The sequence below is a fragment of the Notolepis coatsorum genome, assembly GCF_963971535.1.
Source record: "Notolepis coatsorum genome assembly, chromosome: 10".
NCBI lineage: Eukaryota > Metazoa > Chordata > Actinopteri > Aulopiformes > Paralepididae > Notolepis > Notolepis coatsorum.
The window spans coordinates 2,238,245-2,310,333 of record NC_140174.1 but is presented as its reverse complement, the minus strand read 5'-3'; the positions used below and the strand labels follow the sequence as shown (position 1 = coordinate 2,310,333).

The window sequence follows — 72,089 nt, the reverse complement described above, 5'->3', positions numbered from 1 at the left end:
ATAATAATAATAATAATAATAATAATAATAATAAATAATAATAATAATAATAATAATAATAATAGATTCAATTTGTACCGCACTTTATATTCGCGAGAATCTCAGAGTGCTACAGGAGATATAGACAAAAAGTTAAATGAATAAAACGATTAAAATGAATAAAAACAATTCAAATGAATAAGACAACCAATGAAATGGAAGAACATAAAAGTAAAATAAAATAAAATAATAATAAAATGAAAAGTAAAAGAAAAATTCAGGCAAAAGCCTTGTTAAAAAGAAATGTTTTTAGGCCCCTTTTAAAAGCCTCGACGGACTGTGGTGCCCTCAGGTGGATGGGGAGAGCATTCCACAGTGTGGGTGCGGCAGAGCAGAAGGCGCGATCGCCCATGGTGTGCAGCTTAGTCCTGGGGGCTTTGAGGAGGTAGGCTGTGCCGGAGCGGAGGGAGCGTGAGGAGGACTGGTAGACGGTGGGCCGAAGGTCTCTAGAGGCTTCCGTTAATAAAATGATTGATCTGGTTAAACAGACTATATGTTATTGTAATATGAACTACATAATATACTATAATAACACATTTCCGTTTGTTGGCAACGGTTGTTGGGTCATATCTTTATGAAATTAATGTGTTGATAAGATAAAAACTACCTACGTTTGTGAAAAGGGGCGTTGCTGCGGAACCAATCAAAACGCGTTACAACGTCAGGTGACTTGATTTCTCCCAATGACATTCCTCAAGCTCCGGAAACTAGGAAGTAAATTTGCGACTAGTCTGTTGACAACACTGGATAGCTCTGCATCGGTAAGCTCTCAATACTCATATACATTACTATTGAAATGCATTTTTACTTAACTCTACAGCATTATTCAAACGTGATAGGAAGTTATGAGTCATCAGCTGTTTATATGCATCCGTTTTGACTTCCGATTACACATTGGAAAATATTGTAGCCAGCTCACAGACTAACGTTACGTTAGCATTTTAACTTTCTCAGATAGCAATCTAACATTACGTTAGTGTAAATCAAACAACTCTAACCCAATACTAATAATAGTAACTTGTTTCACATTCTTGCTGTGTGTTACACTATGGTATAGCGGTATGTGTTGTTGCCTGTGACGTTGTACTGCTACTATACATCTATTTATGACATACCAGATTTGTAAATACAGTACTGTTTGTCACAAGACGTTGTCACAACAGTTACATATGTACAAAATATACTGTCTCATAAATATACTCTTCCAATATATAAATATACATATAAATATATTGTTTTAGATGCTGTTGTCACTATGAATTACAAATGGGGGGCCCTGATGTAAACAAGACAAACGTCTTTCTCTGGTCTGCATCCCCTTAACAATAGTTTGATATTGGATGGTCCCTGTGCTGTTGTTTACTGTCTATCTGTATGTCATGTATGTAATATGTTATGATGAATTGAAAATGGGGGACCCTGATGTAAACAAGATGAAAGTCTTTCTCTGGTCTGCATCCCATTAACAATTGTGTGTATTGAGCTGTACTGTACTGTACCCATTCTGCAATCTGTTAATATGATGAATAACGTTATCTATTGTAGTAACAATGTTCCAAAATGTATTGATTGTTTTTCTGTTTCCCCAGATGCTCAACCCTGGACCACACGACAGATATATTCTAGGCCTAATTAACCCTAGCCTGAGGGTTCTATAGTAATCAATCATGCAAGCTCAAAGATTGAGCTCTTGAGGTGACTGCTCTATATCAAGAACCATTATCAGAGTGGCAACTGCAGGACCTGTATTTCCCAAAACAATGAATATCATGATTGAATGAGAGGCCATGGTAAACAGCACAGTGAATAAACAATGTGCAGTCCCTTTATATATTGTTCTGGATAGAAGTGGGGCCAGGATAATCTGCAAGAGCTCAACTTTTGAACAAGGATGGTCATCCTCTCACATAAGCTGTCCGGGGACGACTCACACAGCTCTCTACTCTCTGGGCCCTGGACTGGACACCCCTCCACTGTACTAGTTACACATTACACACATACAAATGACAATAACACTATGTAACAACCATCAAATGCACTCACAGCACACACATCCACACGCACACACTCACTATTAAACAAACAACTGACTGCAGCACCCACTTTAGAACACCTAAACACACTTTATATTTATTGGCAAAGAATTTTCACTACAACCCATACCTCATTACACCTTACTGTAAATTGTACCTCATCCCATTTCTGCATTGTACTGTATAGTATATTGTATTGTAACTCAGTTACTTTTCTACTCTGCATTGTACATTGTATGTATATATTGAACAATTGTCTACGTACTTGACTTCTATTTTATACTTATCTATTTTTATCTAGCACAATCTCTGGAGCAAAACAGAAAGAAGCATTTTATATAAAAGTATTCTGTACTTCTGTATGACAACTAATAAAGAAACTTGAACATCAAAAAATCAACATTCTGTTCTCTATGCCAGGCTAGATCTGACCTTGACTCATGTTACAGGATTAATACACACTTTATACACAAATTGCATATAGCATTCTCTTTGGTAGCATTCATTCTGTGTTTATTGTGTCATACTGGGGAATAATATTAATATTATTATGTCCTATTGGGGACATAATTAAAAATTCTGAGCAATTCAATCGTTTTTTTTATGGAGAGGACGTCTGACATTAATTGAAAACTGTATTAACAGATTGCAGAATGGGTACAATACAGTACAGCTCAATACACACAATTGTTAAGGGGATGCAGACCAGAGAAAGACTTTCATCTTGTTTACATCAGGGTCCCCCATTTTCAATTCATCATAACATATATGACATACATGACATACAGTAGGCCTACTGCTACATCTATACATTTAATTATGACATACCAGATTTGCAAATACAGTACTGTTTATGATACAAAGAGTCCAGAAAACAATTGCAGATGGGATGCAGACCAGAGAAAGACGTTTGTCTTGTTTACATCAGGGTCCCTCATTTGTAATTCATAGTGACAACAGCATCTAAAACAATATATTTATATGTATATTTATATATTGGAAGAGTATATTTATGAGACAGTATATTTGCAGTCCAGAGAAAGACTTTCGTGAGAGACCAACAAAGTGAGGTATGTAAAAACTTGGAATCAAATTGTGGTCGTAGATCTAACGTTAATATCACGTTAACAATCTAATGGCTAGAAAGCTCACCTGACGTCGATATGGCTTAATACAGTGCGAAATACAATCTTATAGTAAGAAACAAAACACAAGTTGAACATAGTTTTGAACGTTTTATTACAATAGTATTTAGGTCGGACCGTCGGATCTAACGTTACCATCTAAAGCTCATCTGTGACGTCGTTATGGTTAATACAGTGCGAAATACAATCTTATATAGTAACAAAACAATACACAAATTGAACATAGTTTTAAACGTTTTATTACAATAGTAGTTACTGTCTCATGTTGCGATGTATAGCTAGCGTTCCAGTCAGATTCTCCGTTCTTGTTGACAATTTTGGGGTCCGTACTTCCCGTTTCTGTATCCTGATTGGTTTATCAGCTAGAGGTGTCCCAAGATATGCATGAGCAAACATTGAATCTAAATGTAAGATTACAAACACCGATGACTAACAGACGGCTGGCCAACAAACGTATTTTGACTCAACATAATAACTAGATATTACACACAAAGAATTGTGTAGTCTGCCAACATGGATCAATCAAGTTCACTTTAGACTGACTCGGCCTCCCCTCTATGGTAGGGATGTGCATCTCCTCACTGAGGCCGATGCGATGCGCATCTCGATACGGTGCCAACGATACGATACATTAACGATACATTTGAAGCACCGGGCGATGCGATACGATTCACCCCCTGTTGAGATACGATACGATACGATTCGATACGATTTGATTCAACATAATGCGATTCGGGGCGATACGATGCGATTCAACACGATGCAAAATAATGATAAAATGTTATGGTATGACAGAGGATTTGGTTGTATTCCTTATATGCAGCTTATATTATTATTAAAAATAAAATAATCTACTGTAAGACAATTTATATAAAAACTCTTGGGTGCCTAAGAAGACTTTTGCATAAACTGTCTTTTCTATCCACTTTAGCTAAAAACACACACACAATGTATATACACACTACTGTGAGACAATAATAATCATACACAAAGGGATAATGGCTTATAGCAGACTTAAATGATTTTATAATATTTCAGATAATGAAATTAAATGTTTATCATCAACTATCCAATTAGTATTTATATTGTAACGTTTGGCCACGTTAAATCATTGAACAGAGAGAGAGAGAGAGAGAGAGAGAGAGAGAGAGGGGGGGGGGGGAGAGAGAGGGAGAGAGAGAGAGAGAGAGAGAGAGAGAGAGAGAGAGAGAGAGAGAGAGAGAGAGAGAGCCCGTCTGAGTCGCGTAGTTGATGATGTCACACACTAGGCTAGGATCGGATGTCAACAGAACACACGGAGCCTGGATAGCCTGCTGCATGAAGCGATATAAAGAAACCAATAGCCAATAAATGTGAAGTTATCTTTGAACCTGTTGTCAAGCGTCTTCAATATACCCCCCCCCCCCCCCCCCCCCCTCCTCACTAATGGAACTGGTGTTGCGTTAGTTAGTTAGACACTGTAGTTTAGTTTAGCGTTAGCTGAACGGCTAACTGGCGTTAGCCAGAGGAAGCCCAATTCTATTCATGTCCTCGACTTCCACTGTTTGTTGTTGAACTTGTTAACTGTGACGCGGCTCTCGCCTTCTGTATTAGTAGTATAGTATCAGCTGTGTGCAGTCACAGTGCACTGCTGACAGAAGTGGATGAGAGGAAATTATATTAATGCATCGGTTTTGACCGACGCAAAGACGCTACAACAAGATGCATCGCGAGTTCAACCTGAGTTCTAGCCGGTGCGCACGTATTCCACCGGTGCACGCGCATCGTGAACGTGTATGCCGGCGCACCGATGCAAATCGATGAATCGTCACATCACTACTCTATGGGGGGTGAGGAGTTCCTTGAGGTAGGCATGGATAGGATAGATACAGTAGATCTGGGCCCTGTTTCTTGTACCTGGTTCAACTAAGTCGATCAAGATGTCATTATCCAGCTTCAGTTAACCCGATGTTCGAAGCCGGGATTTTCCTGTTCCTCGAAGGTGGATTCAGTCTTGTTAACTCAAGCCAGACTTGCGACTCAGGCTAAATGCGCGCGGCCGCTTCAGGCGAAAAGCCAGCACGTATCGATGGCAGAGATCCTGATTCTCTAACGGCATTGATTGATTAATTGATTTAAAACTTTATTGACAGATTGCAATACGGCTCAATCGCCTCGCCGACAAGTTAAATGCGTTATCTATAGGCAAATTTTAAGTCCCTCATTACCTCAATCAATCAGATTATATTTCTTTAAACTTGCCTGCTGGATTGAATAATCAAATGAGATCTTGCTAGCGAAAATAATTAGTTAAACTTATACAGAATTACGATACGGCTCTCTTACCCATTGATTGATGTATAGTCAATCTTTAACTTATCTCCAATGTGGTCTAACGGGTTGTTGTTTTGACTATCACGCAGACGACCGGGGTTCGAGACCCTAGTCTTTTCCTTCTTTTTGCAATATAGGAATAATTCAATTTGGTGCACGTTGAGAGCTATATAAAGAATGACATCCTCAATGCATGTAGATTTATAATATTTTAACTTAAAACCAGGCTACTTTGGCGTATAATCATTAATATTATATTCAAAAAAATCATATTGGAAACACCGAGTTTTGAACCCCGGTCGCTGGGTTGGCAGGCTTGAGCACTACCGCTGCACCACTGTGCCAGATGGGATAAATTCATTGTTTATACATTAATGAACGAGAGACCCGTGTTTAGAATATCCTTTGTTTTGAATGAAGTTTATCTCTTTATCCTCATTCATTAATGTGACGTCAACGGCTCATTCAACTTCTCAAATCCGTCAAACAGCGCATCTCATCAGACATCTTAATCCCAGTTACAATTAAAATAACCACATAATGTGTACATCGCACGAGCGAGCGCCACGGTATATATAACGTGCATTATTTAGGACAAAGTGAATTTAGTATCAGCATTTTGGGTCTATTTTACATTTCAAAAGCCCCCTCTGGAAGAATGGAGCACAAAAACGTAATTCAGAATGGTATAATGCAGATCGTAGACTGTGGGAATAGTTTCAGGAAACGGGCTGTCACTTCTTTGCGGGGGCGTGGCGATGGTTCAGGCTAACTTGAACTTAAACTCTGCTTTCGACCAGGCTCAAACTTTTGGATCTGTTGTCATGGTGATTTGGAAAATCCACGTACGGGGAACCGGAAAGTCCGGCTAACTCAGTTATCCAGTTAAAGTTATCCGGCTAACTCAGTTATCCAGGTACAAGGAACGGGGCCCTGGATGAGATAGGTTGAATGTGCTGGGTTGAAGAGTGGACCGTGTGTGTTGGACGTGCTGGGTTGAAAAGTGGACCGTGTGTGTTGGACGTGCTGGGTTGAAGAGTGGACTGTGTGTGTTGGATGTGCTGGGTTGAAGAGTGGACCGTGTGTGTTGGACGTGCTGGGTTGAAGAGTGGACTGTGTGTGTTGTATGTGCTGGGTTGAAAAGTGGACCGTGTGTGTTGGACGTGCTGGGTTGAAGAGGCTCACCACCGGCATGTCGGGACCAGACGTCCAATGTTTTAATTTCTACATTGCAATCTTTCGCTGTCGACTAAAAACACACTTCTTCAATCAATATCTGAAATGAAGAAGAAGGAAAAAAAACACTAACCTTCTTACTGTCCTATACTACTGTTACAAAGGGTCAGATTAAACCGAATATATATATTTATTGTTTGATATCCCTTGTATAATATTTGTATATCGTTTGATATCCCTTGTATATTATTTGTATATATACACGGAATATCCCTTTACCTGTGTACAAACCAGAGTAATATTCGCTCTCCTATTGGACAGCGACCCCCAGGCGCCAACGACCAAGCCCCCAACGGCAAGTTCAAAGGCAACTCCGGGCATGTCGGTACATGCCCAGAGTCTGCGCAGTAATACGAGACAGAACTGAGGTTGGCACTAGATAATCACCTTACGTATAAATACGGCGCAGGTGTAAAACAGCAGTAGTTCAAGTTCAGTGTCCAAGCCTTCACCACGCATACAACGTGCAGTGAAGTGAGCAACCTTGCATCTAAATAGAGCATTGAGAACCGCATGCGAATAGAATGCTAAAGTGTCAGAGTTTAACGCAGTAACGTTGAGTTCGAATCAAGCGAATGTGAAGTAATAGTCAATCATTTATAGTGTATCGTGCGGCTACAGTTCTTCAGTGACCAGCATTACCATCGGTTCGTCGTGTATTTAGCTAGTGCACTTATCCAGGCTGTGCGGCCTAAATCCGTGCCCACACCCGAGGAGTCCTAGGCGAGAACCGTTGGATATGTACACAGGAGAACCTACACCGGCGACTGCAGAACCATTTCTGGTTGGATTATATTGCTTTGGGACCGTGACCACTGGAGAAGAGTACCGTCGATTCCACTGTCGTTTGGGATTTACCCCCGTGAGGATCATCACTCGGGCCCGCCTCTAGGAAGAGGCTGGCTAGCTGTCGTCAATGCTATTCGAGCATCTTGGATTACAACTGTTGCTTTGTCTGCTGATCAAGGGAGTACATGCACCGGCTCCTGTATCTGGAGCCTCGTTATTCCTCGTTGACCCAGACTTTGTACCCGAACATTCCTCTACCCCTACAGGCCTTACACCCCGGAGGGAACCCCCCAGTGTCTCCAGCTGGTACCGGTGTGGCCCATATAATTGCTATACCACAGGTGGCGTCAGCTTAGACCCATCATAGTATTCATACTATTCTCATTGACTTATGCTCTTGACTGACTTTACGTATGTTCTTCGCCATACAAGCGCGAGCCTAATTCTCAATCTGTAACCTAACGTTGCTTAATAATAATAAATAACCCTCCAATAGAACTTTATGTGTCAATGCCGTATTCTTGTGTGGGTGTTCACCATATATATTCATGTACTGTCTGGCCAGTAATTAAAGTACATAACTAGTAGTGGTTTAATATATCACAATCTTTAATATAGTCAGGGTATTGTAACCCCTCAGTTACAATTGGTCCTTCGAGCCGGAGGGTATCAGTGTAATATTTAATATAATATTAATATTAACCATGGCCAGCGGTGAACACTCCCCAAGCGGCTCTCCCAAGCTAGAACGCCCGCAGCGCAAACGTCAGCCACCTCCCTATCTGGAGGAATACGCTGTCGTTCTACTACCTAGCTTATTTAAACAGTCGTTAAATACGGATAAAGCGGATAGTCAAAGCATGTCAAATCCTATCGACCAGGCGACCCTGCCAGTAGAGAACCCAGTGGGTTCAGACCAAACTGACTCAGCTCACGGGGGGGACCAGGTGGGACATGACATGACTATACCTCCAGACAGCGTCACCGGGATCGACCCCGGAGCGCTCCAGGATAAAGAAAGCGCTCCAGGGATAGAACCCGACACACAACCAAGTGAAGAGAACCGCGCCCAGGAGATAGACCTCGGAGCGCGCCAGGAGAACAGATCTCCAACAAGCCCTGTCAGAACCCGATCACCTCTGTCAGTGTCATCCCCCAGCGAGGCGGACAAGATACTGGCGCAAGCCTTGATCGCCACACTGACAGCCTCCACCGAAAGAGACCGACTTCAGGGTGAACGCGACCGGCGACCCGGAACCCGGCCAACAGAAGGATCCTGTCTACGTCTCCGAACCCCCTCCCCGACCGGTCCATACGAGACCCAGCCACCGGGAAGAACCGGCCTACGTCGCCGAGAGACTGAATAGAAGACTTCAGGACCTAGAAGAGGAAGAGGAAGAGGAGGAAAGTCAAGCCCACCCGCAGCAACGTACTCAGGACCAGGAGGCCCAGTACAGCCCAGACTTCAGCCCAGAGTCACTGCACTACAAACCCCCGACTCGACTCACGGGTGAGTTTGACGTACAGTCAGCACCGAGGAACAGCACCTGGGTACCCGGCCTCTGGTACCCACCAAGTACCAACCCACGACAACACGTACGGGGAGACTCGCCCAGGAGGCCTCTTCCCCTACGATCACCAATGTGCCAGCCATCCATGGCATCGTACCTTGGCACACCGACGTTCCCAGACTTTACGCACGAGGACAGAGCACAGTACACGGAATTACGGATGTGCTTGGAGACTATGATGTCCGACGTCCCTGATGAGTCGTACAAATATGCCATCCTCCTCAAGCATCTCAAGGTGCCCAGAGCGCATAATATAGCGCTGGCATATTCCAACTCAAGCACCCCATACTCCGCGGCTCTAGTGGCCCTCGACCAGCGTTATGGACGTATATGGGACTACGTGATACAAGAAATAAGAGATATCAACCGCCTCCCCCCAGCCAAAGACAATAGAGCATTGGATGACCTCTCTATCAAGGTACAATCCCTGGTAGGGATGCTGGGGTCCCAAAAGGAGAAAGGGAGATATGAACTATATGCTAACTCTAATGTGGAACGAATACTAGAGAAGCTCCCTCCAGCCCGCCAAGAGCGCTTTCGGCGGCAGAGAGACCACCGTGATCCCGACGGTCCCGAGCCATCCCTCCTAGACCTGGCCGCCTTCCTCGCAAGGGAAGTCAGCAGCCTACGACTGGACACGTTCGTGTGGAGTGAACCAAGCCCAAGAGATGGACCTCGGAGATCTAATGATAACCGCCGGTCAGTGACCGTTATGCACCAAGCCGAGTCAGTGCCGCAGCACAAGAACCACAGCACCCCCCGACGAAGGGGAAGTGGAAGATTGTATGCCAGTACTGTGAAAAGGAACATTGGCTGTCTCAATGTGACACTTTCAAGAAGATGACCGCTGACGAGGTGAGTCAGTGGATCAAAGCCAACCGCCGCTGCTTCCGCTGCGCGCGCAGCCATATGGCAGCCGAGTGCCGTTTAAAGAAGAAATGCAGCAAGTGCGACGGCGCCCACTTGGATGTCCTACATGACAGCAACAAGAAGAAACTCGTACCCCCAAGCAGCTCGAGAGTGAACGTCATGTATATCGACCCTGCGAGGAGCGGGAGCTCCAGAGTGCTCTTGAAAGTGGTCCGAGTGATATTAAGCTACGAGGACAAGGTCATGGACACTTACGCCGTCCTAGACGATGGGTCAGAAAATACTCTCCTCCTCGCATCCGCTGCAGCCCGGCTGGGTCTGCGGGGGAGCGAAGAAACAATGACAATCCGTACTATTAGAAGAGACCTGAAGACCATAAAGGGTGAAAATGTCTCCTTCACGATAGCAGCAGTCGGGCAGCCCGAGAAGCAGTATAGGATTACTAACGCCTTCACCAGCCAAGACATAGGCCTGTCACAGTACACCTACCCCATCCCAAAGCTGATGGAAAAATACGTGCACCTACGTCAACTACCTATACCGCTCATCGACGGCGCCACCCCGACCCTGCTCATAGGATCCGACCACGCACACCTCATCGTCCCAACGGACCGGGTCCACATCGGGCCCAGAGGCTGTCCAGCAGCGGTCGAGACCCGCCTAGGTTGGACACTACAAGGCCCCCTCTCCGGGTCTTCCAACCGACCAGCAGCCACTCGCTGCCTCCACTCAAGAATAAAAGAAGAAGACACCACCCTCTTACAGCACGTCGAGAGGCTATGGACATTAGACGCGATGCCCTTTAAGAATGAAAGGAAACTCGTTCGATCAAAGGAAGACACTTATGCCATAACCCTCCTCGAGCAGAGGACAAAGAGAGTCGAGGTCAATGGAGTGATGAGATACACAACTCCACTCTTGAGGCGAGAGGGTATGCCCACCCTCCACGCCTCAAAAGAAGCGACAGAGCGATATCTACTGAACACCGAGCGGCGTCTAGCCAAAGACCCCACTCAAGCCACTGTGTACCGCGCTGAGATTGACAAGCTAATCACAGCGGGACACATAAAGAAAATTGACATTCAAGAGGCCGACCAGACGACCGAATCATGGTACGTGCCCCACCACAAGGTCCACCACAACGGCAAGGATCGTATTGTATTCAACTGCAGTTACCAGATCGGACTACAGAATCTGAATAAAGAACTCTTGCCCGGCCCAACACTCGGCCCCTCTCTACTAGGCGTGTTACTACGTTTCCGCCAAGACAAGGTGGCCATCAGCGGCGATATCAAAGGGATGTTCCTGCAGGTGCGACTAGTGGAAGAGGACAAGCCCTTGCTGCGGTTCCTATGGAGAGAGAGGATCGGGGATGAGCAACCATCCATCTACCAATGGGAGGTCCTCCCCTTCGGAACCACATGCAGCCCATGCTGTGCTACGTTCGCACTGCAAAAACATGTCACAGAAGACCCTGAAGCTGACGAGGAGGTCAGACAAAGTGTAGAGAGGAGTTTCTACGTGGACAACTGTCTGCAAAGCGTCTCGACGCCAGAAGAAGCCGAAGCCCTCCTACTCAAGCTCCGCGCCTCACTGATCAAAGGCGGCTTTGATCTCCGGCAGTGGGCCAGCAGCGACCCTCAAGTACTTCGCAGCCTCTCCCCAGAGACAAAGGCAGCAAGCAGCGAGACCTGGATGGCGACCATCCCAGGTGAAGCACAAGAAATGACATTAGGACTAGTCTGGCGCTTCAAAACAGACTCGCTCCATTACAGATACACACCCCTGACCACGGAGCAGGGAAGGTCGACCCCTCTACCGACCACCAGACGGAGCGTATACAGAACACTCGCAAGGCAATATGACCCGCTGGGGTGTATCCTACCTTACACCACCAGGGCGAAAATGATTGTACGAGAGCTGTGGGACAAGGAACAGGGCTGGGACGACCCCATACCCGACCACCTCGCTTCCACCTGGAGAGAGTGGGAGAGAGAGCTCGACTCGCTCCAAAATGTGAACATACGCCGAAGCTACTTCCCACCCACAGTGCGGCTGGAGACGTGCCAGATGGACCTGCACGTCTTCAGCGACGCCTCAGAAGTGGCCTACGGCTCGGTGGCTTACTTGCGGGCCCGAGAGGAGGGAGGAGAAATACACACAGCCTTCATCCTGGCTCGCTCAAGGATAGCCCCCCGCAAGCAACAATCGATCCCGCGTCTAGAGCTCTGCGCAGCCCTGGTAGGCGCGCAACTCGCCACGTTAATCCAACGTGAACTCACCATCCCGGTGCAAAGATAATCTTGTGGTCAGACTCCATTTGGACCGTACTCACATGGATCCAGTCCGATTCGTGTAGATACAAGGTCTTTGTGGGAGTCAGAATCACAGAGATCCAAGACTTAACAGAATCCGCGTGCTGGAGGTACATGGACACGAAACAGAACCCAGCAGATGTCATCACACGGGGGATGTCCCTAGATGACCTCACACGTCACAATATCTGCTTAGTGGCAGTGGCCGGGAGGCCAGCGAGCAGTGCGTTGCAGTAGTCGAGGCGGGAGATGACTGTTGATTGGACCAGGAGTTGAGTGGCTTAGGTCCCCTTTAGCATGTTGACATCGAAGACAATTGGGTGATGTCTCGTGGCTAAATTGATATAATCTGTGAGGTGTATAATAAATTCTGTGTAGTATATTAAATTGTGTTAACCTATGGTTGGTATTTGTTAAAGTTGTTTGGGAGTTCTGGAGCAATGACTGCCATTCTTTCATGGTATATTTGTGTTTAATATCTTTTTCCCATTTATCTTTTTGTTGTAGCATCCTATCATCTTTCTGTTCAGTGTTCATCAGTGTGTAGATTTTAGATATCAGGCCCTTTGATGTTTTTGTAGTGTTAAACAGTTTCTCTATTGGTGTTTCAGACATATGGGGATAGCTATAACTGTTATTTTTGACCCAGTTCCGTATCTGTAGGTATTTAAAAAAGATGGATGAAGGTAAATTATATTTCGCTCTCAGGGAATTAAAATCAGAAAAGATGCTTTGGTTATACAAGTCTCTTATTTCGCTGATTCCCTTGGTTCTCCAATTTTCAGATATTCCATCACTAATAATTTTGGGGACACAAGGGTTGTTCCACAGGGGCATGCTCATTAACAAGGTATTTTGATTTCCCATTAGTTTAATAGTTTCTTTCCAACATGCAAAGGTATGATGTATAATCTGGTTTTTAGTGATAGAGTTAAGGGTTTTTTGCGTGTCTATATAGGGGATTACCTGTAGTGGAGTAGGATGGATTATGTTCTCTTCCAGTTTAACCCATGCTGGTGTGGGCAGCCTCTCACTGTTGAGCCAACACCAAATAACACGTGATTGACAGGCTAGGTAGTACAGTCTGAAGTTGGGGAGGTTTAAGCCCCCTTTATTCAGGGGAGCCTGTAGTGCTTTTAATCTGATCCTAGCCCGTTTCTGGGACCACAAAAACATTGAAATGATTTTATTCAGTGATGTAAACAAGCTTGGTGGACAGCTGAGTGGAATTGACTGGAACAAATAAATTAATTTAGGCAGAACATTCATCTTGACCACATTAACACGTCCAATTAAAGAAATTGGTAGATCTTTCCATTTGTATAGGTCTGTTTTGATTTTTTCCATAATAGGTAGATAGTTATTGTGGTATGTTTGGTTCAGGTCATTAGATATTTGGATTCCCAGGTATTTGAAGCTTTTTGGTGCCCATTTAAAATGGGAAATCATTGGGTGGGTATTCTGGGTGGTAACACTATTTAGTGGCATTATTTCACTCTTGTCATAATTTATCGTGTAACCAGATATGGCACTGTATGCTTCTAGTATGTTGAGTAATTGCGGCAAGGATATATCTGGTTGGGTAATATAAATTAGTAAATCATCACAATATAGTGAGAGTTTGGATTCGTTTGCTCCAGTCTTTATGCCACATATATTGTTGTTGTTCCGTATTGCCACCGCCAACGGTTCAATGGCTGCGGCAAACAGATATACGGAGAGTGGGCAGCCCTGTCGTACTCCACGTCCCAATTGGAAGGGTTTGGAAAGTATACCATTTGTCAACACTTGTGCCTTCGGAGAGCAATAAAGCATCTTAATATAATTAATGAAAACATCACCAAAATTCATCTGTTTCAGAGTATAAAAAAGATATTCAAATTCTATTGTATCAAAAGCTTTTCGAGCATCCATCGAGATTACAAGTCTTGAGTCATTCGTTTGTTTAGAGAGCTCAATGATATGAAAAAGTTTTCTGATATTGTCAGATCCCTGTCGCTGCTGAATAAAACCTGTCTGATCCTCGTGGATTAAGAGAGACATCACAGGGTCCATTCTTAGTGCGAGTGCTTTAGAAAATATTTTATAATCCACATTTAACATTGACAGGGGCCTATAGGAGTCACAAAGTTGTTTATCCTTAGAGGGCTTAGGAAGTACATTGATTGTTGCTAATTCTAGACTTGGTGGTAATTTACCATTATTGAGACTGTCTTTGAGCATGTCCATATAAGGGCGGATTAATTTATTTATGAACAGTTTGTAAAATTCAGCAGGTAGGCCGTCGGGACCGGGTGCTTTGCCCGTTTGCAATGAGTTAATAGCCTTGGTGATTTCTTCCTTTGATATTTCTGTTTCAAGAGTAGTTCTCACTTCTACAGGAAGCTTAGTAATCGGTAAATTTCCCAAGAATTCCTCGCTTTTTGTAGCAGTTGAGTCTTGGTTTTCAGACGTATATAGATTGTGGTAGAACATTTCAAAACGCTGGTTTATCTCTTCAGGTTTATGTAATACATCACCATCCTTAGTTTTGATTGAGTCTATTGTTTTTGCCATCTCTTCTTTTCTTATTTGCCAGCTGAGTAGCTTGCCGGTTTTGTCCCCCTTTTCATAGTAGTGGTATTTAGTTCTGGCCATGTCTGCTTCTACTTGGCTAGTAGTTAAGTTGCTATATTCAAGCCGCTTTTTTACTAGTATGTGCAGAGTATCTGCTCTATTGGATTCTGCGTGTTTTTTCTCTAGTTCATGAATTTCTTTGTCTAGTGTGTTTAGATACTGTCTACTTTTTCTTTGTTTAAAAGCTCCAAAAGACGTTATCTGACCTCTTAGGTAAGCTTTCAGTGTCTCCCAGATTATGCTTGGGGAGGCAGAGTTTACATTAATTATTAAAAAGTCATCAATTTGATTTTCTAGGAAGTTAACAAAATCTGGGTCGTTAAGGAGATATGGCTTGAATCTCCAACGCTTAGTTTTAGGTTTGTCCAAATATTGTTTCACCTTCAATTTCAAAGGACAGTGATCCGATATTGTAGAGGCTAGATATTTACATTCAATTACATTGTGAAGTAGTGATTTAGTTGTTAAAAACAAGTCTAATCTGGAATAAGTGTCATGTACCGCAGAATGAAATGAGTATTCCCTCTCCAGTGGGTTAAGTATTCTCCAAACATCGACCAAACCCATTTCAGACATACCGTCCCTTACTACTTTGGCTGCGGCACTTAATGGCTGGGGGATGCTATTAGATCTATCTGATGTGCTCAGTGTTAAATTATAGTCACCTCCAAGGATACATGTGCCATAGTTTTGAGCAGAGGATAATAGAATTTTCCTAAAAAAGGGTGCATCGTCTTTGTTGGGGCCATATATATTAATAAGTGTAAAAGGTTCGTGATTTATGTCACATTTGAGGATTATCCATCTACCTGCAGTGTCTTTTTCTTGAGAACGTATTTTTAGGTTTAACTGTTTGTGACATAGTATGGCCACTCCTCTTGATCTGGAATTAAATGAGGAATAAAATACTGACCCAACCCAATCTCTTTGCAACTTCACATGCTCTGCATCAGTTAAGTGGCTTTCCTGAATAAATGCAATGCCGCAATCTTGATTCTTTAAATAGTTGAGAATCTTTTTCCTTTTAATGGGATTATTGATGCCCTTAACATTGAAGGACATAAATGTCAGAGTGCTAGTCATCTAGGATCATTTTCAATATCGACTTTAATAGGGGTTTAAATGTGGTTGTTATAGAGATTGCAGCGTTCCATTTGAACATGAGCGCGTGCGTGTGTCTTTGCACACACACACACACACACACACATGTTCGCAGTGCATATGCCTACCATTAGTCACTCCAGTTATATCATACACTCTATCATGGTTCACAAGATCACATGCATTGAGTTCGTGAAGATAATATGCATTTGTACTAGGTCCCCCCCCCACCCTTTTTTCCCCCCATACCCTCCCCAAACAGAAAGTAAACCATAACATAGGCTCACTAGTCCTATATTACCCTACTTGGCTCCCTGTTAACTCCCCCTTTAAATTGCCAGGTGGCACACCACTATTTGAACCAGGCTGTGAAGCGTTACTCCTTATAATAAAAAGAAAAAAGGAACAAAATTAAACTAAAAAAACAAACAATACAGGCAAGCAATTGATTCAGTAATGAGGCAGAGAAATAAATAAATTAATGAATAAGAGAAATGAATAATGAATAAGAGGGGAAAGATAATAGGCTACCAATTTACTTGTCTTTTTTATTTTATTTTTTTTATAAGCCTACATGATCTAACTATCCTTTCCCCTTGCAAAGGCTACGAAAAGAAATAAAAATGCAAAGTTCTACAACTATAGTTGCCTACCAACACCCTAAAAAGTAAAACAAACAACCCAATCTATGTCAAATGTATATGCTCTTCTTCTGGATTTTTTTTTAGTATCACAAACAGTACTGTACTTGAAAATCTAGCATGTCATAAATGTATAGATGTAGCAGTACTGTCCATCCGCATGTCACGCGTGTCACATGATGAATTGAAAATGGGGGACCCTGATGGAAACAAGACGAAAGTCCTTCTCTGGTCTGTATCCTCCCAACAACTATGTACTGAGCTGTACTGTACTGTACCCATTCTGCAATCCGCCAACAAACTTTTCCATCAATACAATCAATCAAACCAAAGAAAGAAAAAATATATGAATAATTGGATGTAATAAAAAATAAAAAAAATGGAAATATATATATATAAACACCACAAAATAAAAAAAATTAAAAAAACTAGAAATTATACACTGATGATTCAGTTTTGATACTTGTCCTTTAATTAACCACGTTCAGGGTTGTTTCTGGTTTTTCTAATAGCTCATAAGAGTCATTTGGTAGTGTGTGTGTCTTAGTTTTGGCTACTTATCTCGTCTCAGCCTCGATCAAGTCCACGGATGAATTCTTGTGCGGCTTCTGGGGAATGAAAGTCACGGGAGGTCCCGCCGTGTTCGACTCTTAATATTGCTGGGTGTCTCATTGAGTAAGACAGGCTTTTAGATCTGAGTATGCGTTTCACGTCGTCAAACAGCTTGCGTTTCTTCATCACCTCCTGGCTGAAGTGACTGTAAAAGTAGATCCTGCTTCTGGAGGTTTCCTCGGTCCCGCCGTAGTACAGTTCCACCTTCTCCCTCGCCAGGCGCATGATAGTGTCCTTTTGTTGTGCTTGCAGTAGTTTCAGGAGTATTGGTCTAGGCTTGCTGGGGTTTGGTTGTTTTAATTTCAAGCGATACGCGCTGTCGATCAGCACGGGTCCGCCGAGTTTATCTTCGCCAAATAGCCATAATAAAAAAGCGGCTAGGAAGCCGGCGAGGTCCTGTTTCTCCACTGACTCTGGAAGCCCCTCCAAACGAATGACTGCGCGCAATGAGCTGTCTTCATACTGTTGGACTTTTAGTTTTACAGTGGTCATCTCTTTTTCTAGTTTAGTGATTGTTTCGTGAGCCGTCTGGATGTTATCCTCGTTGCGGCTGACTCGTTGCTGCACTGCTTCCACTTGTTCGTTAAGCGTCGTCATCGAGCTTCTGATTGTTTCCAAACTAGTTTGAATATCAGTTGTCTTTTGGAGCAGCTCAGTTCTGCTTTGCTGGATGGCATTCCACAATGTTTGTAGGGTGATTTCACCGGCCATGCTGTAGGACGTTGTGCTGTAGGCTGTAGAAGACCACTAATCCACACGTTCTGGAATTGCCGGAAGTTAAATTATTACTGGAAATTTATATTTGAACAACTTTCAAAAATTATTGGAAAGACGATGACTCCTGACGCACGAATAGCTATTTTGGGTGATATCTCTATGCTGATTAACTTTGACAACTTTGAAAAGAAATTTATCCTGTTAGGAATGTCTGCTGCAAAAAAATGTATTCTTTGTCATTGGAAATCTGAACCCCCTCCCCCGACTAAACAATGGTGGGCAGAACTCCTATCCTATTGCACACCTGAAAAAATCATGTATAATGTGAAAGGAAAAATAATACACTTTCAGAAGATCTGGGGTCGGGCAATGGATTACATACCAAATATGGGTATAGAACTGGAGAGAGCCAATTGAAGCATAGAGATTGTGGATATTGTCTTTTTATATTCTATATCTTTCTGCCTGTTTTTTTCTTTTTGTTGTCATATTTATTATTTTATTCAGGTAGTAGCACAGACAATCATGGTCTTAAAGTAAATCATGCATTCGATAGTTTTTTCTTTTTTTTTGTACTAGGAAGGGTCGGGGAAGGGTTAGTAATTGTTTAGTTAGGAAATGTAATTTATATATTTATAACTTGCATTTTACAACTGTATGTAAATGAAATGTTAAAAGCAAATAAAAGATAATAATTGAAAAAAAAAAAAAAAGGAGTTGAGTGGCTTCTTTTGTCAGGAAGGGGCGGATCCTTCTGACGTTGCTCAGGAGGAATCGGCAGGTTCTGGTTGTCGCTGCGATGTGAGCAGAGAAGTTCAACTGGTCGTCGAGGACAACACCAAGGTTCTTGGCGGTTGGGGACGCGGTCACAGCTGCATTCTCGACTGTGATGGAAAGGTCGGTCAGGGGGGAGGATTTGGCCGGCAGGTGGAGCAATTCTGTTTTGCTTAGGTTCAGTTTGAGGTGGTTGGTCGTCATCCAGGCGGAGATGTCGGACAGACAGGCCGAGATCCGCTCAGAGACGTGGATATCTGAGGGAGGGAAGGAGAGGAAGAGTTGAGTATCGTCGGCATAACAGTGGTAGGAGAAGCCATGAGACGTCATAATGTTACCCAGTGATTTAGTGTAGAGGGAGAAGAGAAGGGGTCCTAAAACCGAGCCCTGGGGGACACCCGTCCGCACGGGGCGGGTGTCTTTGGATATCTGGCAGCGCTCCCTGCCCACTGTTGGTTAAAACTGTTGTTTTATTGGTGTATAAGAGTCTTTGCCAACTGTCTTCAGCAGAGCCAAAGTGGACCAAACCCCCGGGTCGACACCATCCCGTCCGTTACAGAAATTCATCTAAAAGTCAATGAACGAATGAACTGCACTCAAGCCGGCGGCCAACGGCACGGTCTGCCCCACGGTCTGCCCCTCGGTCTGCCCCCCGGTCTGCCCCCCGGAAGCGGCTCCATCCTCAATTACACCTATTGACCAACGCTGCTAATCGGGTCAAACAGGGTTCCCCAAGATGCCACTCAAGAACTTTAACCCTTTCACTGCCACATGACAGAAGGTTAACCCTTTCACTGTGACAATACAGAAGGTTACTATCACACAACCGACGGCGATGCTCCATCATTAGCATCATTAGCTCCGCGGATGGAGCATCGCCGCCGGTTGTGTGATAGTAAAGGGTTAACCTTCTGTCGTGTGGCAGTGAAAGGGTTAATGAGAATCAAGGACTGTATTTATATAATAATAATAATAATAATAATAATAATAATAATACGCATTTCCAGGTGCTCAAAGACGCTTTACATGGGTCGAAGGGACAAAACTATGGCAAAACAAAAACAGAACAAAATAATACATGACAAAATAAAATAAAACTGACAGAATTAAAGGTCAAAAGCAAGATTTAAAAGATGTCAGGGTGTTTGCATCACGGTTATGGCTGGGGAGGGCATTCCAGAGGGAGGGGGCAGCAGCAAAGGCCCTGTGGCCCCCCAGGTCTGGAGCCTGGTCGTGGGAGGTGTCAGGAGGCCCTGTGGCCCCCCAGGTCTGGAGCCTGGTCGTGGGAGGTGTCAGGAGGCTGCCCTGTGGCCCCCCAGGTCTGGAGCCTGGTCGTGGGAGGTGTCAGGAGGCTGCCCTGTGGCCCCCCCAGGTCTGGAGCCTGGTCGTGGGAGGTGTCAGGAGGCCCTGTGGCCCCCCAGGTCCGGAGCCTGGTCGTGGGAGGTGTCAGGAGGCCCTGTGGCCCCCCAGGTCCGGAGCCTGGTCGTGGGAGGTGTTAGGAGGCTGCCCTGTGGCCCCCCAGGTCTGGAGCCTGGTCGTGGGAGGTGTCAGGAGGCCCTGTGGCCCCCCAGGTCCGGAGCCTGGTCGTGGGAGGTGTCAGGAGGCCCTGTGGCCCCCCAGGTCTGGAGCCTGGTCGTGGGAGGTGTCAGGAGGCCCTGTGGCCCCCCAGGTCCGGAGCCTGGTCGTGGTCGTGTGACGGTGGAGGAGGTCGGACAGGTAGGGAGGGGCGAGGTCGTTGAGGGCTTTAAATGTGATGAGAAGTATTATCCAAAGCGCAATCAACTATCTCTATGATACATTTAAAAGACACTGGTCCCTATATATGTCACATCCGCCAGCCCTCTAGGGGTCATCCTCCTCTAGGGGTCATTCATAACAAATATGAGAAGATTAAAAAAAGAAATGTATAATAACTATTCAAGAAATCACAAAAGATATGTGTCGTGGTGGATGAGGAGGGTGTGGCGGCCGCGGTCAGGGTGAATATACTGGACATAACATCCCTGATCCTCTGAGGGGGAGCGGCCTCTGACCGCCTCCTGTCTCTCTGCAAACAGAGCCGTCGTCACGACCGGTCTGATCAGATTAACATCGACGAGCTCGCCGCGTGCCGCGCCTTTGGAATGACACATTATCTACGGGAGACCTTTTTGACCGTTGGGTCGGCGTTTCAATCAACAGAGGTGAGACGTGCCAGTGTCCTCTCTAACAGGTGAGACGTGCCAGTGTCCTCTCTAACAGGTGAGACGTGCCAGTGTCCTCTCTAACAGGTGAGACGTGCCAGTGTCCTCTCTAACAGGTGAGACGTGCCAGTGTCCTCTCTAACAGGTGAGACGTGCCAGTGTCCTCTCTAACAGGTGAGACGTGCCAGTGTCCTCTCTAACAGGTGAGACGTGCCAGTGTCCTCTCTAACAGGTGAGACGTGCCAGTGTCCTCTCTAACCGGAAGCCCTCCCTCTAGAGGCCAGACAGACACACGGCGTGCCGCGGACACATGAGAGGAATCTGTAATGTTATGACGTTCAATATAAAACGTCGACCGATGGATCGGGAGGAGAAGGCAACACAGACATGTGCACATTCACACGTGTCGTGTGTGGGCATATGAGAGAGAGAGAGAGAGAGAGAGAGAGAGAGAGAGAGAGAGAGAGAGAGAGAGAGAAAAGAGACGGACAAAAGGAGAGAGAGGGGAGAGACAGAGAAAAGGAGAGAGACAGAGGAGAGACAGAGAAAAGAAGAGAGAGGGGGGAGAGACAGACAAAAGGAGAGAGAGAGAGAAGAGACAGAGACAAAAAGAGAGGGGAGAAAGAGAGAGAAGGAGAGATGGAGAAGAGGAGAGAAAATAAGAGAGGAGAGGGAGAAAAGGAGAGAGAAAGACAGAGAAAAGGAGAGACTGAGAAAATGAGAGAGAGGAGAGAAAAGGAGAGAGACAGAGGAGAGACAGAGAAAAGAAGAGAGAGAGGGGAGAGACAGACAAAAGGAGAGAGAGAGAGAGAAGAGACAGAGACCAGAAGAGAGGGGAGAAAGAGAGAGAAGGAGAGATGGAGGAGATACATAGAAAGGGAGAGAGGAGAGGGAGAAAATGAGAGAGAAAGACAGAGAGCCTGAGAAAATGAGAGAGGAGAGAAAAGGAGCGAGAGACGGAGAAAATGTGAGAGAGAGAAAATGAGAGATGGAGAATAGGGCACACGCACATACCCACAAGCATGTACAGACTGACAGTGAGATGGTCTTTGAATCTTAGGTCTCACGGATTCAGGGGCCTTGCAGGACCTCCTGGGCGCTGGGCACACGGCGTGTCTCATCACGTTGGAGGGGAATACTGTACGACACGAGCTCCCTCCACGAGCAAAACAAACCAACCGACGTCACAGAGTGTGGTCCTGAGGGTTAATCATGTACGTCCACATCTCCCAATAACGCCAGATGGCATTAGGAAAATCCAAGGCTTCATCTCCGGCCTGCCTCTGTAGTCACTGTGGTTTTTCAAGTGTTTTGTTATGGCCACTAGTTCAAAAGAGCACTCAAATCCCCATCAATGGAAAATGAACCCGCCCATACCCAATGCTGATTGGTCCTTGTGCAAGACTAGAAAGCGGGGATCTTTGATTAAACACCTGCTATCAGAAGAATAGACGGTCATAAAAAAGAGTTTTTACTTTTACTTTTTAGTGCCAACCTGTTCCGCCCGACGGGGTCGGTACCGACCCCAAAATGGCATCTGGTCATAAATCAATATTTTTCAGAGTGATGCAAAAAATTTGCGATTTTAAAATCAAACGTATTCAAGTATTAACATCACTAACATGTCACAAAATCATGTAGAATGTATATTATCATCAAGACGTTAGTTTAGCAATAGGTTAAAAGTTTAATCATGTTAAACCCAGATTCGGCTCAAACAAGGGACTAAACACGTTTCGCAATTATGCCACAACAATGTGGAACGCCCTACCCAAAGCTGTAAAGGAATGTGAATCCCTGCCCACATTCCAAACCGCTCTTAAAGAGCACCTACGGGAGGCTGCAATTCGAAAATGGCCACCGTAAATGCCCAAAACCCCCACCACCTCCTAATAGACAGTCTCCTCCCCACCGCATGTATATATTCCCTCCCCGCCGTATGTATATTTCCCTGCCACCCACCCACCCCCTCCTAATGTACAGTCCCCTCCCCATCATATGTATATACTCTGTCAGGATCTAGGGGTAACAGTACTGTATATTTGAATACCGCTTATGTCACAAATGTATCAGTACTAAATACCTATATGTCCCTATGCCATAAATGTCATGTATGTTGTGTATGTCATAAATGTCTATATGAATTGAAAATGGGGGACCCTGATGGAAACAAGACAAACGTCTTTCTCAGGTCTGCATCCCCTTAACAATTGTATGTATTGAGCCGTACTGTATTGTACCCATTCTGCAATCTGTTAAATAAAGTTTTCATTCATTCATTCATTCATTCATTCATTCATTCATTCATTCATTCATTCATTCATTCATTCATTCATTCATTCATTCATCCATTAGATAGTTTTAAGTTTTTGATTTACTGAAGTCTCTTGCAAGACGGCAACCATTTTGGAAATTTTGAACCATGGGAATGGTAGCCTTTTTGCTGCCATCTTGTGGAGGGCCTCTATAGCTGCCGATCAGCGTTGGAATTTTTGCTAACTACACTTCCTGGCAGATTCTGTGGGGGTTCAAAGTTCAGCGTTCTGAATTAATAATCAATAACTGTTATTATTCGCGATAATAAGCCACAAAAGGTAACGTTTTTGATAAATATTGAAACGCAGTTAGTTTCTCCTCCCTATTGTTAGCATGTAGCAACAATTAGATCTGTAATTAGTTTCAAAATGGTTGCACTGTGGTGAAAATAAAAGGGTACAGTAAATTACAGTAGATATCATTCTCTGTTCTTATGCATGCCTGGTTATACTAAATCCAAATTGAACTTGAGAATTTGAAAGATAATATATATATAAATGTGCGAATTGGCTATAATAAGGTAATTTATAAGCCTCCTATTCTATATTCTATAATAATATTTCAAATTGCATTGGTCCGGATGGGAGAATTATATTCTGTTTAATCATCTTCCCTTTATTCATTTCCTTAGATTCTTCGTACACATGATCTCAAGAAGGTACTGAACGAGATCAGTGGCAGTTTTTTTTATGTTTGGTCATTATTAGCATGGTGTTATTCACTGTCAAAGATGCAAAGAAAAATCATCATTCATATTCTCCTTTGTTTCATCACAATTTAAGCAAGCCTAGTAATAGACACAATATTTCTGACACTGTGAATACATTCCCTGAGGTCCATAGATGTACCTAGATACCAAGAATATGCAAATAGCCCTTGTAGAAGTGGAGCAATATTCCATTTACCTAGGTATATATTTTAGGCGGATTTTCACCATGTGTGGAACAGGTTAAGTACATTTAAAAGTATAAACTTTTTTACTTCTACTCAAGTGTGTTTTTAGCCAGATACTCGGACTTTTACTTGAGTATGATTTTGAGACGGTACCCATACTTTCACTTAAGTATAATTTCTGGGTACTTTTTACACACCTGGGCGTCTGGAGGAGCCCAGTTCACCATCCTCTTAGGAAAATCCAAGGCTTCACCCCGGCCTGCCTCTGTAGTCACTGTGGTTTTGTTATGGCCACCCGTTCAGAGGAGCACCGGAGATGGACCGATTACTGATCATCACATACTTTACTGCGTTTGTGTTGAGATGATCCGCTCAGCAGCAGCGCCGGCTTGGCTCGCTATGTTCCTATACCTCTCTCTCGCTCTCTCTCTACATAGCCCTATGGTATGGTGCTCTTTCTCTAAATTAAATTAAATTAAATTAAATTAAATTAAATTAAATTAAATTAAATTAAATTAAATTAAATTAAATTAAATTAAATTGCTTTATTGGCATGACGCAACTTGTACATGTTGCCAAAGCAAATGATTAATAACATAAGCATGGATTACAAAACACATATTAATGTCATAGTACATACAGAAATTATCATCATAAAATAGAACATAAAATATTATGGCATAAACATGTCAGGTGACTGTCACTCACTGTCCCTCAGTTTGTGGCAGGCAGCAACATAGGCTGCTGCTAGCTCACAGCTTGTTGAGTCCTCCCCTAGTAGGACTGGTCGTTTTCCTGTATCTGGTAGTGCAAGAAAACCTTTTGTTATTAGTTCAATTTTTTTTAAATGCGTTTCTCTAATATCTTTGTATTTTTCACAATTGGTGAGGAAGTGCAACTCAGTTTCAGGCTCACTGAGGATGCAATGACAGCACAGCCTTTGCTCTGCAGGAAGCCAGGTTTTCCTGTGCCTTCCCTTTTCAACAGCGAGGCTGTGCTCACTCAGTCTGTATTTTGTCAAGGTTCTGTTTAGTTGTCAGTCACCATGCTCAAATAATCTGCTATGGTGTACTGTCGATTTAGAGCCAGATAGCACTGCATTTTGCTCTGTGCTTTTGTTTGTGTTTTCCAATAGGTGATGTAGTTTTGTTTTAGCTGTGTAGTCATTTGATTTATTCTGATTGGTGATGTGTTCTGTTCCTGGGGTGTGTTAAGAGAGCAGGTTTGTGGACTCAGCCTCAGGACCAGCTGGGTAAGGGGGTTCCTGATGCTCCTCAGCTCTTGGCACTGCAGGGCTTGATAGTGGTACAAATAGCCACTACATTACCCATCTCAAGACCTTGGATTATTTTTCTAACTTGTGTGTTCTTGTCTTTTAAATAGTTCCCTATCCCCTATTAGTGCCTGTATGTTGTATCCCTCCCCTTTCTTTTCAATGTCTTTCCATCTGGCTTTATAATTTACATTGCACCAGCATGTCACTGCTCTGAGCTGTGCTGCGTAGTAGTAATAATAACTTTATTTGTATAGCACTTTTCATACAGAGGTTGCAGTTCAAAGTGCTTCACAACAGTAAAAAATACAGGCATAAGCAAGCATAAAAAAGATAGACAGGTAGCAAGGTATGGTAAATCAAAGTGTTTCACATTAGGATCTAGCATCCCAATAGGCTCTCTGTTTACAGTTTCATTCAGTAATACAAATAATAAAAATAGTTTAAAATGATTCAGTTTAAAAATAGTCAAAAAATTATAAAATAGAACGGACATACAACAGGGTATTTAACATACAACAGAGCAGTGCATCAGTAAGAAGTAAAAAGTGTGATAAAATAGTTATCTTAAAATTACAGTGCATACAGTAGGAGGTAGTGAGATAAAATTAGCATAGAACCGACACATGAATTTGATAGGCAGTGTATAAAAGTAGGAGTGGAGGTAAGTACAATTTGTGTCAGGATATCCCTGATGTTTCATTGAAATGCCTGAGCAAAGAGATGTCTTTTGAAGATGTCTAGCAAGTTGGCTTCCCTGATGTTTTGGGGTAGTTTGGTCCACAGTTTTGGGGCATAGTTGATAAAGGCTGCATTACCGATCCTCTTTTGACTGTTTCTGGGAGCCTCTAGTAGTCCAGCAGCTGATGATCGCAGTGTTCTTGCTGGCGTGTAATTTATTAGAGTGTTGGCGATGTAGCTAGGTCCCTGTCCATTTAGAGCTTTGTATGTAAGGAGAAGGACCTTAAAGTCAATTCTAAATGTTACAGGAAGCCAGTGTAAAGCAGCTAAGACTGGACTAATGTGCTCTCTCCTTTTGGTTCTAGTTAGCAGTCGGGCTGCAGAGTTTTGGATAAGCTGAAGCCTCTCTGTGGTTTTCTTAGTGTAACCGATGGTTTAGCTTGCGTTGTGTTCTGGTGTACTGTCAATAATCAGGCAGGACTGGATCTCAGGTTGTTTATTCACCCTGTCAAAACCCAAATACACACAGGGATTAATGTCTTGTCTTATCCTTTTTGGCCACAAGATGGCGCCTCGGTTCTTAGATTCTCTCAACACTTCCAGAGAAACTCCCTTTTTAATTCACATTGAAATAGAACATGAAGTGAATAATACAACAACTCAATACCAAAAATAATACAATATGGGTCACTCATCCACCTGTTAAAACAGATACAAAATAATACAATATGCCAATAATAAGATTGACTCATTACCTATTAAACAGATATATTAAAATAATAACAAAACCATTAGTAAGATGGACCCATTACCTGTTAAACAGATACATTAAAATAATAACAAAACCATTAGTAAGATGGACCCATTACCTGTTAAACAGATACATTAAAATAATAACAAAACCACTGATAAGATTCAATCTTTACCTGTCAAAACCCAAATACACACAGGAGTTAATGTCTTGTCTTATCCTTTTGGCCACAAGATGGCGCCTCGGTTCTTAGATTCTAATGGGAAGACATAACAGCGTCAGGGTTGAGGCCTACTCAAATGTGTTACAAAAGAAAAGATCGCCAGTTCTATATAACTCCACAGAAAGTGCACAAATGTTACTCTTCAACATAGATAGTTAATGTATATAATCCGGTTCATTGCCCGGCAACTTATCCATACATTTACACCATTATAAAGCTCTTTTAGCCCAAGGATATGTCTAGAACCACAGAGCAGTCCTTACCTCTCAACACTTCCAGAGAAACTGGCGCGAGAGGGAAGCACGCTCAGAAATGAGAGACGCGAGGGGAAATACGTCACTTCGGCAGGAAGTGACGATGTTTCAAAACAAAAGACTTTTGATAATAAAATTATAATAATAAACAAAACAATGAAAAAAGGGTGTTTTGGCGAAATTCACAAGAGGGACATATTAACCTGTTACATTAGGGAGACCTGTGAAAAGTGCATTACAGTAGTCTAGCCGGCTAGATATGAATGCATGAATTAGCTTCTCAGCATCGTTCTGATTAATAAATGGTCGTACTTTTGCTATATTTCTGAGATGGAAGAACGATGTTTTCGTCACTTTGCTAATATGAGAATTGAAGTTCAGTTCTGAATCTATGATAACCCCGAGACTAGTGACCTCAGATTTGATCCAAGGGGTTAGTCCTCCCCGGTTCTTTATTAACGTTTCTTTTTTAGTTTTGGGGCCGATAATTAGAATTTCTAGGAGGTGGCATTCAACGGGGTAAATAGGACACGGAGGCTGGTACTCAAACTGTTAATGTATATAAACTATACAGTACCTCCTTCTTTTAAAGTGTTTCTAAAGATAGAAACGGACTTCCTGGCAAGAATTTCAAGGCCTGCTAGGAGGGGTTTCGCGTCCCTCCGCGGCGGCGGCGTGGATCAGGCCCCGGGCGGGACCCTTAGTGGGGGGCAGGACCATCTCCTCCTCGGACCAGTCTATCGCCGCCATCATCAAGTCGAGGGACGTCCGTCCCCCGTCCTCCCTCACGTACTTCCTCATCTCCCGTCGCAGCATCTCGTCCCGCAGGCCGAGCACGAACTGCTCCTGCAGCCGGGCGGCAGGATCTGGGGCGGTTCCTTCCATGACGAAGCGCACCGTCCGCTTAGCCTCACCTTTTAGGTGCTGCTGCACAAACTCCGCCTGTTTGTCGCCGGGCACTCTGCTGATCCGGAAATGCGCTTTGATTTCCCGGATCCAGTCCTCCACCGGCGACTCCCCTCTCTCTTTTCCCCCTCCGAACTCACTGCATTTTCGGTCCCGTTGGACATACACGGTCTGCGAGGGGGCCCGGCGGGAGGCCTGCTTGTCGGTGGGCTTGGTCCGCCAGGGCCTTCACCTGTGCGGTCAATTCCTCCATGGTTTCAGCTTCCTCTTTCTTTACTTCGGTGGCGGCGTCTTGGCCGTCTCGTTGCTCCCGTAGGGTGAGTGTAGCGCTTCTCGAACTTCGCCGCCATTTCCTGCGCGGCGCGGGTCTGTTCGTCTGTCATCATGGTCTCTCTACTGGTCGACGTCAAGGAAGTAGAGTAGGATGTTGATCCTGTTCGTGACGCCAAATGTAGCAGGGTGGATTATCCCTGCTTTATGGGAGTGGTTGTACACGGCCACCTGGTAGCGGGATGCAGTAGATTCTAATCTATCTGAACCCCCGTCTTTGGGCCCGGAACATCGAACTGGAGGTCGGGCAGCAGGAGCGGATGGGGCCCAGGATTTACTAACCTGGGGGGTGGTACTCTGGTCCTCCTCGCCCTCCAGGGCGGTCAGCAGTAGCTCCCCACACACTCTCACTTCCCCCAGTACCTCCGTTAGCCCTCCCACACCTGGTGACTGTTAGTTGACTAATGATCTTGCGCTCCCCCAAAGCAGTACCCTTCCTTAACAACCTGTAGAGACCTTTAACCATGTAATACGAATAGGGTGGAGAAGGGTTAAATAGTAATGCGAATAGTCATATATTCACCTGGTCAACAAAGGTTAGAACAAGAGCTCAGTAACAGACACACACACACCGTGCTCCCATCTACGTCTCCTTTATATAAGGCCTGGTCAAGTAGCAATTACAGAGTTATATCTTCATGTGGTTCATATGCAATAGATTCACATTCGGCACCGGGTGCTCTCACTCACAATACAGGGGAACGTTATTCCCAAAATAGGCACCTTGTGCTCAGTACATTAATTCTACTGCCCCGCTTTGAGTAGGGGAAGACCCAGGCACATATTAAGGAGTTCAATGGGAAATTCAAGAACGTCACACAATTATTACAATCAAAAATAAATTACATGTGGGCCCACGTTACCAAATAAAAGACCCTAGCTAAAGCCGGCTTAAAATGGTTGGGGTACCCCTAGACGCTGCTGCTAGCGTTCGTTTCGAATGGATATTGTTTTGGCACACGAAGTACCGCTGTACTTAACCGAGATGGCGGGTCCACTCTCACCACCCCTCGTCCGGGTGACAAGATGGCCGTCGGGAGATCCAGCGATATCAGCCAGCGGGCTGGGGTAGACAGCAGGGGCAGTGGTAGAGCTGGAGGAGCATGCTGTGTTGTGGCGACCTCTGCTGGAAGAAGAGGTGTCCTCGGCTGCGTCGACGAGACGTCCACTGCGGGGCTGCTGACTGAGCTGGCGCGCGCTAATCTGTTTGCTACCTTAAACACAGCTAAACTGTGGGTCTTGGTGGACCCTCCTGCTGTCGCCTATACAGCTAACGCAACGTGGCTATGTACACCACCTGTCTTCAGCGACGCTCGCCTTGTGGTATACTCAGAATCACTATAGCCGTTAGCAGCAAGCTAATATACCGCTTCAACTTCTAGGATAACCTGTTTTATTTACTGAAGTTGGTTCTTCTTTCCATTTCACTATTCACACACTTCTCTATCGCTTGTACTTCTAGGATAACCCGTGTTATAGCAAAGTTACTTGTTATCTCCCGTTGCTCTTCAACGGGGCTCTCCGAGAGCACACGTCCGTTCACGTTCGAGTTCACTGTCGAAGAGGACCTCCTCCTGGTCCGCCCTCCAGGTAACCAGCTTCTCACTCGCTGCTCCTTTCTCCTCCGCTCCGCCTGCCACCACCGCCCCCTGCTGGCGACCGCAAACTGGTCCCACTTCCGGAATAGCCCGTCCATGGAGTAGTCGCATGTGACAGAGCTGCTCACCCGTTTTTTTTGTTTTTGTTTTAAAAACATATTTATATACCACCAATGCGTTTAAAACTTGACGCATATATCAACTGAGATTATCAACTAACTATATTGACTGAAAGATTAGTGATGTCACCGAAGAAAGGAAACCCAAAACCAAAACCAAGTTCAGAGGACCTGCCTATGGTCGCGGGATACGTGCGTAAAGTAGCAGAGGATATTGACGAGATGGCCTCCTCCTCAACCGCTATAAACACCTCCGCAGATACAGAACATATCATCCGGGAAATGAAAAGAATGGAGAAAACAATAACCGAAAAAATAATAACCGAAATAGCCGAAAAAGTAGATGCTATCAAAGATTCTATCGAATCCAATATCGAAACGCTAAGGGTGGCTTCAGACGCACATATTAAGCGCACCGTAGCATTGGAAACTGGTTTGGAAGAACATCAACATAATTTCGGTCTGATCTACAAAGACATAGCTGAGATCAACGATAAGTTAACGGCTGAGATGAAGGGAAACTACAAAGAACACAAGACGGATCTCAACGATATAACGGCTGAGCTTAAGCGAAACAATGAAGAACAAAAAGCTAAAATATTCGAGCTGGAATATCAATCTCGTAAGCTGAATATTCGTATAGTCGGACTGGACGAGTCGGTGAGCTGCACACATCCTGAAGTGTTTGCGACAGAATTACATAAAATCCTGGGACCAACTATCCTTCCTATGGTACCTGAGCTGGATCAGTGTTACAGATTGGGGACCCGATCCAACGACAATAACGGCAGACCTAGAGTGATTATGGTTGTCCTACGTCAAGTCAGAATAAAAGAAATGATCATTCGTTAGCGATCTCAGATTCAGATTCAGATTCAGATTCCTTTATTGAGCCATTTGTGTAAAACACATTGGTAATTGTTGCAGCAATACAGTGTATGCATTTTTCTTTTTTCACAGTAAACAAACACCAACACAGACAAGAAACGAAAACAGTGCAGTGGGGGATTAATCAATAAATAAAATACATATATATATATATATATAAAGTGAAGTGTGCAGAGATCCAGTACGGACTAGTGCAGTGCAGTCAATGTCATTTAGCCAGTGTCACTTGGGGGCAGGGGGGGGGGGGGTACCGAGGGGGGGGGGGGGGGGGGGGGGCCTGAGGCATTGATCAGCCTGGCGGCTGAGGGGAAGAAGCTCAGTCTGTGTCGAGCTTTCACAGCCTTTGGGATCCTCAGCCTTCTCCCAGAGGGGAGCAGGGTGAAGAGGCTGTGACCGGGGTGGGATGGGTCGGCCATGATCTTTCTCGCCCTCTTCAGCGCCCTGGAGTCGTGCAGGGACCTGAGGGAGGGCAGGGGACAGCCGATCACCCTCTCCGCGGAGCGAATCACCCGCTGCAGCTTGGCAAGATCTTTTGCCGCTGCAGCAGGGAACCAGGAGATGATGGAGTGGGTGAGGATGGACTCAATGATGGCCGTGTAGAATTGGGCCATCATGGTCCTCGGCAGTTTATACTTCTTCAACTGCCGGAGGAAGAACATCCTCCCCTGGGCCTTCTTGAGCAGGCCCGTGATGTTAAGCTCCCACTTCAAATCCCGGGAGATGGTCATGCCGAGGAATCGGCATGACTCCACGGAGGTCACCTGAGTGCCTCCCAGTATGATGGGAGGGGGCAGGGCTGCTTTCTTCCTGAAATCCACTACCATCTCCACTGTCTTTTGAGCGTTGAGCTCCAGGTTGTTGCAGCTGCACCAGCTCTGCAGCCTCTCGATCTCCCTCCTGTAGGCCGACTCATTATCTTATCGGGGGGGAAACCCTTGCGAGCACGGGGAGAACATGCAAACTCCACACAGAAAGGCCTGGGAGATACCCCACCTGGGTACCTGGCATCATGGAAACCTGGTCCCCAAGCGGGAAACGAACCCTGGACCTTCTTGCTGTGAGGCGACAGTGTTAACCACTACACCACCGTGCCGCATGGAACATTCTGGAATCACAGCAATATGTGGCCAGACATACAGCCAGAAGACCTCCGGGGGAATAACATTCTTCACATACGTATTTAAAAACGTATACGTATTTATACGTATTTACGTATTTAAAAACTTCTTTTTATTAATTGAAAATAATTCCACTACTTCTCCACTTTATACTCTAGGACGGTGTTTAAGCATAGCAAAGCTCTTTCAAGATCTAAGTAAATGTTCTCTTTTTTTTTTAGGTTCTCTATTCAGTTCAATACCTATCTATTATTCTTGGGTTGTTTTAACTTACACAAGTTCGTATAAAATGTAAGTGATTATGGTATGATATTTGAAGCTTATTTTTTGTTTTTATTTTTATTTTATTTTCATTTTTTTTTTTCTTTTTATTTAACGGGAGAGTGGCCAAGCCACAGTTGACATTCTACTTATGGTAGAATTTAGAATGTTAGATCCTATGACATACATAGGAAAGTATGTATGTATGAATCGCTCGGTCTGGGCAGACTGGTCATGTAAGGGAGGGAGGGTCGGAATCCTATGGGGTTTCAGAGGGATAAGGGAATATATGTATGGGTGTTTTTTATGTTTGTTATCATGCTAAAGCTCTGCTCTCAACGGAATATATTGAATATAATGATCTGGAATACTGGGGGAATAAATAAACAACATAAACGCAAAAGCGTACTCACACTGATGAAAAACAAACAGGTTGATGTGGCTCTTCTAAGCGAAACGCACCTTTTAGTGGAAGACAAAGTACCGCTAGCGGACAACATATATCATAACATTAGCCACTCTTCCTTTGGAACGAGATCCCGTGGAGTTGCTATAGTCGCAAAACGGAAGTTGAATATTGAATTGCAGGAAGTATGGTCTGATACAGATGGTCGGATAACCATAGCTAAAATTGTATACAGGAACAGGAAAATAGTGTTGGTAGCGGCATATGCCCCAAATCTGTAGGAGGCTAACTTCTACGCTACACTTACCAGAACAATGTTAAACTTTCCTGAATACTCATTTATAATTGGTGCGGATTTTAATGCCATTTGGGATCCCGGAATGGATAAATCTTATCCCACCCTTTCCAATGATCAGAAAAATTCATCTAATGCATTAAAGGATTGGTCTAAGAATACAGGTGTAAATGACCTATGGCGATCACTCAACCCTACGACCCGAAAGTACTCTTGTCGATCTGCAAGACATAACACATTTTCCAGAATAGATTATGTTTTTGCATCCCCTAGACTATTTGATAACTATGAAGTGGAAATGGTATCCAATGCACTATCAGATCACTGTTATTTACTCCTAAAAGGATCATTTGGTATACTGTCATCCCGAGCCCCAAGATGGCGATTTAACTCGATATTGCCGAAAAACAAGGAATTCATTACACAATTCAAAGAAGCTCTTGTTGTATTCCTGCTGGAGAATGCGCAATCGGTACAGGATCCCAGAATATTATGGATGTCGGTAAAGAGAGTTATCAAGGATTTTACCGGGAACTTTTCCTCCAAAATACGCAAGAATCGTTGTTCAAAACTGGCAGAGCTGGAAATGCTTTACTCTACGTTATTTTCCTCTTTACAATACAACTACTCGGTTCGATTGGAATCTCAAATTAATGTGTTAAAAAAAGAGATTAATGCCATTTTAAAACAACAATCTGAAGTTCAAATACGTAGCACAAGACAACAGTATTACTTTCATGGTTCTAAACCAAGTCACCTACTAGCTATGCAGATACGAGCCAACGCAAAATTTGCAGATATCCCTACTATTAAGGCACAGCAAGGACTTGTTACAGACCCTAAAAAAATCAACGAGACATTCAAAAAGTTTTACTCCAACTTGTACAAATCAGAAATGGCCTTCGATCAAAACAAAATGGACATATATCTTAATCAAATTAACCTTCCTAAACTATCAGAGGATGACGCTAAACAGTTAGAAACACCCATCACACTAGATAAACTTAGGGAGGCCATATCTGAAATGAAAAGTGGTAAGGCTCCTGGAAGGGACGGTATCCCACCAGAAATGTACCTCTCATGCTGGGATGTAATTGGACCCCTATCTATTACTTAATATGATTTTATACTCAATCAAGGAGGGGAATTTCCATAAGATCGACAATATTGCACTCATAACAGTCCTCCTTAAAAAAGACGAAGACCCCACCGATTGCGGTAGTTATAGACCCTTGAGCCTCCTCGGAACCGATATCAAGCTGTATTCCAAGGTATTAGCCATCAGACTTCAAAAGCAACTGACATCTTTAGTTCATCCTGATCAGACTGGCTTCATAAGAGGCCGCTTGATCACGGATAATATAAGACGGTTATTACATGTGCTAGATGCCAGCAAGGATGACACCCCACCTATAGCGATGCTGTCCCTGGATGCGATGAAAGCCTTTGATAGGTTGGAATGGTCTTATTTATGGGCAGTACTAGAAAGGATGGGGTTAGGAAAAGGATTAATTGATATGATTAAAGTATTATACAAAGACCCATCGGCCATGATTACAACAGGTATAATCACCTCCGAATTGTTTCCGGTATCGCGCTCTTCCAGACAGGGTTGCCCTCTTAGTCCCGGACTATTCGCTTTATCATTAGAGCCTTTAGCACAATATCTAAGACAATCCCAATCCATAGAACCAATCGCAATTAAGGGCACACAACATCATATTAGTTTATATGCGGACGACGTAATATTGTTCATGCAAAACCCTAACACCTCAATGCCTCATCTTCTCAAGTTGATTGATGACTTTGGCAATCTATCGGGATTTAGGATAAATTGGCCAAAGTCGGCCTTCCTTCCACTTAATGCCCCTGCAAAGAATATACTCCTTCCAGAAAAAATACCAATGGTTAAACACTTCAGATGTTTAGGAGTTGAGGTATTCCCTACTATAAGCCAAACGGTGAAGTACAATTACACAAAATTCCAAGATAAGATCAAATATGACTTTGACAGGTGGTCCAAACTTAAAAACTCAGTACAGGCACGAGTATCAATAGTTAAGATGGATGTTTTACCTAGAATCAACTTCATTAGCTCAATGTTACCGTTACCCCCTCCTGATGGTTACTGGAAAAAATTACACTCCACCGCATATACATTTATTTGGAATAACAAACCTCCACGAATAAAAAGATCCATGCACAGAGAAACAAAGCCGACGGAGGTTTGGCATTTCCAGACTTTTACCACTATTTTAAAGCGTACTCTTTAAGACCACTGACAACCTGGTTTGACTCCCAAGCATCTGTATCCTGGAGAAACTTAGAAGAAAATATAGTAGTACCACATAGACTGCAGGACATAGTATACACCATATTATCAATTAAGCAATGCGAATTGAAATTTGGCCCCTTTATTACACATGTGATCCGGATATGGCGTGAAACACAAAAAAAATATTCTAACCAACATAAATGGCATAGCCATACTCCCGTATTCAATAACAATGCACTCCTTATTGGAAAACGACCTATAAGATACCACCAAATGGGAAAAGCAGGGCATACACACATTGGGAGATGTTTTCAACAAACAGGGTTTTTGTAGCTATCAAGATATACATACAAAATTTAACCTCACCAGTTCCACATATTATTTTTACGCACAGTTATTGGATTGTTTGAAGGCTCATGGAGTCTCATTAGGGATACCAATTGAGCACCACAGATATCACAAATTCTTCTATGAAAGAGAGACATCGAGAGGCTTCGTATCTGATTTTTATCATCACTTACTAACGTCTTCGTATGGAATGCTCCCCCTAGACTCAGTCTGGAGGAGGGATATACCAGACTTGGAAATAGATTTTGATTGGCAAGAAGTCTGGGAAAACGTTCGAATTGCGTCATGTAACCCGGACCATCAACAAATTAATCTTAATTATATTCATAGGACATACCTGACTCCTATAAGATTGAACAGAATGGGACTTAAACAAGACTCCCTATGTCTTATGTACAAATGGGGATGAGGGTACATTTATGCACATGTATTGGGATTGCCCACCGGTTAAGATATTCTGGAAAGTAGTGTCCCAGCAAATATGAGTATTCTTAATTCTGAATATACCTGTACATCCCTCTGTATTGCTGTTGAATGATGTATTTCAGTTTGCAGCCCCTATACAGCTAAAGAGACTAGTTTTATCCGGTCTCACAGCAGCTAAAAAGCTGATAGCATCACGATGGATTCAACCGGAAAAGATTTGCCGGAAGGTATGGGTTCTTACCTATCTCGATGTGATTTATCTAGAAATATCTACAGCAAGAATTTTAGGTGTCAGTGAAACCAACATTGCAATCTGGTTAGAAGTGGTGAAGAGAATAAAAGCTAGCATATGAATTGTAGTGCCTGGTTAGAAACAAATTAAAATGGATGGATTATCCAAGTGGGGGTCCGGGGGGGGGTGAGCGAGCAGGAGCATAGGTATGTATGGTATTAGATAGCAAGTATTAGGTATATATCTCGTAAACTACATTTATAATGATTCAAATGGTGATTTCATTGGATGTTTACTGTTAATGCTTGTGTGTCTAATTTGATGTTATGTTTAAAAAATAATTTAAAAAAATATATAAAAAGAAAAAAACTGGTCCCACTATGGGACACTCAAGGCAGGAAGAAAGATGATTCAATGTCACGTTAATGGTCCATATCGAAGCCGGAGGAAGAAGAGCACCTCGCATTATTAGTCTGGGGCGAGATATCAAAGAGAAACACTGGTTATCATGTCTTTGTGCACACAGGGGAAGTAACAGGTTAAGTCAGCACTTCTGAATAAATAGAAGAATATTCAGGATGCTACACATGTTTAAACACAGAATTGGATTCCATGTTTAAATACAGAAGTGGATTCCATGTTTAAACACAGAAGTGGATTCCATGTTTAAATACAGAAGTGGATTCCATGTTTAAATACAGAAGTGGATTCCATGTTTAAATCCAGAAGTGGATTCCATGTTTAAATACAGAAGTGGATTCCATGTTTAAATACAGAAGTGGATTCCATGTTTAAATACAGAAGTGGATTCCATGTTTAAATCCAGAAGTGGATTCCATGTTTAAATACAGAAGTGGATTCCATGTTTAAATACAGAAGTGGATTCCATGTTTAAATACAGAAGTGGATTTCATGTTTAAATACAGAAGTGGATTCCATGTTTAAATACAGATCAGGCTCTATTGGTCAGTTCTGTTCTTGAAGCAGGAAGGACAACACAACACGGTTTGACACAAGTATCCATTTATTAAACACAATAACGGGCTTTAAAACAGGAACAAAATAGACATCCTAATATCAGATTAACATTTCTTTTGGAGTAAAAACGCTGACATTCCAGTGTGAGAACAGTTAACCTGCTACAAAGGTTACGACCAGAGCTCCGACGGAGGTATCGTTTCCGTGCTCATAACTCCTGTTGATACTTGATCAAGAAACAACCTCTTCTCCATAATTGTAATTTATTTCTCATAACAGAGGATGAAACTCTTAAGTTACCTTGTTCATTTGAAACGGTTAGAATCTTAAAGCTGCTATAGATAAAATGTGTACAGTATGTAGACTATTATTTTTTTCTTTAATAATACATCCACAGAGCTTTTATAAAATATCGCTTTCCCCCCCTCAAATAATTATTGATTTGTGAATTTGTATCATTTAACTGGAAAATCCATGTTTCAATATAAAAGTTTTTAAAAAAGATCCCATCCTCAGAGACGTTCTGGAGACAGAGAAGAACTTTAGTATTATTCCCGAATGATGTTTTAACCACCGAGTGTCTCTGATCAGATAGAAATCTCGTTTATACTGAAGCTCAAACAAAACAACAACACACATCAATATGGCCACAAGGTGGCGCCAAAAGACTGAACAAGCTGCAGTTTGGTGTCACCAGTGAACCTCTGCACGGCATCAGAGACACGCCTGCCGCTCTGTAGAAACTACACCTACTGAGAAACACAAGAGTTCTCATATACTACAAAGAAAATGATTAAAAAAAATAAGAATAGAGACAAGGGGGGGGGGGGGGGGGTTCTAACTGGAGGGTCATTCAGTTCAATACTGTAGTAATAATGTACAACTGCATTTCCCATGGATTCCTTGTAGCTTCATATTCATATTTCATACACATCCCGTCACACACACACACACACGCTCTCACAGACACCAGTGTTTCCACTACATCAGGGGCGGATTTAGGATTGTAGGAGATCCGGGGCTTAGCCCAGATGGGCCCCCCTTTTTTTTTTTTTTTTTTTTTTTTTGGGGGCGGGGGGCAGGCAATGAATGGGTGGTTATGGAGGGGGTCCGGCACGACCCCCTCCATGACATTTTTTTTTGAATTTAATGAACCTGTACGTGCAATTTCCTGCAATATAGAGCCTTCAATCTTGACCAATAAAGCTGCTCTTTTCACTATAAAACTCAGTTAACCATAACGTAGTTATGGTTAGATTTATATATTGGGGGGGGATATATCATATTTTTCATATAATCAAAAAGTGGTGGAGCAAGATCATACCTTTGCTCCCCCAAGTTCAATAGTGGGAGAGCAGAGATGCTCCGAATGCTCTTATGGCCAGGCGTCTATGATTCACTGATACAAAGTAAAATAGTGCAGTACAATAAAATAGTTAGTAAAATAGAATAAAATAATGCAATAGTGCATTGCAATAAAATAGTTATCATCGTATTTTTTCGGGAGGCCGGTAAGGAGTGCATTACAGTAGTCGAGTTGGCTTGAGATAAAGGCATGGATCTGGTTTTCAGCGTCCTTTTGATTTATAAATGGCCGTACTTTAGCTATGTTTCTAAGGTGGAAGAATTAAGTTTTTGTCAACTTGTTGATTGTGATTTAAAGCTTAGGTCTGAGCCTACCATAACACCAAGACTTAACTCACTCAAATACAGTTAGCAGCTGGATAGACCACAGATGGAAATTAGCTTCTGCTAAATCTGGTGCAAACATATTTTCATATTTTTTATTTTATTTTTATTTTTTTATATTTTTTTTTAAATAGATTCGGGGCTTTTCAGAATACATCCGGGGCTTGAGCCCAGGTAGCCACCCCCTAGCTCCGCCCCTGCACTACATGTATCTAACCGCAGTACCCCCCCCCCCAACACGTGGGGGTCAAGCGGTGCGTCTCAACTCTGACCTCTGACCTCGATGGCGTCGATATCGCTCAGCCGTGGGGAAAAAAGGGCACATTTATGAACTCTTTCCGTAAAATCACAAGACAATCGCCTCCTCTGTCCTAAAACAAATAAGATACATCCTTGTTCGTAATGAGATAGTTAATGCTTAAAGGGACATTTCACTTTAGTAGAACCTCAAGTCATCTTCAGCACCGTTCCTGGAGGTGTGGAGGTAAGACCGAGGAAACTAGTGAAACTAAAGTGAAATATCTCTTTAAGGTAAATAATACCTTACTTAATCTCTTTAAGGTAAGTAATACCTTACTTAATCTCTTTAAGGTAAGTAATACCTTACTTAATCTCTTTAAGGTAAGTAATACCTTACTTAATCTCTTTAAGGTAAGTAATACCTTACTTAATCTCTTTAAGGTAATACCTGCCAGGCGGTAGAGCCAGAGGAAGGGAAGTGAAGTGGGATCGGTCCCGAACACACACACACACACACACACACGCACACACACAAACACACAAACACACACGCACACGCACACACACACGCACACGCACACACACACACACACACGCACACACACACACACACACGCACACGCACACGCACACACACACACACACACACGCGCACACACACGCACACACACACACACCTCACTGTCATGACTATATCACAGAGAGAGACACCTCTGATGGCTGAAGCTTAGCTTAAGGAACACAGGCCATCGACGAAGCTCCTCCATCCTCTTCGGTCTTGTGCCGCTCCAGATCTTGCCTCTGATGGGCAGATGTTTATATCAGGGTGTTTGGCTTCACCAGCCCGTCCTATACCGAAGTATGGGTAGAGTTTCTCAGTGAAGGTGTGTTGATGAGTGCAGATGTGAGTCATGTCTTCAGGGTCGTAGAAGGACAGCTTCCCCCTGTTATAGTCCAGCTGTACTCTGACCCTCTGGGGGCTCCTCTTCACTGTGAGGATCACCAGACCACCCCAGTACTTACCACTCACATGACATAGAGCCCAGATACCATGTTGTGGTGATGCATGTAGCCCCTTACTCTTCCTGTCAAATGACTCTTTAGCTACACCTATAACCCAGTGAGGATGGTCTCCCACCTCCACCTCCCAGCTGTGTTGTCCTGAGCTGAAGCTCTCAGAACCCAGAACATCGTTATACACCATGCTCCTCTCTGGGTTGTCAGGGAGCTGCTGCCGTGTGTCTGTGCGTCTCACACTGGTCAGATCATCAGATATAGAGAACCAGGGTGATGCAGTGTTTGGGTCCAGAGTGACAGGAGTGAACTTGACCCTCTCCTTCATCTCCTCCCAGACTCTGAAGGTCAGGTTGCCCAGGTGTTTGGCCTCGTCTATCAGCGCTCCTGAGACCAGCTGTGGACCAGGCAGGTTGCACTGAGCTCTGGAAGAACATTCAAGAGTCAGTCCTGCTGTGGGCTTAGCTTCAGAGCCGCAGAGAAGAGAGAGATATTGATTTCCATAAAGATAACTGTATTCCATCTCTTCTCCATCATGTTTCTAATACAATCATTTCCACTCAATCAATAAATACACAATACACAATAAATACATACATACATACATACATACATACATACATACATACATACATACATACATACATACATACATACATACATACATACATACATACATACATACATACTATTGTACATTCCACTACCCTCTCAACTTCAGTCACATCATCCAGATCATCCAATTACAACAGCACCTGTAATCTGAGATGCAGATTTAAAAGGAAAGAGAGAGAGAGAGAAAGAGAGAGAGAGAGAGAGAAAGAGAGAGAGAGAGAGAGAACAGCTCGCGTGGCCGTCCACTTCAGAGCAGAAGCGCACGGATTTACATTGGAACAGCTGTAAATGCCTATTATTTATTATTTATATACATATAGAACTGCTCCACATGATACTGTAGTTTTAATGTAGTTGGTGTTTTTTTTTATAGTTTTATAGAGTGTCTATGTATTGTGACTGTATGTTTGTCTTTCAACCACTGAAGCACAAATGAAGTTCCGAAAGGAAAATAAAGTAATTTGAAGTTGAAGTTGAAGTTGAAGTCAGTCCCCGTTTGAAGATAAAAAAAATAAAAATAAAAGATTTCCAGTTCCAGTGTCCATTTTGCATGTATAACCCGTTATTATCTCATTAATTAGAATGTTAGAATGAATTTTAGAATGATGATCAGTGTGATGTACTCCTGAAAAAGTATAGTAATATGGTTTATTTGTATCGGGAAAGATACAGACACATTAGCTGGTTGAACAACATCTATATGTGGTAATAATGCAGATATTGAGTGTGTTTCTGTGAAAATGCGCGTGGCGCACGCCTCTGAATCCAACCGGAGCGGAAAAAGAACTTCGCTTCCCGCCCGCGAGTCGCGCACCCACCCACGGCCGTGGTGAACAGCGATGCCTGTTAACCCTTTCACTGCCACACGACAGAAGGTTAACCCTTTACTATCACACAACCGACGGTCGCCGGGTTAACCTTCTGTCGTGTGGCAGTGAAAGGGTTAACCGGCTGTCGTGTGGCAGTGAAAGGGTTAACCGTCTGTGTATTGTCGCAGTGAAAGGGTTAACCGTTTTGGTAGTGCGGCGGTGAAAGGGTTAACATGGGAGCAGTCAGGGAAAGAGAGTCAGAGAGAAAGGAGAGAGAGAGAGAAAGGAGAGAAAGATAGAAAGAAAGAGAGAGAAATTGAGAAAAAGAGAGATAGAAAGAGATAGAGATGAGAGAGAGAAAGAGAGCGACAAAAAGAGAGGTAAATCACTTACCTTTCCAGTGTGGTCTTGTAGTTCTATGGAGGTAAAGACAGATCAAGTTAAACATGACACTGTAAAAACTGAGTGTCATCTGGCCACTTTTAAACTATCAGCTAATTGTATTAAACTAAAACTGGGTAAAATGCAATTCATAAATGGTTCAAATGCATTGAATTCAGCTCATTTCTATTTCAAACGGCACATAGTCTTTTTTATTATGTATAGGTTACTAATACTTATTTAATAAATATGAATGAACCCCAATCCCAGTTTTTACAGTGTACTAAACATCCTCAGCATCATTCCCTATGAACTGAAGAGAGACCAGTCCTGACCTGCAGGAAGGAGACGTGTTCAGCGTTCAGCTCCTGCTCTATGGCTCTGATTGTGTCTGAAAGGGTTGACATCTCTCTGTCCAGCCCCTCAATCTTCTCCTTCATTGTCTGGCTCTTCTGCTCCTCTTCCTCCTTCAGTGCAGCTACCCTGGCCTCCTTAAACTGGAGAAACTTCTTAAACTCCTCCTCAATCTGCTTCTCTGTGTGCAGGGCCTGGACCTGGAGATTATAAGATAAGATAAGATATTCCTTTATTGATCGATTGATGGGGAAATTCAGGCACCATAGCACCATGGGGGAACTCAATTATGCATAATATATTTGATTTCTATATAAAAAGCAGTAAATGGCATTGTTTTGACCGCTGGTAAGAGTGTGTTATTATTTGGCAATTAAAAGGTGAGGTTAGCTTTCAAAAATATAATTTATTCATTTATTTCATATACTATTGAAACAAGGATTTTCTTAGATTTCTAAAGACATCACATCATCTTTGTAGCTGAACTGTGTAACTGTGTAAAGAAAAGTGTCCCAGTTTTGTAGCCTTTTTGACTTTACATTTAATGTTTTCAGAACTGTGCAAAAAAACATCATGTGTCCCATTTCACTTGTTATATTTCCACATTTTAGTGTTCTGCAGTTCTTTTTTTTACTGTGCAGAAAAAAGAAAAGGATCAAGTGTCCCATTTCACTTGTTATATTCCCACATTTTGGTGTTCTTCAGTTCTTTTTTTTCATTCAGTGTGAGAAATCCAGTCTCTTTTGAGCTTTAACAAGTCCATCAAAGTCAGGTTGAATGTCTGAGGTGGAGATGCGAAGCACAGCTGACATGTTCATCAGTGAGAGAGGATCTGTACCTGGATTTGGTAAACTTCATGACTGAGAATGTCTGTTCACATATGTAGGTGGATCCAAAGAGAACCAACATCTTCTGAGCATGTCTCCCCATGTTTGGAAAGTTCTCCTCCTTGAGAGCAGAGTAGAACTCTAGCAGTGATGCTGACTTAAAGTGCTCTTTCAGTAGTGAATCAGACTGCAGGTCAATGAGGTCAAGCTGAACATCAGTGGGTGCACTATCAACACTGCAGGTAAAGGGGGGCGGCTAGGTGGCGTAGTGGTCTAAGGCACTCGCCACCAGTGTGGAGACGCTAGGATTCGCGTGTTCGAATCCAGCTCTCCACATTGTTTTTCAGTTTGGCTGGTCGTCCGCAGTAATACACATTGGCCGTATTACGGGGAGGGAAAAACTGAAGGGTGGGGATCGAACGTTGTGAACAAGCGACTCCTACAAGTCGGTTGGTGCGCCTGCGCAGTAGAATCAGGAAGTGTCGGGGGCAGCGTGAGCCTCCCACGCGTTACTCCTCGACACTGAGAGGTCGAGCTGCGCAGGTGAAAAGATGCGACTGCTGTTACCTCAAGTACCGGAGGGGACTTGTGCTATGTATGACTTAGTCCTCACTGCAGCCGGCTTGTGGGAGGCAAGAAACAGCGTTCGTGACAGGGGAGGGTTGAATTGGATGATACGAAATTGGGATGGGAGAAAATATAGAAAATGGAGAAAAAGTGGATCAAAAAAAAAACACTGCAGGTAAAGGGAGAGGAAACCAGCTGCATTTCATCCTCAACCTTTTTAAAATCTTGAAAACGCCTTGAAAATTCATCATGCAGTTCTCCTCTCCGAACATGGATGAGTACCTGTGCCGGTGATCATCTGATGGTTTGACTTCTTTCAGGGTTTTCATGTGTTCGAGATTGTTGCTGCCTAGTTGCCTTGAAATTAATTGCAACTTTGTCATTTTTTATGCATTTCATGAGCAAAAATGACCTTGCCCTGCAGTTGTGTGCTCAGTAGGGATGGGTACCGTTCACATTTGAACCGATACGGTACCGGTACCTGTGAATCGATACCGGTACCCAACGGTCCTTTTCTCAGTACTTTAGTCTCTACAAATGTAATCTACCTACCTCAGTTGTAAAAAAATAAAAAATAAAAAAAAAAGTAAAAAAAAAAAGTAAAAAAAAAAAATAAGATATTATTATTATTTTTTAATTATGATGTAATCTTTTGCAGGCCGGTCAGAACCAGGTCTGGCCTAGAGGCTTTTAAATACAACGAGGTCATAGACAGATATTTCACACAGACCATCGTTCAGCTTCACACCAAACTTTCAGGGGAGGGGTGCTATGTATCTGAGCACACCTGACGACATGGCTGTTGTTGTTGTGCAAAGACAGCTGTGCTCGGTACTTAGCGTGTGCACACAAACATGCGACTCGTCCCTCGCCGGGTGCTCACCTTGTCTTTGCATGACAATGGCTCAGGTCGTCAGAGACCTGAGCTCAGAGATGGAACAAGCAGCCGTTTTCCGTGTGGTCCAAGTGCCGCGTCGCGGCTCCGTTTATTATCGTGTAACATTGTTTTGGACGGTAAAAAAGTGCAGGGGACCATAACTGCCTTCTGAAAACATGCAGGGGACATGTCCCCTGTGTCCCCCCCCCCCAATAACTACGCCCCTGGGGGGGGGGGGGGGGGGGGGGGTGCAGGTAGTAAAAACAACACACGCAGTGTAAACAAATAAGTTTAAGGAAATAAGTCAATATAATTTACTATCTAACTAACTATACAGCATTCACAGTGTCACATAAGGTGCAGTATGCATAAGGTAGTGTTATAATTTACTATCTAACTAACTGAAATATACAGTAGGGGGGTTTAAAAATCATGTCTCTCCCACAATGGACTACAAATGTACAATAGGGCACTTATTTTTTTACTGTGTGCAGGTTGAGTGCAGCTACAACCTTACAGTAAATCATTTATCATTAATACAGAATATTTGTACCTTTACGTGTTTTGCTGTGCTGACGCATGTTCGTTTGATTTCTTTAAAGGCCTGTAGCTTGTCACGTAAGGTCTTCAGTGGAGCCTGGAGCTGCTTCTGCAATGGAATTCATTCATTCATTAATTCATGATGTATTTCACTTGAAAGATGCAAGTCTGAGGACTCTGTGCTGCAGCACCGGTTTCAACTCACGGACTGGAGTACGTTTGCCACCCAGGCCACCCTGGACTCCCACACTGACATTGACTCCCACACTGACATTGACTCCCACACTGACATTGACTCCTACACTGACATTGACTCCCACACTGACATTGACACCCACGCTGACATTGACTCCCACACTGATATTGACTCCCACGCTGATATTGACTCCCACACTGACATTGACTCCCACACTGACATTGACTCCCACGCTGATATTGACTCCCACGCTGATATTGACTCCCACACTGACATTGACTCCCACGCTGACATTGACTCCCACACTGACATTGACTCCCACACTGACATTGACTCCCACACTGACATTGACTTCCACACTGACATTGACTCCCACACTGACATGGACTCCCACACTGACATTGACTCCCACACTGACATTGACTCCCACACTGACATTGACTCCCACACTGACATTGACTCCCACACTGATATTGACTCCCACGCTGACATTGACTCCCACACTGACATTGACTCCCACGCTGATATTGACTCGCACGCTGATATTGACTCCCACACTGACATTGACTCCCACGCTGACATTGACTCCCACACTGACATTGACTCCCACACTGACATTGACTCCCACACTGACATTGACTTCCACACTGACATTGACTCCCACACTGACATGGACTCCCACACTGACATGGACTCCCACACTGACATTGACTCCCACACTGACATTGACTCCCACACTGACATGGACTCCCACACTGACATTGACTCCCACACTGACATTGACTCCCACACTGACATTGACTCCCACACTGACATGGACTCCCACACTGACATTGACTCCCACACTGACATTGACTCCCACACTGACATTGACTTCCACACTGACATTGACTCCCACACTGACATGGACTCCCACACTGACATTGACTCCCACACTGACATGGACTCCCACACTGACATTGACTCCCACACTGACATTGACTCCCACACTGACATTGACTCCCACACTGACATTGACTCCCACACTGACATTGACTCCCACACTGACATTGACTCCCACACTGACATTGAATCCCACGCTGACATTGACTCCCACGCTGACATTGACTCTCATGCTGACATTGACTCCCACGCTGACATTGACTCCCACACTGACATTGACTCCCACACTGACATTGACTCCCACGCTGACATTGACTCCCACACTGACATTGAATCCCACACTGACATTGACTCTCACACCTCCTACATTGTGGACAAAAATAAATCAACTCCAACATCAGTGTCTGAATCTAATCCCATCTAATTGTTCTGATTGTCATTGTTTCTGTATTCATTAACAACGTGACAACAATGTTTACTCTGTGTATTTATTGAGTATAATTAAAGTTTGAATAAATTAATATAATAATGATTTTGCCATACCTTGTGATCCTCCGAAGCTTCCTCTATGGGGCAGCAGTTGTGCCTCTTGCGTTTTCTGGAGGACTGACACACCACACAGATGGGCTGGAGGTCATCCAGACAGAAGAGCTTGAGTTTCTCACCGTGCAGACTGCAGAGCACCTCAGAACCTGCTGGAGCTCCCTGGCTTCTCTCCCTGAAGGCCTCACACAGGTTCTTCAAAGCCAAGTTACGAGGAGGATCTAACATTGAAGAGACTTCCCTACAAAGTGGACAGTTCTTGTCTTCTCCGTCTCTCCAGCATTGTTGCAGACAGGCTTTACAGAAGCTGTGGCTACACAACAAGATGACAGGATCTGTGTAGATCTCACGGCACACGGGACAAGACAGATCCTCTTCACAATGAGACGAAGCCATTTTGTCTCTCAGTAACACTCCCTCCCCTGGAAATCTCCCTGAAGTTTACTTTAACTTTTGTTATAAACTTACTTAGATTCAGTCAGCAGCTGGTTGAAGTCACTGTTTGATCACTTGTTATGAGGGCCGACGTTCCACTCTACTGGTTAAAGTTGCTTACTCGTGAGTAGTACGTTCGTTGATAAAGACAAATAATGTCCACAGCCGCTCCAGTGTAAAACAAAGATATCCAAATGGTTTATTTCTCTTCCACAGCGAAGTCTTTCTTTACAGAAGTGGTCCCAAAGCTTTTTTCATAAATATTCACGTTACTACTACAAGGTAAGAAAACTGTATTTTCCCAGTCTCCAAATCACCGCCGACTCGACACATGAAGATTCCTCCACACTGGAAAGCCGAAAATCTATGCTGTTTAGTCTATCGGTTCAGTACTGCTCAGCACTGAGAGAATTGCTGAATATATATAGATTGTAGTGCTGAGAGACGGGAGTCTCAGGCGATGTCCTGAAGTGGAAGGTAACTCCTTTAATATTCATCAGCACAACTACAAGATACAATACATTACTAGAGAGCTAAACAGAATGCCAACCGCTTAAATAGGAATGCTAGAGGTTTCTAGAAGGTACTACTATGACATCATCACGAACGTTCCAGAATGTTCTACTATGACATCATCACGAACGGTCCAGAATGATTGGGCAGACCTAAGGTTCTAGAATGTTCTGCCATACTATGACATCATCACCAACGTTCCAGAATGTGCTACTATGACATCATCACCAACGTTCCAGAATGGTCTACTATGACATCATCACAAACGTTCCAGAATGATCGGGCAGAACTAAGGTTCTAGAATGTTCTGCCATGACATCATCACAAACGTTCCAGAATGTTCGGGCGGCACTAATGTTCTAGAATGTTCCTAACATTAGTTCTGTGGGTGAATTATGTACCATTACAATCACTACACAAGCCCCCCCAGAATTCACCCATAGTAAAAATCCCCCCGGCGGGGGGGAACAACTGCCCGGCCTCGGCGCGTGCGGAAAAAACCGGGGGCGGGGAGGGAGGAGCGGCGTAAGTGCTCTCGCCCTCCCCGACACCCGGGGGCACTGACATCGGTGAGGTCGCCGGTGACTCCGTGGGAGGCAGATCCCGGAGTAACGGCGGACGGCCTCTGCGGGGGGGTAGGGCCAACTCTACGGGTTGGGAAACGTCCACGTGTGCGGGCTTGATCCTGTCTACTGACACGGTCTCCTTCCTAACGCCCATGTCGATCATCAGGTCCTTGTCACCGTGCTGCAGGACCCTAAACGGGCCATCGTAAGGGACCCCCGGTGCGCGTCGTGGCGAACAAAAACGTACTCCGCCTTGTGCAGGCCGCGCGGCACCCGGGAAACGGGGGTACCATGCTGCGACGTGGGGATCGGGGCGAAGGTCTGCACGGCTTCCCGCAGGGAGGCGCGTTGGCTGACCGCGGACCAGGGGGTCGTCGCGTCCGGAATAAAATCCCCTGGGATGCGCAATGTCTGGCCATATACTAGTTCCGCTGACGAGGACTGCAGGTCTTCCTTGGGGCACTCCTAAGCCCGAGCATGACCCACGGCAGTTTGTCCACCCAATTGCTGTCCGTCAGGCCTGCGCGCAGCGCTGTCTTCATGGACCGGTGGAAGCGTTCGCATAGCCCGTTGGCCTGAGGGTGGTACACGGTGGTACGGTGCAGCTTAACCCCCAGGCTGCTGGCGACCGCGTTTCAGAACTCCGAGGTAAATTGTGAGCCCCGGTGGGAGGAGAGGTCGGACGGGGTCCCGAAACGTGCGACCCACGTGCTGATAAAGGCGCGGGCCACGTCGGAAGAAGATGTCGAGGCGAGGGGAACGGCTTCCGGCATCGGGTGGTCCTGTCCACCATAGTAAACAGGTAGGTAAACCCGTGAGAGGAGGGAAGCGGGCCCACGAGGTCAACGTTGACATGATCGAATCTTCTCTCTGGGACTTCGAATGCCGCCAGCGGGGCCTTAGTAGGTCGGTGCACTTTAGCCCGTTGGCAGGCCACTAGCGTCGAGTCCATTAGCCTCTGAAAAGACTGTGCCGCGTTCTTAAGTCCGAACGGCATCCGCAGGAATTCGAATAGTTCGAAGGGTGTTACCACCGCTGTCTTCGGGACGTCCGAGGGGTGTACCGGCACCTGGTGGTAACCACGTACCGTCGTACCAGGTCCACCTTTGAAAAGACCAGCTTACCCGCCAGGTGCACTGAGAAGTCCTGGATGTGGGGTACTGGGTAGCGTCGTAGCGTCGTTGAGGCGTCTGTAGTCGCCGCACGGCCTCCATCCGCCATCCGGCTTAGGAACGATGTGCAGCGGTGAGGCCCAGGGACTGTCCGAGCGCCGGATAATCCCCAACCTCTCCATGTTGGCGAACTCTGACCTAGCAACTGCTAGTCTGTCAGGATTGAGCCGGCGGGCCCTCGCGTACACGGGAGCGCCTTCGGTCTCGATGTGGTGCTCGACCCCGTGTTTGTAGGCGTTGGTACAAGTCCCCTTCTGCGAGCGAGCTGGCTAGCCCGCGGTATACCACTTCATCACGCATGCATGTCAATGAAGCATATGTCTGGGCGTCTACTAGGCGGCCGTGCCTAACGTCCACGAGGAGCCCGTGTGCACAAAGGAAATCCGCCCCGAGTAGGGGGAACTCAATGTCGGCGGTGACGAAGTCCCACGTGAACTGCTGGCCCCCAAAACACAATTCCACAGTCCTCGTACCATAGGTGCGGATAGGGCTACCGTTGGCGGTCGTCAGTCGCGGACCTCCCTCCCCGCCGGCGGTGTCCCCCACCGTCGCGGGTAGGACGCTCCTCTGCACCCCGGTGTCGCAGAGAAATTTCTGCCCGGAGAGTGTGTCCTTGATAAACAGCAGCCTGTTTGACGTGCCCGCGCCCACAGTCGCTACTGGGTGCTGGTGTTGGCGTTTCCCGCTCTGATGAAAGTGCAAGGTGGGCGGCACTTTGTTGCCCTCGTGCCGAAACGCGCGTGGTAATAACACAGGCCTGTGTCTTTAATGCCGTCGGCCGCGGCAGTGGCGCCTCTCTCTCTCTTCACCCCTCCCTCTCTGGGCGCGTGCGCTCGTGTCGGGGCCAGCATCTCTGGGGCTAAGCGCTGAGTGGCTAGGTAGAAGCGGTCCGCTTAAACAAATACGTTTAAGGAAATAAGTCAATATAATTTACTATCTAACTAACTATACAGCATTCACAGTGTCACATAAGGTGCAGTATGCATAAGGTAGTGTTATAATTTACTATCTAACTAACTGAAATATACAGTAGGGGGGTTAAAAATCATGTCTCTCCCACAATGGACTACAAATGTACAATAGGGCACTTATTTTTACTGTGTGCAGGTTGAGTGCAGCTGCAACCTTACAGTAAATCATTTATCATTAATATATTGAATATTGAAATTCTTTTATTGGGAAAACCACATTGAGATACAGTATCTCGTTTTCGAGAAGGTCCCACATTTTGTGCAATGTAACACATGACACACAACAACAACAACAACAACAAAAATGTAATAAATACAGGACATACAAAAACACAACAGAACAAGTACACATTGTAAGAGGATATGTCTCATTATAAGAGGATAAGAGGATATGTCTCAATCTCCATCATAAGAGGCCCACTCCACGGCAGTCACATGACGCTGCCACCGCAGGGCAAACAAATATGCTTACCCTGCGATGACACCGCCAGGCAGCCGCCGCGAGAAAGGCCCAACAAAACATTCAGAGGGTTAGTAGAATACAGGATGTAATAGATATTGAGCTCCAGGACTGGCAGGAGAAGAGGAGCAATCAACCCGCCCAACGAGCGCCCAAATCAACCAATCGGCCCCCCCCTGCCTAAAAGCCAGACTAGAGCCAACTAGCTAACCCGTAACACCCACATAAAGGACGGCTGTGCCCCACCTCCCCTCACCAGCGCAGGAGCCCCACCAAGGAAGCATGTACACTTGACCATAAAATTTGAACAAAGAGCATTTTTAAAGAGGTAAAATGAAGATATGGATCGAATGGTCACCGGAAGATTGTTCCAGTCCGAAGGGGCTTTGAACATGAAAGATTTCTTGGCCATTGCTTTTGAAAATGGAGAAACTGTGAAAAAATACTGTACCGAGTGTCTTAGACAATAAGTGCAAGAGAAAGGGACCATCAACTGTTTCAGGTAAGCAGGATAGTCAGAATGGATACATTTGAAAATCAATTGCAGCCAATGTCTCTGTCTTCTTAAAGTAGGAGAAGTCCATTAATGCAGTGCCGGCTCTGCCACTAGGGGCGCAAGGGCGCCGCCCCCCCTTCAGGCCCTGCCTGGTTATATGAGAGTAGAACAAGAAAAAGTATCTTTTTGTTTTTTGTTTTATAGCCCTATAAATAATATAAACATGTTTAAAATGAATAATATTTACTCATTTTAAGTATGTTTGTATTTCCAATGCACAATATAACGTTATTATCTCAAATAAAAAAACACTCGTTTTCCTGAGCAGGAAGTGACATCACGTTTTTTTAATCTTTTTTATTTTTTCGTATTTCTCGGCCCGGGCTAGACACGATAGCGCTCTGAGTGTGCGTCACAGTTTGATCGCTGTATCCGTCACAGCCAATCAGTGCATAACGCGTTGTGCGTTGAAATATGACTATTATGTTGGAATCCGGGCGCGATTTGAAGCGGTCTAGCCAGTAGCGTCAAGAATTTCTGTAGCCGCATTTCGCGGAGACGCTCTCTGATTGGCCGACGCCAGTATTTTTTTCCGTAGCAGAATTTCACAGAGACGATCTCTGATTGGCCGAATCCAATTTCTAATGTTCCAATTCTAGGTTATTCCTAGGTTGGTCCTCCGTTGGTGGTAGAGATTTGTGTTGTTGTGAGATGCATGCAGCTGAGCGTGCCGTGACTGCAAGTTCTTTAGACTGTTAAGCTTAGGCACTCTTTCAAAGTTGGTTAAGGTTAGAGTTTGTCTTAGAGCATGGCGATAGAACGCCAGGTAGTTTGAATTCAGAAATGGACAAAGGAATGAAGTACTTGTGTTGTGTGACCAACTGCTAACAAGCTAACACTTGGCTAACAAGCTATATGGCGGATGCAGTCTGGACACAGTGGACAGTGGTCTGGAATACTGTACATCAACAGTGGATTATACACTTTATCAAGGCAAGCCCTGGACGTGTCAACTAAACAGTGAGTCTCTCTCTCTCTCGCTCTCTCTCTCTCTCTCTCTCTCTCTCTCTCTCTCTCTCTCTCTCTCTCTCTCTCTCTCTCTCTCTGTGGTTAACGTTAACGTTTGTAAATAGTTTTTTTTAGGAGCAGTACTGTTAGGCTACTGCTGGCCATTCATGAAGCGAGACATTGCTGATTGTTTATTTATTTTATAACACAAGACTATGACTACCAACTGCCTAGCCAGCCGTGTATCAATCTTGGATGCAATAATAACGTTACCACACTGACTGTGTCGATGGCTCATTGATTTAACTACTGCAGCTCTCTCGGATTGAAAATACGTGGATTATGGCTTGTTCAATATCGTCTATGTTTGAATGAATGAATGAATGAGAACTTTATTAACAGATTGCAGAATGGGTACAATACAGTACGGCTCAATACACACAATTGTTAAGGGGATGCAGACCAGAGAAAGACGTTTGTCTTGTTTACATCAGGGTCCCAGATTTTCGATTCATATCGATAGTTTAATAGCTAGCCTTGGCTCGTTTAACAATATGCAAAATATGTGTACAGCCCTGTACTCATACTGAAGTTATTCTTGGTATATAATAGGTCTGATTGTGTAACGAATCGATTCCACGTCGCGCTGTGTGTGAGAGAGAGAAGGAGAGAGGGAGAGATCTGCCTGTGTTTGGAGACGGGGCGAGTTTTGTTTCTAACTTTTCTATTTATATATTGTGTTTCAAGTTGTGAATTAGAGTCTAGACTATACTTTATTTGACTGGTTGTGTGTTGTTGTAGTAACAGCTGAGCGACTCGTTCATAAGAGCCGATTCATTGCCGTGAGCGTGAGTCGAATCGCTCACGTCTTGCCATGAGTCTGTTGCGTGGTACTGTACATGTACATGCAAAATGTTTGGTATAGCGCCCCTAGTGGCGAAGCACCCACCGGCCGCCACTGCATTAATGGCAAAATAAGTTGTTGTGCAAGTCTCTTTCTAACAGTGAAGCAAAAACAACGTATAGCTCTATAAAGGGCTCCAATGCTGCGATTCAATTTAATAACAGTAGAGGTAATATGGAAATTGAATGAGAGTTTGGGGTCAAGCCATACTCCCAAATACTTGATGCGTTCAGCTTTATGCAGAGGTGTATTATCGGCACATAAGATAACGCATGCCTTAGATTCGGTTGCCTTCAGTCTTTTCCGAGTACCAAAAATCATAAAGTGCGATTTGGTTTTGTTTAGTATTAGTTTATTTTCAGCAAGCCATTTCTGTAGTGTCTTAAAGTCATATTGTAAGGCTGATTGAATCTGTGCTACATTATTTTTGGATGTATACAACACTGTATCATCTGCATAAAGATGAACGCTGCAATCAGAACAGACAGAAGGTATATTATTTATAAATATTGAAAAAAGAAGTGGACCAAGGGTTGAACCTTGCAGCACACCACGTTCTTGGACCATTGTATCCGATTTGAACCCTTGGATGACAACACATTGTTTTCTATTATGAAGGTATGTATTGAACCAGAGTAATGTATTGCGTGATAGGCCAACAGAGTGAAGTTTATCTAGAAGTAGGTGGCGGTCAACTAAGTCGAAAGCTTTGCTCAGATCGATAAAAATTGCACCAGTTAATTTACCATCTTAATTAATACAGAATATTTGTACCTTTACGTGTTCTGCTGTGCGGACGCATGTTCGTTTGATTTCTTTAAAGGCCTGTAGCTTGTCACGTAAGGTCTTCAGTGGAGCCTGGAGCTGCTTCTGCAATCGAATTCATTAATTCATTCATTCATGATGTATTTCACTTGAAAGATGCAAATCTGAGGACTCTGTGCTGCAGCACCGGTTTCAACTCACGGACTGGAGTACGTTTGCCACCCAGGCCACCCTGGACTCCCACACTGACATTGACTCCCACACTGACATTGACTCCCACACTGACATTGACTCCCACACTGACATTGACTCCCACACTGACATTGACTCCCACACTGACATTGACTCCCACGCTGACATTGACTTCCACACTGACATTGACTCCCACATGACTCCCACACTGACATTGACTCCCACGCTGACATTGACTCTCACACCTCCTACGTTGTGGACAAAAATAAATCAACTCCAACATCAGTGTCTGAATCTAATCCCATCTAATTGTTCTGATTGTCTAATGTTTCTGTATTCATTAACAACGTGACAATGGCGCGACCCAGGCTAGTCGCCGTTGGTTTAGCTCAGCAACGATTGTGCACACTTTTAGTTATTATGTTTGTTTTTACTACTTTTTTTATGAAAACATCACTGGCGGGGACGTCATACGACCGCCAGTCACTTATTGACCTAAACTCCGGACTCAAAGAGGAGTTTAGAGACACTTTATGCCTAGACTGGCCACCGGAGATCAGGCGAGTTAAGGACAAAGGAGTCGACAAGAAAAAGAAACACAGAGGCAAGCGAGGAGGAATCAGACTGAGGCTAAAAAGAGCTGCTTACCGCCCGGCAATCCCATCAATCTTTCTGGCGAATGCTCGTTTGTTGGAGGGGAGGATGGACGATTTGAGAGCGAGGGTCCGGTTCCAACGAGAAATAAAAGACGCCAACATCATGTGTTTTACGGAAACATGGCTAAAGCCAGCGACTCCGGATCACAGCGTCTCTCCCTCGGACTCCTTCACCGTCTTTCGAGCGGATCGCACGGAAGCCTCCGGTAAGAGCTTCGGCAGGGGTGTCTGTCTCCTTACGAACAAGGGTGGACTAGCCCCAAGGAGGTACAGGTACTCTCCCGCTCATGCTCCCCGGACATGGAACATCTCTCCATTCTATGTCGCCCTTTCCACCTTCCCCGTGAGTTTACAGCGGTCATCATGACTGCAGTATACATCCCTCCACAAGCAAACACCGCCAGGCCCTGGCGGAGCTGGCGGATCATCTCAACAAACATCAGATCAAACATCCAGACGCAGCTATGATCGTCGCCAGCGATTTCAATCAGGCAAATCTGAAAAAAGTGATGCCATCCTTCTTTCAGCACATCGCCTGCTCCACCAGAGGGGGAAACACGCTCGACCACTGCTACACCCCGTTCAGAGCCGGCTACAAGGCTGTACCGGTTCATCTCTGCTACCTCGCTGATGCTACAAGCCATGGACCCGCTGTCCAGCATGCCACCCAGTGTTGTTGTACCACCCACACCCACAGGTGTATAAAAAAGACTGTCACTGCTGCTAATTCTGTGTATGTTCTGATACACAACAACTTCTGAGTCATCACTTGAATCCTTCACATACGTATAAACCGTCTCAGCATCAGATATATAACTAGTTTGGAAGTTCACGTCAGGACCTGTACTGCCTCCCTTCACATACAGGTCAGTTAGTTTCCCCCAAACTGAGGTTGGGAGGACTTATTGGCCTGGCAGTCCCTCTTTGTATGCCCAGGGGCCAGACAGACGAAACACAGCCTCTCATTCATGCAGTGTGAAATGGTGCCATGACTAGAGTCACCACAGACCCGACAAGCTTGCTCCCTGGGACGTCCCCCTCCAGGGGTACGCGGGAACCTCCCACCTCGCATTGGAGTAGCGACATTGCGCTGCTGCATTTTCTCCATCATCCCCTGAAACATGTCCACCATACGGCTAAGAAGCCTCTCCTCCGACTGCTGGAGATTCTGAGCAACAACTGCCGTAGAGGTGGGGCGTGGGACATGGCAGATCTCTCCTTGAACTGGGACAGAACCAGGAGAGGGGTAAGGAGTATGACACTCCTGGCGTTGGGCTTGAAGAGAGAGAAAGATAGGACTCTGGGTGTGGCACTGCTCAGGTACTGACAAACTGGGTGGTGATGAGCTAGACTGCTCATGGAGGACAGTGGTGGTGTGACTCTTTAACTGCACAGCCCCACTAACTCTGCTGCTAGCCCTCAACTCCCTTTGGTAATCATCAATCCTCATCTGCACATCTCGTGAGGTCCATTCATGGATTGGCTTACATTTCAGAGTGTAGGATAACTCTGGGTCAGGACAATGTTTCACAAACATGAGCGCCACCTCATCACTCATGTTCCCTGCTTGCTTGCCCTGTCTGCCCAGACCCTCAATAGCTAGGTCTGCTGCCTTGTTCAATCTAATCCAGTAATCAACTGGGTTTTCTCTGAGTTTGGGCAGGGTGGCATAGAAGTCCGAAAGAGGGAGACATGAGGATGCATCACTGAAGTACTGAAGGAGGATATTGTAAATCAGCCCAGGGTCTCTATTGGCATCAAGCGATGGATCACTACGTAGGCCGATCCTCACAACATCTCTAGCTTTACCCCTTAAACGACTCAGAATTTCATCAGCCTGCTCAGGCATAGGTATCGCCTGTTTCCTGAGATGAGACTTAGTCATGTCAATCCACTCCTGAACTGAACACTTATCAGAACCGTCACCTCTGAATGTCTGGGGTTCTCTGTCTGGCCTAACCTGAACTGTCACATGTGGGGCTTCCTGCCTGGTAGCTTCCCTGTGCGTATCCTGACTATGTGAAGTATTCTGGGGATCGCCACTTATTACACCAGATGACATCAACTTTGCGACTATAGACTCGCCAATCTGGACACCTAACTTAGGGTGACCAAACGTCCTCTTTTGGCCGGACATGTCCTCTTTTCACGCCCTGTCCGGGCCGTCCGGGTTTTTTTTATAAATGCATGAAAATGTCAGGCTTTCACGGGCCGTTTGCATATACTTAAATTGACTGGCGCATTGCACAGAATACTACGGTAATCTGTTGCGTGTGTGACGTAATCCCTGAGAAGCTTTGTGGGCGGCTCTACAACTACACTCACACACAAACAGAGGAAGAGGGGACAGAGTGGAGCGCAGCTCACATTCACAATGCCAAAGAATGTACTTTTACAGATGAACTGCAGAAGAAATTCCAAATGTACCTACCTGTCGGAAAAAATGGGAGGCAAAGTTCACTAGTGCGCGCACTAAATCCGAAGCCAATGTGTTATAGCGCCCCACTCGACTCGATTGATGTCGCACATGAAGCACTCAAATCAAATCCAGTACTGTGGTGTTTCTACAGACAGGAGTAACCACGGAGCAGTGACAATATTCCCAATCATAATAGTACTTTGACTGGAAGATGGGTGGCATGCAAACAAAATGAATCGAGGTTAAATACACCAAATGAGACAGCAGAAACCATTGCATAATATCTCATTGAAACATGGCAAAAAAAACGATTTGTCTGAAAAAGATATTTTCTATTATTTCATATATTTTGTTATTTATTTTTGTCCAGTAAGACTTGAAAAGAGAGCTATTATTTTGTTACAGGTTGATTTTTAAGTAATTATTGTGCAATAATGCATCTTTGAGTAAACGTTGAGTATCGGCATGCGTTGCTCATGGGACGGGGTTGCACGCCGTGCAACCAGTCTGTGAGCAGAAGCACGCACATGCACGGATGTGCACACGCGTGCACACAGGAATGCGCTGCACCCGACTGATGCGCCAACTCGCTAAGTACTACTTTGCATAACAATATGGCCGGTCGTCAGGTGTGTTCAAATACGTTCTCAGATACATTCACACAAAACTTGTGAATGAAATGTGTTACATTCCATTCGTAGAGGCAATTAGGCACTGTCTTTAGTCTGTGCTATGCGAGGGAATATCTATGTGCATTAAAACATAGTGCAACCAGTCGTCCCATGAGCAACGCATGCCTGAGTATCATTAAGTATCTCGAGGCTGGGGGGTCATGTCCTCTTTTTTGGAAATCAAAATATGGTCACCCTACCTAACTGCCCTACCATATCTGTGAGGTGGTTCATAGCATCAGCATCCCTACTAGGTGTAGAAGTGTGAGGACCCTCCCCCATGAACTGTCCAACAGGAGCACAACCTGGGCTCTGACTCAACCCTGTACCCCTACCGCTGTCAGCCATGGACCGGGAACGCCCCACCCCCCTATCAAACTTTCTGGTGACATCGCTGCCGCCAGCATAGCCACTAAACGCCAAACCTCTTCCCATTGATAGGACTGGACTGGCACTTCGCTCTGACCAATATACTAGTTACAGATCTGACCACACACTGATCTTGTACAAAAATCTGGACAGCCAGTGGAGAGAATAAAAGCTAGCATATGAATTGTAGTGCCTGGTTAGGAACGAATGATAATGGATGGATTATCCAAGTGGGGGTCCGGGGGGGGTGAGCGAGCGAGAGCATATGTATGTAGGGTATTAGATAGCAAGTATTAGGTATATATCTCGTATACTACATTTATTTAAATGGTGATTTCATTGGATGTTTACTGTTAATGCTTGTGTGTCTAATTTGATGTTATGTTTAAAAAATTATAAAAAAATAAAATACAAATCTGGACAGTGACGTCACTACATGAACGTGGCCTAGCCTACCTAGCCTAGCCTAGCCACGTTTCACACAGTACTTAGCATACTAAACCTGTTAGCATGAGCGTGAATTGCATAAATATATAAATGTATAAAATGTGCAAAGTGAAGGCGGCTACGTGGCGCAGTGGGCAAGGCGCTCGCAACGAATGCTGGAGACTAGGGGGGTGTGTGTGTCAGAGGGCATACCCAGTTTGATGCCTACTCTTAGGGGTTAGGGTTAGGAATATATTCGACCCCTTGTTTTGGCTGGGCCTCTGTGTGTGTGTGTGTGTGTGTGTCTGTGGCTGTTTGCCTACGTTTTTGACACAACAAGTCAATGGTGAATATGTTCGGGTGATGCTGTAGCACACACGCTGTGAGGCCTGAGTTGATCCGTGAAGAGTTTCTAATTTAATTGAATTTAGGCAGGCAACTCAGTGTTAGGGTTGTCCATTTCAACTTCCTAATAGCCTTTAAACAAGATGTCACTTTAAGAATAGAATATAATCAGGGCGGCTACGTGGCGCAGTGGGCAAGGCACTCGCAACGAATCCTGGAGACTGGGCTCGAAAAGGATGCCTCCTGTTCGAGCCCCGCTCTCCACATTGCTTTCAGTTTAGCTGGTCGTCCACACTAATACACATTGGCCGTATTACGGGGAGGGAAACTGAATGGTGGGGATCGGGCGTTGTGGACAGCGACTCCTACAGGTCGGTTGGTGCGCCTGCGCAGTAGAATGAAGAAGCGACGGCGACGGGGGCGGGGCCCCTCCAAAGCCCAGACCCCCGACGCTGAAAGATCACGCTGCGCAGGTGAAAAGATGCGATGGCTGTTACCTCGAGTATCGGAGGGGACTCGTGCTATGTATGACTTAGTCCACATTGCAGCCGGCTTGTGGGAGGCAAGAAACAGCGTTCAAAGACAGGGGAGGGTTGAATTGGATGATATGAAAATTGGGATGGGAGAAAAATAGAAAAATGGGAGAAAAAGTGGATAAAAAAAAAAGAATAGAATAGAATCTTTAGAAACACTTTAAAAGAAGGAGGTACTGTATAGTTTTTTATATACATTAACAGTTTGAGTGCCAGCCTCTGTGTCCTATTTACCCCGTTGAATGCCACCGCTCTATTCAATGACAGAGCACTCGCACTCGCCCTGTAGCACCACCCGCCCCCCCCCCCCCCCCGCAACCCCCCCTACCTCTGTTGTTATGGACATTTGATATTGAGGTCTTGTAATTATGTATTTATGTAGTATGTAGTATGTATGTAATGTAAGTGATGTTATATGTTCTATGTTCTATGTTGGAACTATATGCTGAAACCAAATTCCACCAGCCTGGCTGGGTGGTCATTAAAGATAATTGGATAATTGAATTGAATAATTGAATTGAATTTGCGAACGCATAAACTATATCTTAAATTATGGCTATGTGTCTAAAACGACCGTCGCTTATCAATGACTTGTTTGCAGTCAACATTGTCGAAACGGATTGTTTTTTAATCGGTTCATTTCCGTTTTATACCATTTTGAAAAACGCTCGTTTTTTAAACGTTCCGAAAAAAATAAAGATTCTGCAGGAATCGCGCTTTACTGGAATACACAAACACGGTGTCATTTTTCGGCCTATTTATGAATCGTTTTCAAATAAACGCTAGATTATCGATAGTATATGTGTACTTATGCACGCTATAGAAGCGGGCTGAAAAATCGATTCTCTTATTTCCTGATCAGCTACACACACTCACAGCCACACACACATATATGGGACACGTTGATATAATAGGTGAAAACAGCTCTGATTATCCCAATACTGCTAAAATAGATTCCTTACCTCAGATCAGATGTTCTCCAAAAAGATTATTCCAATTCCTGATCGCCATTCCAAACGCTGGGTACTGGAAACATATATTCCACGCTGTTCTGATGGTCCACAATGAGTCCGATCGGCTCGGGTTACTTGCCTGAGAAGTAAAATGTGGATTCCGGACTCTTTTTTTGCCATGCGTTTCATTCAGTCTAATCCAATGGGGTGCAGTACCATCCGGTATTTTCCCAATTCGAGCTCAGAGAGAGTGCCAGTGGTAACGTGAGGCTAGATTGATGAAATATGAATGGAAATCGCTAATAAAAAAAATTACGATTAACGAATCTCGATATCTCGTTCTTGGCACTCAACAGTTGGCATGAAATAACGAATTATGCCGTGGCTGGCACTCAAAGTGTTCAGAGGTAACATTTCTCAGGAACCTAGCATTTCGTTTTTTACCATGCATATCTTGTGTCTTATCTATAAAAAAAATGTCTATGCAAATAAGAAATAAAAATAAAATAAAGACTAGTGGGGTGACAGTGTTTTCCGCACGATAATAGGGAGCTCCCGTGAAACACGTCTCACCCCATGAACGCCTGGCTCCGCCCCAGCCGACAAAATGGCACCGGGCCCGTCCTCGCTTTCGGCTGAGATAAGTGAAATTCTCTCGGTCGTGACCAAACTCCATGCGGACTTTGAGGTACGCTTCGCCAATGCACAAATGAAAGCGCAGGCGGAACTTTTTGATACCTTTCGTCGGGCAATGTCGGAGGAGATCGGGCTGGCGGTGGGCCCGTTGAGAGAAAAGATGGAGTCACTGCACGCTGCCACCACAGCTAACGCTAACGAAGTAGCCTCGCTAACGGCTGAGGCCTCTCAACAAGGCGAGAGGGTGGCGGGTCTAGAGAGCTCCCTGCTGGCTGCACAGGCTGACGTCGGCAAACTACAGTCGGTAATTGTGGAATTGCAGTCCAGGGAGAGACGATACAACATCAGGATTGTTGGTGTACCGGAGGGCAGTGAGGGAGGACGTCTCTCGGAGAACATGCCGGAGCTGCTGCAGAGGATACTGGGGAAGGAGGTCCTTCCCGATCCGCCCGTGTGTGAGTCGGCCGACAGAGCGGGCAAGACCAGTCCTGGTGTGGGCAAGGAGCCGAGGCCCATCATTGTCAAGCTAAACAGGCTACAACAGAGAGAACTCATCATGCGGTCGGCCCGGGCCAGAAGGGGGGATCTGGGTCTCGACAATCACAAAGTGGCCATTTTCGAAGACTTCACACCGGAGGTTCAGGCACAGAGGGGCGAATACAAAGTGGTCATGGCCAGGCTATGGAAACTGGGCTTGAGGCCTACGCTATTCGCCCCCGCAAGATTGTCTGTGCTATGTAAAGGTGATGACCGTCGCTCATTTTGGTCGTTGGCCAAAGCAGAGGAGTACCTAGGGGGGTTGGCCGAGACGGTGGCTTGATAACGCTGTCGGGTGAGTGGCTTGGCTATTTGCGGACTATTCACAAATGCTTGATGTCAGGCCCAGACAGGCTAACTATCCGCTGCCCATCCGAGCTCTTTGGAGGCTAACGAGCTATCTGAACATTGTACATAACAGACTCTAGCGTGCTAGCCGGATTCACCACTAGCTTACGCGCTGGCCTCGGGCTGGCTAACGGGCTGTGTCTATCACCCGCGTCGATACATTCGAGACCCGATAATGTTTATGTATTTTGGTTGTTGTTGCTGTTCAAGTGACATAGGTTTGCACAATTTAATGGTGATCGGGTCCTTAACTAACTTCTTGTATGCTTTTATTTTTATATCCATGATGCTTTGAGCTTTGGGCTCCAGTAGTAGAAGGTCGATTGAATATACATATACAATATATGATGACAGGTTGGGTCGGGTATAGCTTTGCTTGCACTCTGGCCATAACCCTCTTTTCCTTTTCTTCTTATTGTCGCTGTTTTAATGGCATCTGTATGCGCAATTTAACTGTGATCCGATCCTACCTTAGACTAACTGCTGATATGCTTTGATTTTGTTTTGAATTTTCCTTTATCCATTTATGCTATAACGTTGTGACATTGATACACAGACTCGGAAGTGGATGGTTACAGGGTTGTTGTTGAGTTATTATATAATAATGGCTATTTCTTCCATTATAGTTGCCTCATGTTAGGGCCAAGGCTCACGGTGGTTTTCGTCCGATATCTTTATTGAATATGTAACCTTGATATCAAAGTCCTGGACGTGTGGTCGGACACGGAGGGAAGGATTACTATAGCAAAAGTTGAGTTCTCTCATAGGAAGATGGCAATAATAGCATTGTATGCTCCTAACACATTTGATTCAGCGTTCTATAATACAATCACGAAGAATATGTTGGAACTTACTGGATACGCTCTCATTGTGGGTGGCGATTTTAATGCGTGCTGGGATGCGGAGATGGATAGGTCCGGGTCCTCTGAAACAAGCGACCAAAAACGGTCCTCTAAGGCCCTCAGGATGTGGGCCCAGGACACGGGGCTCGCAGACCTATGGCGCTTATCCAATCCCACCCTCAAGGATTACTCTCACCTGTCAGCCAGACACAAAACCTTCTCTCGAATAGACTATGCATTTGCATCCCCTAATATGTTTGATAGTTTCGATGTCTCATTGGTTCCCTTGGCTCTCTCAGACCACAAGGGGATTTTCCTTACGGCAACCTTTGGCAGGCTCTCCGCGAGAGCTCCCAGATGGCGTTTTAATTCAACCTTGCTAAAGAACGATGATTTCTGTTCTGAGTTCAGGAGTAAACTAGCTGAATTCTTGCAGATCAACGTTGGCACAGTCGAAGACCCTAGGGTCCTGTGGAACGCATTGAAAGGATTTATCAGGGGTCATGTCACACTTTTCGCCTCCAATTTGCGAAAATCCCGGTCAAAAAAGCTAGAAGGACTGGAAACATTATATGCAGACCTATACGCATCCTTGCAAACTAACTATAGTGAACGACTAAACACACAACGTAAGATAGTCAAGAAAGAAATAAACTCCATACTTAAACAACAGTCTGAGTTCTTGATACATAGGACAAGACAAAATTACTACTTTCACGGCTCCAGGCCTAGCCATCTATTGGCAATGAAAATACGCTCGAATGATCATTTCTCGGATATCCCCTCGATCAAGACGAGCCAGGGTGCAGTCACTACTGATTCGAAAAAGATCAATGACACTTTTAAAGAGTTTTACTCACAGTTATATAGCTCAGAGGTTAATCTCGATGACTCTAAATTTGAATCGTTCATTGGCGGGCTTGAGATACCCCACATTTCTGAGGAAGAGGCCAAGGAACTGGGGAAACCGATCACTATTGTGGAATTGAGGGAGACGATTGCTGAAATGCAGAGGGGTAAGGCACCAGGCTGGGATGGTATTCCACCCGAGGTGTATTTAACTTTCTGGGACCAACTGGGTCCATTGATGCTCGATATGATCAATTACGCTATCGAACAAGGGGAGTTCTCAAGAGATGTCAATATGGCGTTGATTTCTTTACTTCTCAAGAAGGACAAAGATCCCAATGATTGTGGTAGCTATAGACCCTTGAGTCTTCTCGGGGCCGATTTAAAAGTGTTTGCCAAGGTGCTGGCCCGTCGCCTGCAGAGATTTATGACTGTATTGGTACACTGCGATCAAACTGGTTTTATCCCGGGGCGCCTGGCTGCAGATAATCTTAGGAGGCTGTTGCATGTAATCGATAACAGTAAAGACAATACAGCTCCGTCCACAGTTCTGTCTTTGGATGCCATGAAGGCGTTTGACAGACTTGAGTGGTCATACCTGTGGAAGGTACTTGAGATTATGGGTCTTGGAAAGAGTTTTATTCATATGATTAAAGTCCTGTATGCCTCGCCGTCTGCGATGATACTGACAGGCAAAAACTGTTCCACACTTTTTCCAGTCTCCAGATCTTCTAGACAGGGTTGTCCTCTGAGCCCAGGACTGTTCGCGCTTTCCCTCGAACCATTGGCCCAATTTATTAGGCAATCGGAGGACATCGTCCCCATAATGGTCAATAATACTCCACACAAAATTGCTCTCTATGCGGATGACCTGCTGATTTTCATGGACGACCCCTCCCGGTCGGCCGCAAAATTATTGGGAATAATCGACGACTTTGGTAAAATGTCAGGCTTTAAGATTAACTGGAACAAATCAGCCTGCCTACCTCTTAATGAGCTGGCCAAGATGGTACGACTACCAGCTGATATCCCCATAGTAGAACATTTTAAATACTTGGGCATAGAGATATTCCCCACGCTGAATCAAACTACTAAGTACAACTTCACGGGTACTTATGATAAAATATGCCAGGATCTAGACAGGTGTCATCCCTTCTTAACTCTTTACAAGCCCGGGCTTCCATAATCAAAATGAACGTCCTGCCTAGGATACATTTTGTTAGCTCAATTCTCCCCCTGCCCCCTCCAATAGACCACTGGCGCAAGGTACAATCGATGGTATCTAAGTTTATCTGGAATAACAAACGCCCGAGAATCAAAAGAGCTACTACTCAACGTAGGAAACAAGATGGGGGCCTCGCAATCCCTGATTTTAAGCTTTATTTCTGGTCCTTTTCACTGAGACCTCTGATGTGCTGGCTAGACCCTGTAGATGCTGTATCTTGGCGCTCCTTAGAATCGGCGGCGGTCTCACCGCTAAGATTGCAGGATGTGGTGTACTCCACTGTCCCTATTTCGAAATGCCGACTGAGGTATGGACCGATCATAACTCACGTGATCCAGACGTGGCGTAATGTACAGAAGTCGTGTGGGGTTAAATGCCCATGGCACCTGGACTCTCCAATTTTTAATAACCAGCAATTACTTATTGGGCACAAGCCGGTTAATATTCCTCAATGGCAAAGGAGGGGAGTTCATACTCTGGAGGATATTTATGATAAGAACGGCCTCCGGGCGTTTCAGGACTTAAGAGAATTTTATGATCTTCCCGGCGAGTCCTTCTTTCTTTACCTTCAACTAAGGTCAGCGCTGAGGGCGCATGGCGTGCCGTGGGCTCAGGCTCTGCAACCACACCCCTTCCTCAGGCTCATAGTGGACAGGACGACCTCCAGAGGGTTTGTCTCAGACTTTTATACGCTATTAATTCAATCCACGTATAAAAATGTATCATTGGATACAATCTGGCGTGTGGATATCCCGGAGTTGGACCCCGAGTTTGATTGGGATGATGTTTGGGCAAATGTGGCATTGTCTTCCCGCAACCCCAATAACCAGCAGATTAATTTTAATTATATTCATAGGACCTATCTTACACCTAGGAAGTTATTTGCTATGGGACTGATAGCCAACTCTCGGTGCACTTTGTGCTCTCAAAAGGCCACTGGCACTTATATGCATATGTATTGGGATTGCCCACCAGTGGCCCGTTTCTGGAGGTCAATAACGGACAAACTTTCAGATCTGTGTGGCTTAACTATCCCATTCACAGCTGTTACGCTACTCCTGAACGATATAACGACACTACCCGCGTCCGTACAACTGAAAAGGGTTGTCCTAGCGGGCGTCACAGCAGCGAAGAAGCTAATAGCAATGAGATGGAAGGAGCCTGAGAAGCTCACAGTGATTAACTGGTCCCTAACATTGTTGGATGTGATTTATCTTGAGATATCCACGGCGCGGGTGATTGGGGTAGGACAGGCTGGCATTGACCTGTGGTTCGCAGCAGCTGAGAAGGTAAGGACCGCCGTGTGTGGCTGAGCGGGGTTGGGGTGCTTGATCGGGGGGGTCCGGCGGTCTCATGGGAGGGGATGGAGGAAATGTCTTGTCTGTCTTGTTTTTTGTCTTGTCCTTCTTAACTTTGACTGGGGGGATTTTAGGGGGGGGTTGATATTTAGCTATTCTGCGCTATTTGTCAATTCACATGCCATCTCTCCAAGGGACTAATATTGGCAGACTGATTGACCTGTCAACCAACTTGGAGGAAAATCCTCTTTCTTCTTACACTTTACCTTCTGCGAGTTTAGCAGTCTTGACAACATGTGTAAGGGACCTAGGCTATCTACAGTAAACCTCCGGCAACACTCTCGTAAACAGTCTTTTCAGTCACTCCACTTTGTAAATGTGGTGTAAGGTTGGCATGTTTGAAGAAATTTTTGTTATTGAAGTTGCCATCTATATTTGATAGGTTGAACGCTGTTTCTTTTTCTTTTTTGTCTTTATAATTTGTTATTCTGTATTATTATTGTTTGTTATTTTCCTGTGGAGTTATGTGTTTTGTTACTGTGGTTATTGTGTTGTCTTGTTTCATGTAATTAATAATAAAAAAAATTGATAAAAAAAAAAAAAAAAATTCTATGCCTATTTTATTCTATTTTATTATTGTATTTTGCACAATCAATGCGGGCATGACCACCCGCGCATTTCACTGTATGCCCTGGTATGTATGTGACAAATAAACCTGATTCTTGACTTTGAAGAAAAAAAATTTGCATAGAAAACATGGCAAAAATGTATGAAGATCATATACTTTCACATTTGAAGTCCTTCAAGAGGACGTAATCAGATCAGTGTACCTGGACCACATACCACTTTAAATCACCTTTAATCAGAGCAGCATAACTGAAACACATACCACTTTAATCTTTAGAGGTCAGTGGATCGAATGCTCCCAAGCACTAGAATACACAAACGTCATGTAGAATGTGTACAAATACGTCTCTACTTTTACTTAAGTAGCATTTAAATGGATGACTTTTACTTTTACCAGAGTCCTCATTTATCTGGGTATTTCTACTTTTACTTAAGTAAAGGAACAGCGTGTGCTTCTTCCACCACTGGAGAGAAGTGCATCCGACCAAAAACCAAGGCAGTGAAATGGCCTCGAGAGCTTTTGAAAATAATGTATCCACTAGCAGTGATTTGAGAACGGAACCAGACAGGCTAAGAGGCGCAGTGACGAATCAGCAGGAGGAAATGAGGACATTATGTACGACTAAGGAACAGAGATTGAGGAGATGAAAAATAGAGAAGGCAGTGTCAGAACCAACAATATAAACGTCTGAGAGACAAAAAAGAAACAATGGAAGGGTTCAGAAGATGAGAAAAAGAAAAAAAAGCCTTGGTTCACCAAAGATAATGAATAATCGTGTGGCAACATTGAGAAGTTGCCAAAATGTCTTAACACATTCCCTGCCATAACTTATATCCATCAATATAGCCAGTCTGCCACCACTCTAAGCCTATGGAGATGTTCACCTTCTTTGCAGGGCTATAACTTTTTAAATTGTATTGCTAAATTGACATTACTATGGCCCATTCAACATCGATTATCTATCGTTCAGGATGTAGGAACGTTTTACTTTTTCATTCAAACATTCATACAAAAATACCTTCTAGAATATAAGTATGTTTTTATCGTTTTCTGCAGTAATTCCTAGAACGTGAGTTATAGGCCTAAACGCATATATAGATTATCGATTGCCGTTTATTCCCGATACACGCTATATTAAAAAATTCAACTGTATATGATCCTATACGTTATGCCTCATCATGCGCGGAGGAAAGGGGGGGGGGGGTCATTTATAATTCCGTGATCGTCAGTAAATGCTTTATGTAGTATGGGTGATATATTGATCCGATCGGTTTGCAGTGAAATTAATAAACAATTGGGCTGAAAATAACGTTAGCGTCCTCTTGCCGTGCGTCAATGAGACTGGCGGTGAAAGATCCCAGGTATAGGACGTCGATCGCCTAGGTCCATTTCCGGTTTGTATGTCGCAATAAACGCCGAAATCATATAGATCAGGGGTCGGCAACCCTAGGCACGCGTGCCTGCATAGGCGCGTGCCTGCATAGGAAATATTATAGTGAAATATTTTGCACTGTTGTCGCATTTATCTTGTTGAAATCCTCCCACAGGTTCTTTTTACTACCACATATTTAATTGAGACCCTTTATTTGTTTATTATTTCAATTTAGCTGGAAATACATTGCTACATCATTCAGTAACATTTGCAGAGCCTTATAAGAAAAACATTATTACGGTCACCATTGTGACCAGTGGGATTAATCAACTATTTTTATTATTTATTTTTCTATTTCATTGAACATTGCACATGTTAAAAGCCATTTTTTTTACTCAAAATGTGAGTATTACCAAGTCAACTTGTGTTCTTAAAACAATGACAATAAACATAGTTTTATTAGGTTGAAATAATGTGGTTGTGTACTTATTTTTCTGTTAACTTATTATGGATTGAAAACTGAAAACCTTAATGCACAGTAACTGAACTCAATATTTTTAAGTTCTGGTAACTTATTATTATTTTTATTTTTTTACAGTGTAGTCTTGCGATCAATCAAAACTTATTTACACGATATACCTCACATTCACCCTCCATTCACATCCTGGTGTTCTCCTGGTGTTCTCCATTAGGCCTGTAGGTGGAGCTATGACAGCACACGTACAGTACACACACCGATGGTGTGTGATGTGTCCAAAAATGAATGGGCAAATGTGAGTGAAATGGTCGCACTGTATGCAGCTGTTTGTCTGCATTGCATCCCCCCCCCCCCAACTCAGATTTAGGGTTGATACAACCATCATAATAATATTGTTAATAATAACAATAACAATAATGATGTAATAATGTAAAAATTATCATTAAAAATACCTGATTATGAGAAAAAAATATTACGATGCATGGAATATTGTTGAGGCACACTAGTTACAACTATATTTCAAACAGGCACTCCATGTCAAAAAGGTTGCTGACCCCTGATATAGATTATTACGTTTATAAATCGATCCATTATGTACATAGTGTCTGTCGGGAGCCTTGCGACAATATCTGACGGCCGGATGAATTTAATCGACGCACACCTCCCACTTCCTGTTGTTCGAGTGTAACTCGCCCGACCATCCACCAGGCGCTGGTATTGTGCCGTCGTTGTATTGAGCCGTAGGGTCCAGCTGCAGCGCCGGAGGTGTATATATGAATTATGAATGCCAGGGCGAAATTCTTTTATATTGATCTCAATATTGCTGTACGGTCAAAGCATGGCGGGCAATAACGTGTTACAGCGTTTCCGGCGGTGGATGTGTTAAAGGCATAGTTCAATTTTTTTTCTACCAGTAGAGTATGCATACAATTTTGCTGACTTACCAAGTCCCACTGTCAAAGTTCTTAATGAGCCGAGCTGCTCAGGAAATCCGGTAAAACGAGTTTTAATCCACAAAACAACTTTCAAAAGGTTTTAACCATCCACAACAGAATACAACAGTGATGTATTTCTGACACTTGATTCTTCTCTCAGACCGACACAATATCTTGAAACTAGCTAGCTAGGTAACTCCAGTGCAGGGACGTGCACAGGACTTTAGAGGGGCAGGTGCTCAAAGGCTGAAAAGGGCACTGGGCCTGTGCTATGTTTGGGGGCCATTTTTGGGCGGGGAGGGGCCTTTTTATGCTTTTGGGGGGGTTTGGTGATCAAATATTGAATATTGAACTACAATAATCAGTGCAGGAGCTCACTTATCCTTGAAAGATACTTTTATCACTGACTTAAAAGGCCCATACATCTCCATAAATGTTCAGGGCGGAAAGAATAAGTGCTTACCCTACAGACCCCAAGTCTGTTAGTAAGTAAGTAAGTAAGTAAGTAAGTATTTATAAAGCACCTTTCATACATGTCATGTAGCTCAAAGTGCTGTACACAATTATAGGCATATATAACGATAAAAGCAATAAAGTCATAGTGATCAGTTAAGATCAAAAACACGCCTTCAGCTCAGAAGCTGAGGCGTGTCAAAAACTTTTGAAAAACTGGAGGCGTGTCTCCTATTGTACCCATTCCTTCATCTAAAAAGTTTGAAAGTTTGGGAGGTCCGCAAAAACACGCCTTCAGCTCAGAAGCTGAGGTGTGTCAAAAACGTTTGAAAAACTGGAGGCGTGTCTCCTATTGTACCCATTCCTTCATCTAAAAAGTTTGAAAGTTTGGGAGGTCCGCAAAAACACGCCTTCAGCTCAGAAGCTGAGGCGTGTCAAAACTTTTGAAAAACTGGAGGCGTGTCTCCTATGTACCCGTTCCTTCATCTAAAAAGTTGGGTCCACAAGGCTTATCCTAGCCTCATGGATCCATCAGGTTTTTCCAAGCCATAACTATTTGTAAGCTAGACTGTATAGGTACGTTTTTTAATTTTCCTTTAAAAATGTGTATAGAGCTGGCGTTTCTGATGTGTGTTGGTAGTGTGTTCCATAGTTTTGGGGCATAGTTGGCAAATGCCATACTTCCTATCCTTTTTTGGTTTCTGGGCGTGTCTAGTAAACCTGTGGTGGATGACCGTAGCGTTCTTGAGGGCAGATAACTAACTAGGGAATTTGCTATGTATTTTGGGCCTTGCTCATTAAGAGCTTTATATGTTAGGAAAAGGACCTTAAAATCAATTCTATGAGTTATTGGAAGCCAGTGCAGAGTGGCCAGGACTGGAGTGATATGTTCTCTTCTCCTTGTATGAGTTAGTAATCGAGCTGCAGAGTTTTGGATAAGCTGAAGCTTCCCAATGGTTGCTTTGGGAAGACCAGTGAACAGTGCATTACAATAGTCAAGCCGACTTGATACAAAAGCATGAATAAGTTTCTCTGCATCCTTTTTATTTACGAAAGGTCTTACTTTCGCTATGTTTCTTAGGTGGAAGAATGACGTTTTCATGGCCTTATTTATATGAGACTTAAAGGTCAGGTCTGAGTCCAAGATGACACCTAGGCTTGTAACCTCAGTCTTTACATAGGATGACAGACTCCCCAGGTTTTTACAAAGCACTTCCCTTTTCGCTTTTGGGCCGATCAATAGGATTTCGGTCTTGCTTTCGTTTAATTTTAGGAAGTTATTGTTCATCCACTTGTTTATTGCTAACAGACAATTTGTAATGGACTGTATGGCTGTAGTGTTATTTGGTTCTGCGGAGATATATAGTTGTGTATCATCAGCATAACTATGGAAGCATACATTGTGGTCTCGAATGATGTCCCCGAGGGGCAGCATATATAGTGAGAAGAGTAATGGACCAAGGCAGCTTCCTTGTGCGACTCCAAAATTGCTGTTATGTTCCTCGGATACATTGTCTCCAAGCTTAACATAGAACCTTCTCCCCTTAATGTATGTTATGAGCCAATTTAGTAC

The 72,089-nt window shown here is 44.2% G+C and overlaps 1 protein-coding gene across 1 annotated transcript; it reads right to left on the bottom strand.

Moving 5' to 3' along the window:
• Nucleotides 1-20,015: 20,015 nt before the first annotated feature.
• On the bottom strand, nt 20,016-47,457 carry LOC311235000 (E3 ubiquitin-protein ligase TRIM35-like; the record flags this gene model as incomplete). Its single annotated transcript, XM_084322310.1, has 6 exons — nt 20,016-20,202; nt 28,081-28,424; nt 40,256-40,895; nt 42,288-42,310; nt 42,611-42,829; nt 47,062-47,457. The coding sequence occupies 6 exons, from the start codon at nt 47,455-47,457 to the stop codon at nt 20,016-20,018; spliced, it is 1,809 nt and encodes a 602-aa protein (XP_084178436.1).
• Between the last annotated feature and the right edge of the window lie 24,632 nt (nt 47,458-72,089).